Source organism: Carassius gibelio, chromosome A10, assembly GCF_023724105.1.
Source record: "Carassius gibelio isolate Cgi1373 ecotype wild population from Czech Republic chromosome A10, carGib1.2-hapl.c, whole genome shotgun sequence".
In the NCBI taxonomy this organism is placed as follows: Eukaryota; Metazoa; Chordata; class Actinopteri; order Cypriniformes; family Cyprinidae; genus Carassius; species Carassius gibelio.
In genome coordinates, this window is record NC_068380.1 from 6505489 (window position 1) to 6565386 (window position 59898).

The 59898-nt window shown below is 37.5% G+C and overlaps 6 protein-coding genes, 2 long non-coding RNA genes and 1 pseudogene across 11 annotated transcripts; 4 read left to right on the plus strand and 5 right to left on the minus strand.

Annotated features, from left to right (window-relative positions):
• The first annotated feature begins 513 nt into the window (after positions 1 to 513).
• On the plus strand, positions 514 to 1924 carry LOC128021663 (somatolactin). The gene is made up of 5 exons (XM_052608975.1): positions 514 to 529; positions 788 to 972; positions 1112 to 1225; positions 1319 to 1498; positions 1612 to 1924. Exons 1-5 carry the CDS (start codon positions 514 to 516, stop codon positions 1807 to 1809), a joined length of 693 nt encoding a protein of 230 aa, XP_052464935.1. The 3' UTR covers positions 1810 to 1924.
• Positions 1925 to 5332: 3408 nt separating this feature from the next.
• LOC128020949 (ATP-sensitive inward rectifier potassium channel 1-like) lies at positions 5333 to 9680 on the minus strand. The gene is made up of 3 exons (XM_052607779.1): positions 9540 to 9680; positions 7474 to 7875; positions 5333 to 6515 (listed from the first exon to the last, which is right to left on the minus strand). Exon 3 carries the CDS (start codon positions 6506 to 6508, stop codon positions 5363 to 5365), a length of 1146 nt encoding a protein of 381 aa, XP_052463739.1. The 5' UTR covers positions 6509 to 6515; positions 7474 to 7875; positions 9540 to 9680; the 3' UTR covers positions 5333 to 5362.
• Positions 9681 to 10777: 1097 nt separating this feature from the next.
• On the minus strand, positions 10778 to 13476 carry LOC128020631 (m7GpppX diphosphatase-like; annotated as a pseudogene).
• Positions 13477 to 17522: 4046 nt separating this feature from the next.
• On the plus strand, positions 17523 to 21285 carry LOC128020952 (uncharacterized). Of its 3 annotated transcripts, none has more exons than XR_008185444.1 (3): positions 17523 to 17663; positions 19545 to 20211; positions 20415 to 21285. It is a non-coding gene; the product is annotated as an uncharacterized LOC128020952 (long non-coding RNA). The 3 variants fall into 3 exon arrangements; XR_008185445.1 differs by lacking the exon at positions 17523 to 17663 and having other exon boundaries at positions 19387 to 19780; positions 19868 to 20211; XR_008185443.1 differs by lacking the exon at positions 17523 to 17663 and having other exon boundaries at positions 19372 to 20211.
• On the minus strand, positions 20693 to 27497 carry LOC128020950 (dolichyl-diphosphooligosaccharide--protein glycosyltransferase subunit STT3A). The gene is made up of 18 exons (XM_052607780.1): positions 27362 to 27497; positions 26563 to 26685; positions 26418 to 26478; positions 26216 to 26337; positions 25120 to 25265; positions 24940 to 25030; positions 24209 to 24315; positions 23938 to 24102; positions 23659 to 23839; positions 23362 to 23517; positions 22950 to 23041; positions 22715 to 22870; positions 22443 to 22631; positions 22227 to 22343; positions 22037 to 22139; positions 21717 to 21905; positions 21153 to 21268; positions 20693 to 21060 (listed from the first exon to the last, which is right to left on the minus strand). The coding sequence occupies exons 2-18, from the start codon at positions 26648 to 26650 to the stop codon at positions 21022 to 21024; spliced, it is 2118 nt and encodes a 705-aa protein (XP_052463740.1). The 5' UTR covers positions 26651 to 26685; positions 27362 to 27497; the 3' UTR covers positions 20693 to 21021.
• Positions 22796 to 24105, plus strand: LOC128020953 (uncharacterized). Its single transcript, XR_008185446.1, has 2 exons — positions 22796 to 22894; positions 23344 to 24105. It is a non-coding gene; the product is annotated as an uncharacterized LOC128020953 (long non-coding RNA).
• Positions 27498 to 28292: 795 nt separating the features above from the next.
• Positions 28293 to 34599, minus strand: LOC128020951 (etoposide-induced protein 2.4 homolog). Its single transcript, XM_052607781.1, has 11 exons — positions 34417 to 34599; positions 33638 to 33768; positions 32248 to 32393; positions 32097 to 32157; positions 31940 to 32006; positions 31730 to 31854; positions 31204 to 31323; positions 30996 to 31107; positions 30791 to 30902; positions 29900 to 29974; positions 28293 to 29806 (listed from the first exon to the last, which is right to left on the minus strand). The coding sequence occupies exons 2-11, from the start codon at positions 33677 to 33679 to the stop codon at positions 29644 to 29646; spliced, it is 1023 nt and encodes a 340-aa protein (XP_052463741.1). The 5' UTR covers positions 33680 to 33768; positions 34417 to 34599; the 3' UTR covers positions 28293 to 29643.
• A 2973-nt stretch (positions 34600 to 37572) lies between these two features.
• LOC128020955 (galactosylgalactosylxylosylprotein 3-beta-glucuronosyltransferase 1) lies at positions 37573 to 51750 on the minus strand. Its single transcript, XM_052607783.1, has 5 exons — positions 51349 to 51750; positions 51042 to 51165; positions 38193 to 38704; positions 37826 to 38122; positions 37573 to 37735 (listed from the first exon to the last, which is right to left on the minus strand). The coding sequence occupies exons 1-5, from the start codon at positions 51373 to 51375 to the stop codon at positions 37649 to 37651; spliced, it is 1047 nt and encodes a 348-aa protein (XP_052463743.1). The 5' UTR covers positions 51376 to 51750; the 3' UTR covers positions 37573 to 37648.
• LOC128020954 (uncharacterized) lies at positions 41875 to 49544 on the plus strand. 2 transcript variants are annotated; one of them, XR_008185447.1, is made up of 3 exons: positions 41875 to 42154; positions 42243 to 49390; positions 49479 to 49544. XR_008185447.1 is itself a non-coding variant. In XM_052607782.1 (2 exons), exon 2 carries the CDS (start codon positions 42926 to 42928, stop codon positions 49025 to 49027), a length of 6102 nt encoding a protein of 2033 aa, XP_052463742.1. In that variant the 5' UTR covers positions 41875 to 42154; positions 42243 to 42925; the 3' UTR covers positions 49028 to 49544. The 2 variants fall into 2 exon arrangements, 1 of the variants encoding a protein (XP_052463742.1); XM_052607782.1 differs by having other exon boundaries at positions 42243 to 49544.
• Positions 51751 to 59898: the final 8148 nt, after the last annotated feature.

Consider the following 59898-nt stretch of genomic DNA (forward strand, 5'->3'; position numbering starts at 1 on the left):
TCTGTTTATGTACATGAAATATTGATTTAAACTTAAATATTTTATACATTTGTATTTTATGTTTTGCACTTTGCGTCAGATACTAGTTTTATGGACATATTATTCAATACATTTTAGATTACTCAAATGTTTCTCAATTAATATGATCTGGGGGGCAGAATGTGTAACAATTAAACAAGTATTAGGCCTACAATTAAAACTAGTTTTAAAATGTTTTAAATGAAATCTGACATGTCACGCTGCAGGATATAAAATTACTCAGTTATTCGATGAGAACTGACGGAGAAACACTCAAAAACAGCTGAATTTTGCATGTGTAATGTCTTTTAGTTGAGATGATGCATAAAAACAAAGTGACACATGTGGTCACAAATATCGACTTACAATCACTTGCGTTCAAGTTCTTTTCTTTTCTGGTTAATTCATAAATCCAGTAGAGTATATAAGGTATGTATAACTGGGACTGAACCACAGTCAGAGAGTCCAACAAGACTTTTCTTTTATTCTACAATAATGAAGAAAACTACAGGTACAGGGTCATACATTTGGCTGAATAGAAAAAAATATATATGTAGCTCACAGTAATTTGTTCAAAAGACTCTAATTTATTGATGGCTAACTGAACCATATCTTGCTAAGAGAATGAAAAGCTTAAATATGTTTATATATGTTTCAATAAGGAATAATTGTGCATATAAATTCAGGTTGAAAAATGCTTAGGCTATAAGATCATTGTGAACATTATCAGCTAACGAATATCTCCTTTTGTCCTCTGACTGTCCTGAAGTTCTACAGGTTTGTATGGTGTTTGTGGTCTGCTCACTGCAGGCCGTGATCGGATCGCCTGTTGACTGTCCAGACCAAGATACTGCAGGAGTGTCCTGTATCATCTCACTGGAAAAGCTCCTGGAACGAGCCGTTCAACATGCAGAGCTTATTCACCACATCGCAGAGGAGTCCAAGTTGCTGTTTGTGAGTAACAGAGAAATGAACCTGAAGCTAAGCTTATTAAAGGTTCTTTTTGGATTTTGCAATGTACCGTGGTTACAATCTTACTAAATACCTGATGAGAATAAGTAAACAGTACAGAATGCCTCTTAAATATTTTCAGGACGAGATGCTCATTTCATTCGGCGTTGTGAATCTGCATATTTCCGAAGGGACCATGTGTTCTCCTAAAACGGTGTCGGTTCCTATGTCTAAAACTGAAATCCAACAGATTTCCGTGAGTTCATTTAATGGCACCTGATGAAATTCACTGTAAGAGAGTAACTATCAGCTAGGAATTCTAAGATAAAACTGTCTTTTTTTTTTTCAGGACAAATGGCTCCTTCACTCAGTCCTGATTCTGGTCCAGTTCTGGATTAATCCACTGGTAGATGTACAGGCGTCTCTTATGAATTATCAGAACGCCCCAAGTGCCCTGGTTGACAGGAGCAAACTGATGTCTACTAAAATAACAAGCCTGGAGCAGGGTATACTGGTTCTTATTAGACAGGTGAATATGAATTGTTGAAACTTATGAGATCAAGCTCTTAATCGAACACTCTTTGTTCTTCATCAAGCTTCAGTATGTTTAGAAATCAGTCTTTCTTTCTTTCTTTCTGCCAGATACTCGGTGAAGGTGGTTTGGTGTTGGAAGGTCCTGAAGACACATCTGATCACTTTGTTTCTTCCGATACGTTTGAGACTGTGAGAAGAGACTACAGTGTGATCTACTGCTTCAGGAAAGATGCGCACAAGATACAGACTTTGCTCAAACTGCTGAAATGCCGTCAGATTGATAAGGAGAATTGCTCCCTATTCTAACTAAAAAAGAAATGAGCTTCTGCCATTTTATCTTGTGTTTCAGTGTTATTCTGCCAAAGCTGGCTTTGCTATTGCACAAATATTGAATTGAAAATAAAAAATTTTTTGCATGTTCACTTGGAGATTGAGCCTGTTATTTTTGCTTTTAAATGTCAGATATGGTTTACTGAAGGTTTGTAAAGTGTCATTTTCTAAATTAAAAATGCATATTTAGAGCATATTAACTGATCATGGGAAATAACACTGAAATGCTTCACAAAATCCTCAAAGTCCACTTATGAGAACACTGAAGTTTTAAATCGCAGAAAATCCCAACTTCCCCAAAGCAATCTGTATAGACCAGAAAGAAAAGGGGGAAACGTTTTAGTTGCCATTTGGTTTACAGACCATATGGGGGCGCAAGAGAGTTGGAGTGTTGCTATTGTCCAGTTAGCCACTGCTATTGAGAGCATTTTCTCTAAATATAAATTGTAGCGAAAAAATAAAAAGGTAACGCTAATAGGCAGATTGTTCTAACTCTTATATGTTAACCACTCAACATGCACATGACTGAAAACATCTAGGTTGAGCTATGCACCACAAAAATTGGAGGACAACTTTAGTTTTAACTCATGCATGAAAATATGATTAAAAATCTTTTATGTGATCATAACTAGCTAAAATAAAATACCACTTCCTACAAAAAGGTAACAATGGTTCCAAAGAATGGAACAGTCCTCTTATTCACTCCAGTTCATGTTTTCCATCACCATTATCTTAAACACCTCTATCTTAAACAGAATTTACAAACATTTTGTGTCAGCGTTTTTCTTTTTTTTTTCTTTTTTTTTTATCAGACATAACTTAAACTACTGCTAGGTTCTCCGGTCAGATTTTCAGAACGCTGCAAGGCAGAAATGTCACCCTCCTGAAAGCCCCAATTTCAAAGCAACTGCGAATTCATTGCCATTGCTGGGATAAAAGACTTCAACATTTAATTAAAGGAAGCTTTACTGTTTATGATGTTGAAATTACTCATCTATTAGTGAATAAAACTGTGTGACATTCATGCAGAATCAAACCTTTCCAGACCCTTTAAAATGTTATGACCTTCTAAAAGCCGCTCAGTTCAGAGTGAATTAGTCTTTTATAGGTCAGTCCTTTTTAATCTGCACAGCAAAATGTTTACAAGGCAATTAGACAAATCAAATTAATTCTCACATCACATCTATACTCTCGAAGTTGTGTGAAATTGCTTGTAATGTTTATGACATGCAGGACTCTCCGGCTCTGAATTATTTTAATGCTTTAATAAATGTATAATATTATATTAATTATTTAGTAACATATGTTGGGGAAGGGGGAACTGGGTTCCACTTGCTCCTTTTATGCTTCACCCTAATCTAATTTGGCTTGTGCTCTAATCCTCCGTTGAACACTCAGCAGGCGTTACTCGTCAGTGTCTAGAATCAAAGAGCACTTAAAGACCCTCTTCTAATGGAGTTCCCCAAACTGTTCTCCAGCGATTCGGTTAGAAGTTAGATCTTTATGAAACAGAATGAAAAACATAGTAAGATTACACAGATATGCAAATATTGCCCCTACTCCAAAGCCTTCTGAGCTGCATTGATGTCTACAAAGGTAGCATACAGAAAAGGGTTCTCAAAGTGATGCTTTGGAAAGCTCTCTGGGGGCTTTAAAGAGTTTACACTGAAGTTATGGGTTAGTATGGGGGAAACTAAATAATAAAAAAATCCCATAGACTGGCTAAGAACATATAATATAGTTAATATACAAATATATAATATATATTTGTGTTTTGTGCAGTTTAAAGGGGGGGGGGGGGGACAAGAACTGTTCTCACAGTCAATTGAATAAAATAGTTTTAAAAGAAGACTGTTGCGATTAAAACCAATTATTGACAAGATATAAAATGCATGTGGAATCACACATCTGAAATCATGCATGTCTACAGGATTCATCTTCATTTCCCCCCTAGCTAGAACAGAATGGGTTACTATGGTAACTGGGGTTTGTTTTCACCCACATGTGGGCGGAGCCTCTGTCAACTATATTTATAGTCAGCAAGTTTGTGCATCATGCAAATGGTACTCCATAGTTTCCATCAGGTCAATGCTGAAGATATACATATTACCAGTCAGTAAGACCTTCTTTTTTTGTTATTTTAGAAAAACTTAATATTTTTATAATATTTAATACTTCATATTTTTAAGCAAGGATGCATTAAACTGATCAAAAGTGACAATAAAAGACATTTATAAAATTACAAAAGATCCCATTTGAAATAAATGCTGTTCTTTTTAACTTTTTATCTATTTATCAAAGTATCCTGATAAAAAATGTATTACTGTTTGCACAAAAATACTGGACAGCACAACTGTTTTAACACTGATAATAATAAGAATTGTTTCACGAGCAGTAAATCAGCATACTAAAATCATTTCTGAAGGATCATGTCACACTAAACTGTGATGTAATGGCTGGAGTAATGGCTGCTGAAAATTCAACTTTTCAATTACAGGAATAAATCATATTTTTGAACATTGAAAAAGAAACAGCTACTTTAAAATGTAATAATATTTCATTTTTTTTTTGTCCTGCTTATCAAAGAAATACAGCATTGGAGAGCACAAGAAACTTCTTTCAGAAACATTACGAATTTTAATTTTACATATACAGTACAGACCAAAAGTTTGGACACACCTTCTCATTCAGAGTTTTCTTTATTTTCATGACTATGAAAATTGTAGAGTCACACTGAAGGCATCAAGGACTATTTGACCAAGAAGGAGAGTGATGGGGTGCTGCGCCAGATGACCTGGCCTCCACAGTCACCGGACCTGAACCCAATCGAGATGGTTTAGGGGTGAGCTGGACCGCAGACAGAAGGCAAAAGGACCAACAAGTGCTAAGCATCTCTCGGGGAACTCCTTCAAGACTGTTGAAGACCATTTCAGGTGACTAGCTCTTGAAGCTCATCAAGAGAAGCCAAGAGTGTGCAAAGCAGTAATCAAAGCAAAAGGTGGCTACTTTGAAGAACCTACAATATGACATATTTTCAGTTGTTACACACTTTTTTTGTTATGTATTTAATTCCATATATAATTCCACATGTGTTCATTCATAGTTTTGATGACTTCAGTGTGAATCTACAATTTTCATAGTAATGAAAATAAAGAAAACTATTTGAACGAGAAGGTGTGTCCAAACTTTTGGTCTGTACTGTATATATATATATCTCACTAAATTCTCCTACTTCAACTTAGGGTTGTCTTCTTTTCACTAGATATTACAACTTGATCAAAACAAGGCAACTTGTTTCCACAATGGCTATCTTTTGGAAAAGGTTTTGTGTCAGAAGCACATACTGTACCATGCCTTAAGTCTGTCTACACATGCAGCTCACTAAGGAACACAGCCAATGTGTCTGTCAGGGAACAGAACTATAGCGAGTCACCCCTCTTCCTCTCTCCACTTTTATGTTGCTTCTAACCATCACAATACAGAATGCCACCACAGGATGTTTACTGCAGTCTCTGCTGAAGCGAACGGTTTAATCGCACTTCTCAGTTACATCAACAGAGTCTTGAAGCTCAATAACATCAAATCCCAGATTATCAATTCCTTCACGTACATGTTGGTGGAGAATGAGCTCCTTGTTATGTTCATTGTGGAAACAGCAAGCGCAGTGTGGGGTCACCGCAGGCTCCGTTTTGGAAAAGTTGGACAGGTCGACACGGTATTTCCCACCTTTGGTGCGAGAGATGACGGGCAGGAAGCTGTAACCCCACTTGATCTCCTGCGGAAGGTAGGAAGTTCGTACTTGGCAGGACAGGCTGGTGGATTCAGCCATCCCATCCAGGAAGACCACCAACTCAAAGTCCTGCTGCTGAAGAGTGTCTGCAGCCATTTCGGAAAACGGACTGGATTTGTCGATCACGTGGTACAGGGTAAGTGGGCAAACGAAGAACAGGTTGTCCTTCCCAGCATCCACCAAAAAGTCAATATTCACCTGATCCAGTATGATGGTCTCCCCCTCTGGAGTGAGGGTGGTCCGGAGAAGCTTTCCATAAATGTGGCTGCCAATAAGAAGAGTTTTTCGTAGGTTGGCTACCCGTATCTGGAGGCACAGATTCCCTTTCCAAAGACAAATGACTGCGGTTTCGCTGAAGGTTACAGTCTTTGCTCTTCTCTTGGGGAGAGAGATCTTTGCTAAAATGAGTCCACACATAAAGCAGTTTATGATGGCACCCATGAGGGACTGGATGATCAAAAGGGCGACTGTGCCCGGGCAGTGACCCGTGAGAGCTCGGCCGCCATAGCCAATGGTCGTCTGGGTCTCTAAAGAGTACAAGAAGGCGGTCGTGAGACTGTTAATGTTCTCTAAACATTTTATCTGCTGGGATTCAGACGAGTTCTGTAGAGTTTCTAAGTCGCCGTTATTTTTTGCAAGCGAATACCAGAGCAAACCAAAAATGAACCAGCTTCCCGTGAAGGCGGCGGCAAATAAAACGAATACAAAACACCAGTGGATCTCAACAAATGTAGTCCAGAAGTCCATGAGGAAAGCAAAATGGTTGTGATATTCAGTAGTCCCAAATTTAATGTTGCAGTGGCCGTCCTTGGTAACAAAACGAGTTCTCCTAATTTTCCGCTCCACAAGGTGATTGTGAATCTGTTTCCGTATGAACTGGAACATCTTTCAGCTGGTAGAAATACAGAAATACATCCATCAGGTGCACAACACTATATATATATATATATATATATATATATATATATATATATATATATATATATATATATATATATAAAGACATACACAAATATACACATCTATACATACATTACATATAAATAAATAAATATATATATTCATATTCATATATAATATGAATTTATAGTCTCTGGCAACTGATATATTACAAATTATATATATATATATATATATATATATATATATATATATATATATATATAAATGTGTGTGTGTCTATCTATCTATCTATCTATATCTATATATATAAAGACATACACAAATATACACATCTATACATACATTACATATATATATATATATATATATATATATATATATATATGTGTGTGTGTGTGTGTGTGTGTGTGTGTGTGTGTGTATGAATGTATATATATACGTATTTACATACACAACACACACGCAGTTTAAACAATTTATAGTCTCTAGCAACTGATATATTACAAATAATAAAACAGAATATTAAATTTACATATATATTTGAGATACATATTTTGATACTAATATATCAACTAAACCATTGTTATTAGTTAACTAAGTTTAAACTATAGTGCCTTCTAAGTGATATATACAAACATTTAAGAACCAATTAAAATATTTTAAGTTAAAAACATTTTTAAAAATGGTCTTGTCTTAGTAATTCATAATACAACAATAATAATTTGATGCCTTACAAATTAGAAGTAAAGCTGAGAAAATTCATTTTTCTTCAGTAAGAAAAGCACATTAAAATTTAAGTTGCTTACAAACCCAAACCTCTGTAGGCAATAAAAGATAAATACTGCTTTTACTGCAGCTCATAATCCACTCAAACACAACAAACCACACCAGTAAAGCACCGATTGCTTTCTTTGTCACCCATAAATGTGAAAGTATTTGCCTCATACCTGCAAACTGAAAACGTCCCAGCAAACAAAGTGCTTTTTCAAGTTCAGGCCATGAAGTTCTCTTTCTGAGCATAGAACCATCGGGGTGCTGCTAAAATCCTCGATGAAATGTCCTAATCCCAGGCACATGCCACAGTTTACACACCATAAAGCAAAGACAGCTTAGAAAATGGTTCCAAAACTAACCTCACATCAGACGTAGTGTTCGTTCACCAATCAACTAATGCAAACCACATGAAAGCTAATTAAAAAGACACCATTATAGCATACAGGATGGGTTTGCATTGGGGGGTCAGTGTTCTAGTTATCCAAATTCCTCTTCAGCAATCAAAGAACCCCATCTGAAAGGAGGAACTTCAGCCGTGGAGCTCCTCGCTGCTTGTACCCATGGGAACGCAAAGGCTTTGCAAAGAACAACACAAAGAAAGAGTTGAATCACATTTCCCGTCGCGCTGATCCTTGCCCCCACCTCTTAAGGTTACATCTTTATGCTTTTGTCAAGTGAATCATAAGATTTGAAAGTTTCAGACTTTAGTTCAAGTTCAAAATGTAACCAAAAGCCACACTGCAGGGAAATTCACAGAAGAAAGCTGAAAAAAAATGGAAAACACACAGGAGGTTCTTTGCCTACTTAGCGTTAATCTGAACAAACTGAATAAAACTCAAGTTTACTAAACCAAATTTAATTACAATCAAAAATTAACAGGCACATAATTCAAAATACCACTGTCAAACACACAGAGCCACTCAGGTAGAGACGCTAGACAAATATCATTTATCACACGTAGCCACATTAACTTCCTCTGTAACACTGCAGTAAGATAAACCTCAGATTGGCAAATGGTGTCAAACCACACTCATATCACCAAAATCATTTCAGAGAAAGAAACAATGAAGGGTTATATTTAAACCCTGTAGCTCATAGCACAGGCAACACCAGTCTCATGGGTTTGATTCCAACAAGCTTTTTGAATATTTCCAAATGTTGAAGACCAAAATGGAAATCGAATTTCAAACTGAAATCTGAAAAATGATTTCTTGGCATTCAATGTGGAAACATCACACAAAATGTCAGATTTCCATTGCATCCATTTCATTCATAATAAAAAAGATAATATGTAATATATATAAATATATATATATATATATATATATATATATATATATATATATATATATATATATATATATATATATCTTAAATATCAAATATTAAAAAATTAATATATTTAATAAAACTCAAAATTTTACAAAATCCAAAAAACAACTTTTCACTAATAACTTTAAACTTTCAGACACTGTAAAAATTTGTTTTAAACTACTCTTAAAAATGGCATGTGAAAACCTGCTAAAAATTTGACCAGACCACATGGCTGCCGGCCATGAAGTTCCCACCTTGGTAACAGTCAAGCTCCATCACATTTAACATCGACATGAATAAATATACCACTCCCATTAAATTATGTTCCCATTTAATGTGCTCAGTAAGTACATAATATAAAAATAAAAAATTAGAAAAGGCATTGTTCTGGAGAGCAGAGAACAGTGATACATGGAGATGGAGTGCCTCTATTTGACAGCAGCACTTGTGTGGCATAATGATGCTATTGTTCTGGAGAGCCTCCGTAAGGCCATTTAAAACCTCTTAAGGACTTTTACATTCTTCTCTGGAATTTTCTGTCTAAATATTCAATCCTGCTGCCAAACATATCACAGCAGATAAGTAATAAGACCCAGTAATTACTTAGAATTAATGAACATGTAACAAGGAATTCAAGCCACGTGAAATGGAGCACATGAGTGATTTAGTTATAGTGACAACACTGAAATTAGCAGTGGCCAGATGCAACAAAACCCTTGAGGAAAGAAAGCATTTAGTTATAATTGTACCAGTAGCATTGCTAAAGGCCTTCTCAAAGGGATTTATGGCAACTGGCTTCAAATGCATTAGAGGAAAAACACAAAGATGACGGAGTCTCTAACTTTTTTAATCATCTCAATCAAGTAAGTCGATCTGAATGTGGAGCTTAAAGATATAGTTAACCCAAAACTAAAAATGTACTCACCCTCAGGCCATCCAAGATGTGAAGTAAAAGCTGCATGTTTAAAAGAAACAAATCCATCAAGGCATTTTAACTTTAAACTGTTGCTTCTGGGCAAAATATGACTCCATTATCCATAACAACACTTCCTCAAGTGGAAAAAGTCCATCCCTTGTTCTATATTGGTTTAAAACCATTTTCTCTTGTAAATGGTGTTTGATCTGTGAATATTTCTGAGTTCAGACAAGAAAACTTTTTCCACTATTGAAAAAGCCATAGGATAGAGGACTCGTATTTTAGCCAGAAGCAACGTCTTATGTGGAATACAAAAAAAATAAAATAAACAGAGCTTCAAATCTAATGCAACAGTCCATTCAATTTCAGTGCTATATTCAAAATCATCTAAATTGGCACAATAGATTTTTATAAGAAAAATAATATCACTATAGCTCATGACAATTTTCATTTTCATGTGAGCAGTCCTTTTAAAGAGTATTGCTTGAGCTGATATCCCAACAGAAATAATTCTATCGTGTTTAGAGATTTCCTGTGAATAGAGGGCATTCTAAAACTGTGGTTGTATAATGTAAAGCAGTGAAATCTTCTTTAAGAACTCTGTTGAACCACATAAACAAACTCTGAGCAGTCTTTTTCTTCAGGGGGTTTTGGGCTTTTTCTGCCTCTCTAGCCCTAGATTTACAATGAGCTCTGAACCAAAGAACTACGTTGGTTAAGAAAATTCTACACACCTCAGCTGAACTTTCTGGAAAGCATAAACAGTATCAGTTGTGTCTTGGACTAATATTGAACCACTAGGTTTTGTTCGTTTCTTCAGAAGAATTAAAAACAGTGCAGGAGCGTCAGTGCAGCCTGCTGCTCTGCCAGTCACAGCCAAATCTCTTCAAAGGACCCCGAAAACCTCAAAGAATAAGGCCTGGGGCCCCACTGGCTCAAATTCTGCTTTAAAATGAATTACCATGTCGCACCACAGACAGGTGCACAGCCGGGGTTTTGGGTGATGAATTTGGGTTCTGTCCACATGATCAACCACAGCATGAAAAACAGACATTACACAACCAAACAATTACAAAACAATCAGGACTTAAAATAAAAATTCAGTTGATGACAAGGGTCAAATCAAGACCTTATTCCATTGAGTGTATACTGTAATAATAAATATTTTCAAAACAGATTAGCAGTGTACAGGTACTTAACATTTATAAAGTAAAAAAAAAAAAAAAAGTTCCCGAAAAATCAGGTCTCTAGAGTTTCCCAGCCTCTTTGAACTTGAGGAGCAAACCATCATCGGCCCGCAGTGGGAACGCCAGGCTGCGGTTCCGATAGTAACTGGAATCTGCCTGCAAGTTCTGAATGACATCGGAAAGCAAGTGGGCTCTTTCCACGCTACAACCTGGAGCGTCGTACTCCAGAGAGGTGAAATGGACGTGGAGGTGATAGTATGATGGCTGATAGTGGAGAAACACGCGCAGTTTCCTCAGAGGGATGCCGTACTGCCGCTGAATGGCGTCCTGTGGATATAGACAAGACTCAAATTTGATGTTTGCAGCCACACTACAGCACTTGGAAAAACCCTGTGTTGTGATTTTCATAGCGTTTATGTGTTGAGATTTTAGTTAAGATTGCAAAATGTAGCAGGATGGAATCGAACCCTGTTTTCCACAGGATCACCACAGCTCATTATATCTAGAGCACATGTGGTAACCACTGCACCACGTGCTTTTAAAAAGCAGACAAAGAGGGGTTGACGTTCAGATCAACAGTGACATCTAGTGGACAACAGAACTACAACTCTACTTCATCGTTCATAGTAAAGAAACAATTCTCACTCAGAAACTGCTAGTAACAATTAATAATTAATTTCAAAGTAATGGCATATAAACACTGCATCACATTTGAAGCAGAAATTTTCTTGCATTAACCTTTGTTTTAATGACAACTTTGAAAAATCATTTGGATTCTCATCTGATCCACTCACCTCTCCTTTACTGCGAATGTTTGTGAGTAACAGCAGGTGCTCTGATGTAAGATCCCTTAAACTTCTGACATCCCTCCGGTGGACGATAGCAATCAAATACAAGTCTCGCAGCTGGAGAGGAAAGGAAACATTCATTGTTTCCACTGGTCTTTTATTCAGCCTTAAATATTATGAGACGGATTCACCCCAGATTTACCTGCTTTTGATCCCACTTGAAATCAGGCAACAAAACAAAACCAGTATCGGGATCTGGATCCTCAAAAACAATCCGATCAGCCTCTGCTTTCTTCTCCAATATGTTATGCACCCACTGAAACCAAAATGAAAGTTGGGCAGCTCAGTTATGTACTTCATGTGAGAAGGATACACATGGGACAGGAACAATATTGACGTGAAGGGTCAGAGGTCAGTGAAGTCTCACCTGCACACTGAAGCTCTGGCTGCTGATGTACGGTAGGGTGAGGTTACGATAATCCTCTCCAGATTCTTCAACCAGAAAAACCTCCTGATGCAAATACTTCTTAAGTATTTAAGTGGTTGATATGAAAAGTGATTCTTTATAACAAAAATGAGAAATTGTTCATAAATACAAAATTTATTGAATCTGTGATTTCAATTCATTGGAAAAAATGCCAAATATTTTTTTGCAATTATAACACTTTTTAAAAAATATATAGGAGAGGTTTCTGGAAAATGAAGAATCTCACTCTTCAAAAATTATAAATTGTATTTAACAAAATATGACCTTTAAATTAAAGTAAAAAAAAAAAAAACATACACACAGATAGCAATATATTATATATAATGGCAAATTTAAATCAAATAATATTTCAGATAAACATTTATTTTTATTTACTTTATTTGTATTAATGTATATTAGGCAGCACTGATAATACTGAAGATGTTTATTGAGCAACAAAACTGGAGTCAACTGAAGACTGGAGTAATGATGCTGAAAATTCTGCTTTGCATCACAGGAATAAATAATACTTTGAAATACAAAACAGCTGTTTTAAACTGTAGTAATATTTCACAATAATACGTTTTTTTTTTTTTTACTAAATAAAAGCCTTGGTGAGCTTAAGAGACATTTCAAAAACATATAAGAAATTGTATCAACCTCAAACTTTTATTAGTGTATTAACAAATTGTACAGTGATGGTATCGAAAGGTAATACCATGCAATATCAGCATGCTAAATGCTTACCATATTAAACCATATAATGCATGGAAGTACAAACATGTTGCTCCTACCGTTCAGGTGTGCAGGTGCCTGCAGCTGGTATGTGCTGTACACATCATTCTTCATCTCCAGCTTGAGTTGACTGCTCTTCAGTAACTCAGACAGTGTGTCCTGTCTGATGGGTGTTTTCTCCAGGATCACAACAGCATCCTGATCCTTCACCTGGGAAACAGAACATAACTCAGCGACTGCAGGTTACTGTAACATTTATTTCAATACTGACTATTACATATTTTTTTTCACGTACTAGTAGGTAATCTTACTAGAATTACCGTTAGTACAAGTAAAATTGATAACACTTTACAATAAGGTTCTGTTTTGTAATTTTTGTTAACTTCATTAGTTAACATGAACTAACAATTAAATATTTTTCTAAAGCATTTGTTACATGTTAGTTAATTTAACCATTTATGAATGCATTCTTAAAATCAAAAGTTTTATATTTTAATATTATGTAATGTTCCAGAGCTAACATGAACTAACAAGTAAACTACTGCTCTCTCCTGCGCACGCACCTTCCCATGAATGAAGAGGCTCTTCTCCCGCGCACGTTCGCGCAGAATTCGGGTGATTTCGAAGTCCGAGACCGGGCTGTCTGATGATAGCTCTCCCGCGTCTCCGCAATCATCCTCCGCATCAGTTTTCAGTCTTTTAGCAGCTCTCTCGTTCTCATAGACATCATATAGGTAGACGCCCCATCGAACGCTACTGCCTATTGGCATGAACGAGCCGTGGAGCCGCCATCTTGGACCGGTCGCCAGCTCCACTCAGTGTAACTTGTTTGCCAGGTGCAATGAGCTGTCAGCGCATTCAATTAATCATATCTCACTGAATTCCTAACTGATTTTGACGCGGATTTTTTTGCTGCAAAGGCCATTCATGCAGTTATGATATAGGACACACGATTCGGCGTGTTTTAATATTCATAATAGGCTTTACAGCAGAGCCGGCCGAGCCACTAAGCGACCCTTGCAATTGCAAAGGGCCCCGTGTCCAGCAGAGGGCCCCCTTGAGTCACTGCTATAGTGGGTGAAAAAAAATCATACAACAAAAGTAACATAAAATAAATAAATAAAAAGTAATGGGCCTACAGGGCTCTTTATCAGGCATCATGATAAGCAAAGTTGTTTTTTATTTAGTTCTTTATTATGCCGAGTTCCCCGCGAATCTTGACCCTGACTGACCCCTATGATGTCACTCGTCACCCGGTCAGTGTCTGTCAGTCAGTTAACGTACTCCAGCGTCGACGATGTCTGACAAGAAACGAAAATATCTTTCTGGCCATGAAAAACGACAATAAAGGTACGTAAACCTGTAGGCTTAATTTTCCGATACCTGTATAGATAATCTGCAGTCTAAAAGTCTTATATTGGAATGCAAACACTTACAGCGCGCTTTTCGGCGCCTCCCGCTTTTTTTCGTCATTTTGGGTGACTTGGATCTGAGAGGGTCCGTCTGATTATAATTTCACGAAGTCATCTGAAGCCATTCCATAGCTTAATGTGAGGTACAGAAGACTATTTACATCATTAAATTAAAGTTTACGGAAACTCGTTTTTCCTCGTCAATCATTCTCCATTCAGTAACATTATTCAAACAGCGCGCGCCTCGTGCATGGTAAAACTCTCTTCAATATATGATATATTCACATTATAATGCTCGATCTGTAGATAAAAGCCTGTGGATTTGCATAAGATGACTTTATTTTGTGTATTTGTATTTTATGTTTGTTGCTGTTTTTAAACGACTCGCTACCGTGTGTAGTGATAGATCACGGACACATCACAAGGACTATGAAAAGGCATCAAACACACACTAACTGGAATTTAAAACTGTGAAGAAACAAATGATCAATAAACTGTTGGACAGATATACATTAGGATTTGTGCGCTCGACATTTCTTCGCTTTGTGCCGTGAACTTTTAAAAGCGCACTTGAGCAGCGCAGCGCTGCACACTGTGACTCTATGTTAAAGAAAACAGTCCGCTCCCCGTCCATAGCAACGCTCTGTTTATGGCAATGGTGTGTTCTACTTCGCAGCGGTCTGTTATCAAGAAATAACAAACCGCATTCTACATTGGGATTCAACCAAGCCATGTAATAAATGCTAATAACATAATACTTTTCCTGGTTCACAACACAGTATTCAGTTCTATTTGCTCTATTTCATTTAAATTCTATATAAAGGCTGTTGTTTGTGCCTCTTAAACTCTGGTGTCAATTAAAAATGTTTATTTTATGGTCAGTGAAAATCACTTTATCAGTCTTTTTATTCAGCAAGTTCATCAGTGTGTGTTCGTTGAACTGCACTGCCATTCAGCTCAGTGGTATCATAATTTTCCTGTTAGACATCAAACATGGAACTCAGCTCAAGAACTCAAGGTCTTTTCTTGTCATTCTGTACATGTTGCCACATAAGAACGAAATACTTACTCAGGGCCAGCAGCGTAAAAAAGATAATTAACATACAGCATACATAGAATAATTAAAACATAATTTAATAGACTAAAAAATTTAACAATAACATAGTAGATTTAATACGTACAGTATAGTTACAAGGTAGTCATTAATTTCTGTAGGCCTTACTTAAAACGGTCAAAGGGGCCTCCAACCAATTTAGCTTAGGGCCCCCAAAGGTCTAGGGCCGGCTCTGCTTTACAGTTACATATTCTATTCTGATAGAAGATATAAATGACCAGACGCCCAAAATATAAATATGTGAGGTAGAATATTTATAAATCACACACTATAAATATATAATAAAGAAGCAGAAACAGATAGTTGCAGTAAAATAAGATATTTAATAAGTTGAAGAAACAATTTATTATAATTTGTGACATATACACTCTGGTTCTCTCTCTCTCTCTCTCTCTCTCACACACACACACACACACACACACACACACACACACACACTCTTCTCCCTCCCTCTCCATCACACACACACACACACACACACTCTCTCTCTCTTCTGTGACTGTTGACACCTGAGGAGCTTGTATTGCTGAAGCTTGGCGGATCACCCTCTCTGCAGCTCTCAGCACCTTATAATAAGCAGTGTTGGGTATAGTTACTTTGGAAAGTAGTTAGTTAGGTTACAACGTTACCATCAATTAAAAGTAATCAGTTATGATACAGCGTTACCTATTCATAAAAGTAACGCGTTAGAGTACTCATGCGTTACCAAAAATTAAAAGCAGTTCGCAGCGGCTCACACATGACAGACACAGCCCCCGCCCCTTTAAATGCACCTAGAAGTCGTGACTCCCGACAATGAATAACGTCAGTCATCCGACTAAATTAACACTGCAGGATAACAATAACAGGAAAGACAGTCAGCAATCGGCTATTCCACATGGCGTTTTATTTATTTATTATCACAGAACATATTATTAATCAAAATTCGCACCTAACGTTACCCAGCCCCGGTAGCCTAGGCTACTGTATATTATGAGCACCACAAGATAACTCCTGATTTTTCTTTAACTTTAAATAATGCAGTTATCAAAGTACAAGTATGCTTACTTGTAAACACAACCTTAAACAGGCTTGCAGATTTAAATCCATTTAGAAATGATGAACAACCAGCCAGCCAATGATCTAACAGAAATTAACATCTGCCTGTCAAACAAAAATGATAACAAACCGAATTAAATCCTTCACTGCCACACAGGCAAATGACAAATCGCTTAATAGCCGAACTAATTATTATTAAAGTGTCACTCACAGTCACAAGCCTAAATTCGCTTTAACACAGTCCTCTTACATTTACTCTTCAAAGTAGTGATTACAACGTAGCGTTAAATTTGAGGTAGAATTTTTGGCGGTCGACAGAAGCTTTTCACCAAAGCAGATTGTGCATTTTACCGTTATGTTCTTTTCTTTTTCGTTGACAAATTGAAAATAATGTGCGTACTTCCATAAACCAAACGCTGTCCTCTCTGCTATCTTGCCGGGAGTTCGAGAGAAAAAAAAAAAAAAAAAAAAAAACCCACTCGCACACACACACAGGGTCAGGCGCAGGGCACAGACGCATCACAGCCATTGACTTTACAATCACAGAGCTTCGGCTCCGCTGATACATCCGCAGGTGGCACAGTAGACCTAGGACTACTGTCTGACAAAAAGCAGGCTGCAGTCGGGATTTTCCTTTCCTTAAAATAACGGATTACTTTTTTAAAAAAAAATAACGAAGTTACTGATTACTTACGCACGAAACTAACGCGTTAAGTTACAAATTTCAGGAAAAAAGTAATTAGAGTACTCTAACGCGTTACTTTGTAACGCGTTACCCACAACACTGATAATAAGAATACAAATAATGCATATTTATTAGCGCTTTACACAGTACTCAAATACACTATACAGAACAGAGAAAATATGAACAAAGCAACCTTAATATACATTACTTGCTGATATCACGTGCGCAAACACAAATAACAGTTATTATGTTCTGTCGAACAATGTATGTACTCAGATTGGATTGTGTTTGTATTAGCACTTAACGTTAGATGTGAAAATAAATTACTTAATGCAACATCCATTATTTCTTTGCTGGGTTTAAGTTTTTTTTTAATGAATTATGTCATCTTTTATTATAAACATGAGTGGAGCATTATTAGAAATGACTGAATGAATCAGAATCAAACGATTAAGTGATTAATGCAGAGATTTTCTTCCTTAGTATTTCTGTCTTGTTTTCTGGTATAAATTAATGCTTTCAAACGATTAATCGCTGTAGAATATGAGCTGGGTCATTCTGTCGTCATTTAGTACAAACACAACATTAGTCTAAGGAGGTGTAGTCTTGTCTCTTGGAAATGCAGAGAACAGCTTTCCTCAGCTTTCCTTAAGGCTGTCCTTTTCCTGTTTGCAAATGGCTAAAAGGGAATAAAAAAGAATACATAGAGTAAGTTCACAGTATGTTCATTGTTTGTTCATGTTCGTTAATGAATTAACTAACATTAACTAAAGGACTAGTATTCTAAAGTGTTACCACTTAATCTTTGTAAATAAGTAACGGTAGTGAAATTAAAGAGAGAAGCTTTAGCTCCATCATTAATCTAGACGGTCAAAGTGCTCACTCTGTATATTGTGCTCATAACATCATTTAGTTTATTATATAAATGGCAATATAAGTTAAAACGTAATAAGAATTAATTTAAACTTTGAATTCTTATAAAGTCTCAGCTTTCACTGCTAAATACGTTAGCGATATCGCTAGCTATTTATTAATACTCTGACACTGGTGGTTAATTAAGCTGTCAACATAATGTTAAAAATGACCAAAAAACATCGAGAAAGAACAGCTGGGTCTTACCTGTGAAAGATAACACCCCGAGATCTGTTTTTATTATCGTGTGACGGTTTGTAGGTGTCCAATCTGTCGATGAGTCAGGTACGTTTTCTTCTGTCCTGATGTGAGTTATGAGCAGTGTTGGGTGTAACGCGTTACAAAGTAACGCGTTACTGTAATAATATTACTTTTTGGTAATATTATTACAGTTTTCCCAAGCTAGTTACTTGCGTTACATTTGCCAGTAGCACCTTCATCACACACAAGGCACACAACACAGAGAACAGAAGGGAAGGGAAGGAGGGCGTGAATGGAACAGTGATTGGTCTGGGTTTGGCACGAGGTATCATTTACCATCACTGATTGGTCGACAGCCGGCAGCAGAGCGGCACGCTCAGACAGATGGGGAAAAATGGAAGCGTCAACAACGGCAAGCTCTTTTTCAGAGGAAGGTTCCCAGCAACAGAAAGCTAGTTTCGACGGGTGGAGATTCAGTAATTATTTTGTAGGAGTGCTCCGATCACGATCGGCCGCTCGTTAATGCGCATCTCAGTAAAGCCGGTTCTCTAATCAGCGGTTTATTCCATCAGGTGCGTGAACCATATGTTCATACAACCGTGCCAATAAACGCTGAAAATGAAGTGGATTTGCGCATCTTCTCAGTTAATAACGGCTCTGTGTAGTAACAGCTGCTCTATGTGAAATCACGCACCTGATGGAATTAACCGCTGATTAGAGAACAGGTGTACTGACGAGCAGTAATATAAGTGAGTTGTGTAAACAGTGATTTATGTGACTTCAATTATTTCTTATTAAACTGAAATCGAAAAGTAAAAAGTATTTTTTGGAAAAACCACATCCTGGTGTTAGTCTTCATATGCTGCTGAATAGTGTTAACACGGATATAGAAAAATAAGGAGTGCAAGAGATTGATTCCTAATGTCAGTTTATTTTTAATTAATACTACAGTAGTTCGGTTCCCTTTACATCTTTAACTACCCGTTAATTTATCAATTGAATGGGTGACCTATCCTCATTAATAGAGCAAACATTTGTCCCCCCTGAGAGAATTGGCAGGAGCCGCCACTGATAAAGACCCTAAAGAACACTCCTCCTTTGTATGTTCTCCCTCCATCTGATGCATCTCAGGCAATCATAGAGTAATTAAGAAAAAAAGATGTAACTAGTAATATAACTAGTAATATAACTAGTTACTTTCTCCAGGGAGTAATAAAGTAAAGTAAGGCATTACTATTTTTGAGAGTAATATGTAATATGCAATATATTACTTTTTTGAGTAACTAGCCCCAACACTGGTTATGAGTGTTGCCCGCTCCAATATGGCGGCGACGTTGACGTGCGGTCGAGTGGGCAATGAGGCGTCTATGTATGTATATGTCTATGAGTTGGACACCCTATGGTTGGACAACCTCCTAGAGTCGGTTTGCGATGAATAAAAACAATTGTTGGTTTATTTTAATTTTTGTGATATAGATTTCTGATAGAAGCTCTCGGAGACCTGGACTCCAGTCTGAAGAAACTCAACTCCAGGTAAGGTTGGAAAAAAGGTTAAGGTTTGGGTCAAATGTTTTTCCTTCATGCAACTCAGAGGTCCTTCCAAAGCTCTTTGAGAAATGGAAGATCACCCGGTTGACTTTCAAGGTTGTTACAGAGCCATATAGTCTGAGTATAGACAATGGGGTCATTAAGTTGGCATAGGAATATGGAGTGTAAGTTATTCCAAAGATTTCTCACACTCTCTACAACATTGACAGGTAATTGCTATTATTTGTAAATCAAATTTTATATTTTAAAAGAAGACTTATTGACGAGAACAACTGCAAGCCTCCCATGACTTACGTTCACTTCTGTGGAGAAGGCCATTGGTCCTCCTAAAAAACCTGTTCCAACCAAAGAGGACATGAAAGGTATCTTTTTGGACATCATGCGACGAGAAGAGAGACTGTAGCTGGGTTTTCTTTCCTCAGTAATGCCTCTTTCCCTGGAAGATGTGTCCACTTCATTTTCTGTGGACCATGAAGAGGAGTTTGGGATTCCAACTCTTGAAGATCTTGGACTGGATACATAATCCTTAGGACCAGATCTGTTCCCGGTGGGTGAACAAGCTCTGCACAGACAGGATGGGCACATGCAGAGAACGGTACATACCCCAACACATCTGTGCATTACATATAAATTTATAAACCCTACAAAGCCTGTATATTTTATATAGAAATTGATTTTTTATTTTATTTTATATAATGGTTTGAATGGTTAAGCATAAGTATCTTAAATTAAGCAAATATTAGTTTTGAAAAATTCACAACAATATAATTTTTATTCATTGATTTTGTCTTTTTGCAGGTGTGGGTGTGCAAGCTTAAAACAAACACAAACATTCCTCAACTCCATGAGCCCCAGCACCACCGTCCTGAGCCCATACATCCGATCCGGCTGCTCATCTGGATGCACCTTCTGGTGGTGCAGTGATATACATACTTTCAGCTCATTAAAATTGGCAGCTTGGTTTTTGGACTGACAAGTCGAGAACTCTTGAGGATGTAGATATTAGTGGGCCCGGTCCTGACTCTAACTTCTGCATACATGTGATTTTAATAATTAAAAATAATGACAGTGATCAATTTAATCCCAGTCACTCTTTTATTCACCCATTTAAAGACAAATCAAACAGTTATCTGGCCTGCTGATTGCAGAAATGATTTATGAACATTATTCTCACCTTTTCAGGTGATTTGACATCTTCTGCCCCCAGTAAACATCACATTTGACAATCAAATTTAAAAAACAAACCAAGAAAAAAAAAAAGGTAAGAAAAGAAAATCTCTTTCAGCAATTACAACAAAAGTATAAAAAAAATCTTCACGCTTTCCCCTCAGATCATGGGATGGGGCCCGCAGACGTTCAGTGCTGTGTGTTCAGAAGAGGGGGTGCGATTTTGAGTTTCTGGGTTTTACGTTCTTGAGAGGCCACGGTTGTCAAGGTCTTTGACCTGTGGAGGTAAAGCAGGAGATCATCAGTTGAAATTCAGATGGTTTAGAAGGACAATAACGGTTAAATATACACAGGTGAGTTAAGATGTACCTTGTATATCCTGACAAGCCAGTGCTCTGTAGTATACGCTTCCTCCAGCACATCCAGCTCAAAGTCCTTGTTGCCAATCTCAGCATTACGAACCCTGTCGTAACCGGGAGGTCGCTCTGGAAAAAAAAGAAAATGTAGAATTTAATTCTAGTCATCACTAATTTCTTAGTTTTTGTTGTTCAAAACCTGAACTAAAAGTCAACACGAAACAGCATTTGCAACTCATTTTACTTCCATAATATTAGTTATGAAGCTAATAATAGTAAAATATTGACTAAAAATATTAAATAATACTCAAAATAATACTAATTAATTTTGCTGTTATTGTTAACTAAATAGAAATAGAATAGCTATGAATAAAAGCACATAAAATTACAATTTGTTTTTAATGAATATAAAATAAAAGTATCAAAACATACACACATATACATACATACACACACACACATATATATATATATATATATATATATATATATATATACACACACACACACACATACACATATATATATATATATATATATGTATGTGTATATATATATATAAAAAACACACACTTACTGGCTTCAGTGTAAACCTGGCCGAAGCGATAGTAGCACATCTTGTACATGAGGCAGTTGAGCAGGACGGGGGACCCCTCGCGGTCCACACGGAACTCTCCGGTGGGTGTGTAGTAGTCATGTTCCTTTATGTGCCTCCCTGTGTCCGTGCTGCCCCCGATCCGGACCATCCACAGGAACTTATTAATGTCTACACAAACAAATACACAAACATACTCATTTGTACATGTTATTTAGGTTTAATCCAATCCAGATACTACAATTCAAACATTAAGAACCACAAAGCCGTTTCCGTGGGTCAAAATAAATCCGAGCCCGTACCGTCAGATGAATATCCTGTCAGTCCACCAAAGATCACCAGGACGTAACTAACATCCAGTTCTCGCATAATCTCATAGGCTTTCTCCTCAGTGGAGGCCATGGCCTGCAAAGGTTAAAAACCAAAGTATAAAAACTGTAAACAGCGAAACGATATTTTAGTAGTTTAAAATATATAAAGCAACATCCTCACCTGACCCACTCTGGAGATGTGAGTGTTATTCCAAGTGTTGTTGTCAACCAGAATCGTTCGATTGGCCATCGCTGTTATTTGATACCCATAATCCCACCACGACATGACTTTAGCATCCTGTACACGCACAAAAATAATATGAGAGGAGCAAAAATGTTTGGAATCAAAAGCAGCAGGATGTTTATGAGGGTCAACAGCATGCCGGATCTCACTGACCTCTGGTGTGTTGTGTCTGAGCCAGTAATACGCCTCTCTGAAGTCATCGAAGATGATGCGGCTGCCATCACCACCGCGGGCGGAGAGCACGATGGACGGGGAGGAGTACGCCTCGCTGGTCACCCAGGTGGAGTGGAAGGTGTATGTGATGAGGAAAAACGCCATGACCAGAATCATCCCGCTTGCCACCTACGGACCAATCAGAGCGGCGTATCACTGAGGGAACCAATGACGTAAGAAAAGCTAAGAAAGATCAAGAGCATTGATCGTACCTCATTTTTGATTGGGTAAGTGGAGTCCTGCTGCTTCTTGGACTTCTTGTCCGGTCGACTGACATCCAGGTTCTTCATGTAGGTGGTGAGGACCTGAGAAACGCCGATGCCAGACAGGATGCACATGACGGGAGCCAAGACTAACATGAGACGCACCTGAGCAGAACAGATAAAACTAGGGTCAGGGCTTCCTTTTTAAAAGAATCTTGACTAATATGAAGTAAAAGGGTTTTACCATCACAGCTGAGAAGTACATGCTGGTGACGCCATACATGATGATGAAAATCGTGGCATCAGAGAGGTTGTTAAAGCAGTAATAAAGGCCAACTGGAGAAACAACAGATGCAGATTATTTTAGCATTATTTATACACCATTATAGTATTTATTAATATTTTGACTTGCTTTATTTTTATATTTTTAGTTTTCAATTTAATTTTTAGCGATTTTGTTATATGCCTGTCCCTTTAATTAGTTTTTCTTAAAAAATATTTCTATTTAGATTTATTTGGTTTCTTAAGTAGTTTTACTACTTCAATGTAAGCTTATTGTATTTTAGTTAGTTGCCAAGGTGATATTTCTAATTTTCATTTATTTATCCAATATTTGTATTTTATTTTACAAAAACAAGCACAGGAAGGTGCTGTACCTGGAAACATGAAGACCAGAAGCTGCAGGTCAAAGTAGTAGGAGGACCAGGTGGTGGGCTGGTGCTCAGACACAGAGGCGATGATGGGGATGTTGTTCTTGGCGTAGGATGGATCCAGCAGAGAGTAAAAACGGCCAGTCCAAGGTGAGATTTTCCCTAGCATAACCCAATACAAAAACAAACTATTTAGGAACAATACAAAAAAATATATATTTAAATGGCCATAAATAAATACTTACATATTATATATTTATATTAAAAAGAAATAAATATTTAACGGGGAGAGTCTCTTCTAACCTGTCAGCATGAGCACTCCACCTGCAGAGAGCAGGATGATACCGACCAGCGAAATGACGCTCTTGAACAACACTTCAAACTGCTGCGTGTTCAGTTTGCTCCGCAGGTAATCGACAAAGGCGTGAATCTGACACAGGCCAAACACCCCGAATGCAGCCATGTGTTCAGAGGACTGGACAGGCTGGAGGAAAAGAGAGAAAGACAGAGATTATTGATCTATTTTTAAGATTATATGATAGTAATTTTTCCATTTTTGGTAGGTGACGTTCAGCTCCTCACCTGGAATCCAACAAAAGAGATCTGCATGGAGAGGACGGTGCCCAGGCAGTAGACTGTGCAGTACGCCACATAGATGCGATGAGTGAAACGTCCGGTGAGCATCAACACCAGCACGTGGAGGGGAATGAGGTTAATCAGAAACACATAACCACCCCAGGAGGACACCTGACGCCAGCACACAAAGTTACGGTGTTATTGAAATGATGGATTTTGTGTATTTCAATAACTCTGAAACATATTCCCAATTCAAAGATTCTATCAAATGTCTCACCATGTAAAAATATGCCAGCGCGCACATGGACGACCAATAAATGGAGCCCGTCTTCACTGCTTTGATCCACATGTAGTACGTCAACAGCATGCAGAAAATGGCGATTCCTTTATATCATAAAAAATACTATTTAATATAAATTCATATATGTATTCATTGTTATATTATATTATTAATGTAAATTGTCAAGGATATTTGAAAACACAATGTCATACAAAGAACAAACTATACTATAAATATATTTATCCACACTACCATTCAAAGGGTTTGGTTAAGTAAGGTTTTTTTTTTTTTTTGGAAAAAATTAATCTTATACTCACCTAGGCTTCATTTAATTAAACAAAAACTATATTATTGTGAAATATATATATATATATATATATATATTTTTTTTTTTTTTTGTATAACTCCAACTTTCTTATTATCATCAATAATGATATAAGATTTTAAAAAGTTGCAAATTGTTTTTTTTGTTTTTTTTTTTACAGAAACTGTCACTTTTGAGCAATTTAATCTGTCCTTGCTGAATAAAGTGTTAATTTCCTGCCAAAAGAAAAATCTTACTGACACCAAACCTTTGACCAGTAGTGTATGTTTCAAATAGACATTTAACAAATTCTAAAACTTTTCCTATTGAGACCTTTTTGAAAGCATCAAAAGCATTTTTATAAACCTTTATCATATTGACAAATTTGAGAAACTGAACACATATCTCTGAGACAAGACGGTACCTTCATTGTCATAAGAGCCTGCCACAGAACGGGAGATGTATCCAGGCACGATGGCGATCATGGCGGCAGCCAGAAGCCCTGCACCTGCATCCTGCAACAAAGTGTTACTTCAGTTAGGAGAATTAGCTAGACAAATGATGAGCAGGGGGTGTGACGGCCGAGTGCTGAAGTTCATCTCACCTTGAGCTCTTTTGTGAAGTGGTAGGTGACGATAGCGGTGAAGGAGGAGAAGAGAGGGGCGAGGAACACACACACATTGCGGATGTCGATGGAAATGTGGAAGAAGTGTAGAACGTGATACAAAGCTGCAGATGTGATCATCAACCCTATAGTAAAAAAAAAAAGAAAGAAATACCACACCGTTGCCATGCAGATGTAGCACTGTTTAAAGTGGTTTCAGCCTGTTGCTATAAAGTTGCTAGTCAAAAGAGTCCCTAAATATGGTTTATATTTACACCACTGCCAGTTTTATCATTCATCAGATGAAAAAGTCTAAAATGAACGATACTACACAATTTGCGGGGTCCAATACTAATGGTTAGGGGTGTGTTTAACATTTGTAAAATAATAAGGAAGTGACATGACCATTGCCATCAAGACTAGTAATGTGGCTTCATCAAAGAAACAGTTCTGCAGGTCATTCAAGATGTAGAGAAGATGTATTTATCCATCTGAGCATATTTGGAGAAATGTATCATTACATAATGGATCCTCTACAGTGAATGGGTGCCGTCAGTCCAAAACAGTTCTAAACAAATATATTGCTGGATTTTGATGGGACAGTACAACAGGGGATACAATTTCTTATAGGAGGCATGTTAAGGACTCATTTAATGGCCAGAACCAACAGTCTAAAATGTAAATGTCTTATTGGAGAAATTTTTATATCCACAAACATGCAGCTTTTCACTTCTCAATATGTTCATTGATGGACTAGAGTCATGTGGATTTTTGAGATGTTTTTAATCAGCCTTTGGACAGCACCCATTCTCTGCAGAAGACCAATTGGTGAGCAAGTGATCCAATGCTAAACTTCTCCAAATCTAATCTCATCTACATATATACATATATACATATATATATTTTTTATTTTTTTTTTATGGTGAACTATTCCTTTACCAATATTTTCCAAGACAACATTCCACTAAATGCAATGAACCTTTTATAGCACGAGTGAAGCATTCTGGGGTTTTGGATTTGGCTTTATTCCACAAGTGGCTAAAAAACACATTCTTATATTGCTATAAATTTCGAAATCCGTGTTATTAAGCTGTACCGGGATAGATGGTGCCTCCTATAATCCTCCCAAGTGGATACCAAGCCCGATCATCAAACCAGTTATGGAATTGGTAAAAGCCCTCTTCCGTCAAGAAGCGAGTGGTCCGGTAATTGAAATAACTGCCAACAAGAAAACAGCTCAATTAAACAGGTGTTCGGACTCTGGTGCACTGCAAAAATGACCCAATAGCTGCACTTACGGATCGAACTCATGGATAACACTCTCGAACCGAAGCACAGAGAACAGTCTGGTGGAGAACGCTGGAGGAAAATGACAAGACAGACAGCTTTAGAGGACAGCTGACATACAGGGAGTCTGATACAAAGGGACGGGCATCCACTCACAGAGGATGGCTGCCATAGACAGGATGAGCAGCTTCAGCAGGGTGTCCTGTTTCTCGTAGGACAGACGCAGGAAGCCCAGCTTGGTCATCTTAACACACAGGAGGCAAGACTAACTCTTGATACCTGACAAAACAGCATGTTTATATAAAAAATAGAACAGTTAATAATAATAGTAATACAACTTAAACTATTCCTACATTTTAGGAGAAAAGGTAAAATTTTAGAGCAGCGTAGGATAGGGCTCCTTTAACAACAAACTATGTACAAGCAGTAAGCCACTGGCAGATTTAAACATCCAAATATGATTATGCAATCCTAAAATTTATTTTTACCCTGATTAAAGAGGTTTTGCAAATCTATTAAGCGTCAAAATGAATTTTAGAGGGTAAAATAGTTGAAGAAATGCATTAATCTGCAAATTGTGTTATCTGTTAAAGTGTCAAAGCTTTATAAAATCAGGAAGCGCCAGTTTGTGCACAATTCCTATTCAGAAACCTAACGTTACTTATTAACACTTCACCACACATGTAACCTAACTAGGAGGTAGAGAAATCAATGCAAAGAGTATAAAAGATGCTCATAATACTGTGTTTATCTGATGAACTATTCGTGATTCTAAACAATTAAAGTCTTGATTAGCTCATTAGCTGCTAGCTAACATTACACCTATCTCACACCATTCCAAGCTTTTTTTAATTATACGTAAATGTATTATTTAATGCAAGGGAGTAAATATAATGACAACGAACCTGTATAGTTGCAATAAATAACATCAGAGATTATAAATGTGCAAAATTACCAGTCTTATTCATCGGCGGTTCACTCACTCCAGACCTACCACACTCTCACATACAACCCTCTCTGCGATCAAGCCCCACCTTTCCACGTAGAGAGGGCGCTAATTGGTTCCACGTCACGATTCGGAGAGGGCGCCTTTCGCTGATTGGCCTTCGAGATGTCATTCAAGCGTGTCAAGACTAGTTCCGCATGGCGCTCCAGATATGACGTGTCCTAAAGGGAGAAAAATAAAGTTAGCAATGTGTTGAGTCCATAAAACTCTTAAATTTAAAACTTTAACTATAGAATACCATAACATTTATATGTTATTTTAAATGTTAATTAGAAATTTCATAATGAGTTATGTCAAGTAGTATAATTTTATTTAATGCCATGTCAGCATCTGAGGCAATTTGCATGGCAAAAACTCTTAATTACAAAAATACAATTATCACATAAATATAATAAAAACCAAGCAAATAAACAAACAAAGCGAGCAATGTTGTAAATCATTTTTTTTTTAAATTAACATACTGTATGCTACAAATCTAAAACCTTTTCTGGCAAAATCATACTAAATAAGTACTTACGTGAACTAACTTCATAAAAGAGCTTTCTGCTTGCATTAAAACCGAGACAGTCCAAAAGAATCGGTTTAATAGAAAGGGGGTCTTGCAGAATATGCATAAAGTTGAGTCTTTACCTTTAAACAAAAATGCAAGTCAGTCTTATCTTTCAGAAATCATTCTAATACGCTGATTTGGTTCTAGATATTATAATACATAATTATAAAAATATAAAAAAGCAGTATGAGTTATGGTAAAATATGACTTGTTTCCCAAAAACAACATCTTCAATGCAAAAAGTCATTTTTCATAAAAAAAAAAAAAAAAAAAAAAAACATCTGGCAAATACACAAATGTAAAATATAAAATAAGACCAATCTGTACAAATAATGTACACAGACCAAATTTATTGAAATAATGTAATACTTTTACAAAATGTCACTCACAAATATCCGCCTGTAGGTGTAATACTATGGACTCCAGATGATGATTACAACCCTTTTTAAAATACACACCACCCACACCCCACGAATACAACGACTTAATATGTGCTTCAGTTTCAAATGTTTCAAAACAGGTTCCAGATACTGAACTCCAGGAACAATCACCACAGTAGACATCCACTTGACATGCCAGCATTCATCGGAGACTGGATCCGTGATCATTTAAAGAAAAGTTTCACACGTGTCACAGTTTGCCAGTGTCACCTGACAGCAGCAGGTTCATAAAGCTTGTGCATACTGTCGGAGATCATCCCCGGACCGTTACAGATGACACTGGATCATGTTGACATGGTATTCCCAAAATAAAAATGCATTATAAAAGAAACCAAATAAAAGCAGCTCCCTTTTAAGGTTTACGTTGTTACTTGTTCAAAAAAAAAAAAAAAAAAAAAGAATCCATAATTTAAATCACTCTCATGTCGTTTCCTAACATGACTGACTTTTTTCTGTAAAACACGAAAGGAGAAATTTCAAAGAATGTTCCCATTGCTGTTTTTCATAAAATATAAGGATATAGGGACTTGAGCAACATGATCATACTGCAAAATCTCTTCTTTTGTGTTCCACAAATTAAAGAAACATAAGGGTGAATAAATCATTTAGAACACTGAAGATGTGTAATCAATAAAGTAATGAGCTTTAAAATGTCTAGCAAAAAATTCACAACATGAAACATCCCTTACATAAAGAAGCCTTTCAATTTGATCGTTTTTTTTTTCAGTCTAGTCCACATTTCAGTGCAGAAAAACAAACCACTGGGGGACATTGGGGTCTTTTTCTACTTATCCATATCATAAGTCATTAGCTAAAGCATAGAGCTTAGTGTTAACTGAGAAACAAACTGTCATGTGTCTGGACCTCACAAGGCAGGAAAAGTCATTACATCAAATTAAAAAGAAGGCCATAAATAGATAAAACTCGAGAGTCGAGATAGAAACTACAGGACCTAAAAGAGGAGGGAAGTCAGTTCACAGAAAATGTCCACGCTGAGGTCTTTGTGGTGTCTCTACAAATCACCCAAATGGCACATAACGGGTACAAAAATAGTCACACCAAAAATCATGACCTTGTGTATCAGCACAGGGCGATCCAGTCCCAAACACTGGCCATTCTCATTACTAACCTGTCCCATTCATCCCTCAGAAGAATATCGACAGTCCCTTTCAAATACAGACAACGTAATCTTTTTCCATCCACTCTTTCAAACCAAACTGAGCTGGGAATCTTGAAAGAGGTCACTGGGGGGGCATAGGTCGCTGGCGCGTCGGGGACAAGTGAGGCGAGGACAACTTCTCAGTGGATGTGGAGGTCGTGATGGAGCTCTGCAGGTGCACCGTTTTGTGGAACAGTTTGTTACTGATGAGGACGACCAGGGAAAAGAGGCGGAGCTGGAAATGGCTGCGATGTTGGAAAAACAGCAATGTTATCAGACAGCAATAAAATCTCTTTTTTAGTAAAAGTTACATAAAACAAAGCAAAAAAAAACCTTACTAGAATTTGACTGGGGTATTTGCTTCATTAGCACTGATGATGAAGAGCGGGAAGAGAATAGAGAACAAACAGCCGCTGGAGGAAAGAGTGCAAGATTAGTAGCCACACAGAAATGACACATTATGGGATACTACATATATTCTAGGGATGTCTCAGAGTGATATTAAAACAAGAAAGTTGACATTTATTCACCTTAATGTCGTTCCAAACCTGACTTTCTTTTGTGGATTACAGAAGAAAATATTTTGAAGAATTTTACCAACTAACTAGTTTCGGTTACCATTACCATCGATTTCTACTGTAAGGACCAAAAATATCAAAATATCTTTTTTTGTGTTCAGCAGAAGAAAAAACAGGTTTGAAATGACAGAGTGAGTAGATGACGAAAATTTTCAGTTTTCTCTTTAATCACGATCAGACCAGAAGACGTTAAGTTGAAATGGACTCTGATTAGGGCTGCACGGTTATCACAAAAATCATAATTGTTGATTATTCTCTTGAAATTGTAATTGCGATTATTAAATCACGATTAGCGCAATTTAAACTGAATGTTGTTTATACAATTGTTTGATGCAACTGCCTGCCGTATTTTTATACGAAAATAAACAAGCTGAAAATACTACTGAAAAGCTCAAATGTCAATTATACATCAAATTGGTTTCTTCTTTAAATTATAAAAAAGTAAAAATAGTAATGGTATTGTAATGTTATACTAAAACTAAAATTCAATAATGGGGAGATACCCTTAAGATAAAAAAAAGACATCTTAAGCACGCAGAATAACATGGACTTTGAACGATTAACTGCCGATTTGAACCGTAATTGTGGAATCCATCACTGTAATTGCGATTATAAATTCAATTAATAGTGCTATCCTAACTCTGATCGTACCTTATGATGTATGACGAGGGCAGCGCAGTCAGTAGTGCCATGGGCAAACCAAAGCCAAAGTAATACGGCCAGTTTCTCTCAATGTTTGACAGCCTTTGGTGCATTTCAATTCCTTCAGAAGAGATAAAATGTCAATCAGGAAAGGTTTCGAGTAGATATTCTGATCGTTTGTCCCACTGATTGATCTGAGGAGACACACACTTACCGTGATTAAACCAGCGATATTCAAAGCAGTAAAGCGAGTAGAGCAGAGACATGTGCAGGAGACTGACCAACTGACCAATAGCATCAATGGGAAAGAGACTCACAATCCATCCCTGAAAGACAACAGACATAAAAAAAAGTGCGTTTGAAAAAAGAGAGATAAACAAGCTGAGGGAATCGCAGATGTAAAGATTTCAGCGATCTTCTACCTGAATGAGGAAGAGAGCTTGGAGCAAAAGATTGAAGAGCATGTCTGCAATGATCTTGCTGACACTGGGAAAAGGCTGAGCTTTCCGTCCGGACACTTCAAACGCCAGATCAGCAATGTCCTGCTCGACAAAACGGAACAACAACCACACCTCTACATTTAAAATATCACAAAACAGATATACGTGTATGTAAGTGGAGATGTGTGCTTCTTGAGCAGCGAATCAGCATATTAGAATGATTTCTCAAAGATCATGTGACACTGAAGACTTTGTAATGATGCCTAAAATTCAGCTTTAACATCGCAGGAATAAATTACATTTTAATATACATTTAAAATAGAAAAAATATATATTTTACTACTATAAAGTTATACTTAACCCATAAAGCATGGTAAGATCACTGTGAAGAATGGCTTTATATATATTTTCCCTTATTGCTCTAATAAACTGCCTTAATTACAAGAATGCTGATTTCACGATCAAACCAATAAGTCATCCAATAAAGGATGTTCAAAAAAAGTCTCACCTGGAACCAAATAGCATTAACTATCTTGCTTAGCACAAATAGAGGCAGAACCCAGAGAGCACTGAACACAGATGTCAGAATAAACTCCAGCCAGGACCACACATTGCCGTGTAGCGAAGGGTCACCTGAAACCAGATCAGGACAAGAAGCATAAATACAAAGACAAATCTGGAATATATGACATGAAAGTTATTTAAAAGTGACACATACCTATGATTCTAGCAGTGAGGGACTGCAGCAGTGGGATAAACACCCGATAAAACAGGAACAGACTTAACTGTGAGATAAATGAAATGGGATTATTTCATAGAAATTTAGCATACACACACCGAAGCATAGTTGACCAATAAGAGACAGAGAAACATACCCAAAATACGCCTCCATTCCAGGCACAGCACTGAAAAATTCGACTTGCTAGTTTCGGTTCACTGTATAAAAAAAAAAAAAAAAAAACCTATTTTATCAGGACCGGTAGTATAAGAATAGACTGAATAAATGAATTTGAATGGCACATCTACCAGTCCTGTTTCCGTTCCTCGCTCTGAGCCCGTCTCATCGCCAGGGCCCCGCTCGTTCTGCGCCTCCTCTGCTCCTCCCTCTTCTGCTGGATTCGAGCATCAAGCTTGGAGATGGTTCCAATGCCCAGGATGGAGTCCTTGATTCCCTATATGAAATGGGAAGATTGACACTTTTTCAATAAGAATAAAATAAAATATTATACCAATTCAATAATACATTTTAAAATGTAATGTATTCCTGTGATGCAAAGCAAAATTTTCAGCAGCCATTACTGTAATCTTCAGTGTCACATGACCATTCAGAAATCTTTCTATTAAAAAAAAAAATTAAAAGACAAGCTGAACCAAAACCAAGAGCTTAAAGGGATACTCCACCCCTAAATGAAAATGTTGTCATTAATCACTTACAAACCCATAAAAGCTTCATTAATCTTCGGAACACAATTTAAGATTTTTTGGATAAAAACCGAAAGGCTTGTGACTGTCCCATTGACTGCCAAGTAAAATACACTGTCAAGGTCCAGATATGGAAGACATCGTCAGAATAGTCCATCTGCCATATGTGGTTCAACCGTAATGTTATAAAGCAACGACAATACTTTTTATATGTGAATAAAACAAAAATAACGACTTTATTCACCAATTTGTCTCCTCTGTGTCTTTCCACATTAACGTAGAATCATTTTGTAGAATCTGAGTAGTACACAAGCAGCTTACGCTCTTCTGTGTCAGTCGCGATGCAAGGATGTACTGTTTTCTTTCAAACCAAAGATTAAATATATGTAAATAGCATATCCCAGTGGCGCGGTGACACAGAGGAGACAAAATGTTGAATAAATTCGTTATTTTTGGTTTTATTCACATACTAAAAGTACTGTCGTCGCTTTATAACACTACGGTTGAACCACTGATGGCAGATGGACTATTCCGATGATGTCTTTCATTTCTGGATCTTGAAAGTGTATTTTACTTGGCAGTCTATGGGACAGTAACAAGCCTCCATGCTTTCATCCAAAATATCTTAAATTGTGTTCCAAAGACTGACAAAGCTTTTACAGTTTTGAAACGACATGGGGGTAAGTGATTAATGAAAACATTTTCATTTTGGGGTGGAGTATCCCTTTAAGGTGATGATACACTGGGCAACTTTTTAAAGCAATTTTGCTGGGGCACTTTTCCATTGAGAATGGGCAAAAAATATTATACCTGGATACTTTCGATAGGTCATGTGTCCTGTGTCTTACTTGGTCGCCCAATGAAGGCAACATTGCACAGCAACACTGCTCAAAAAGTTGTATGTGTATCATCACCTTTACAGATGTTGATGTGATTTCAAGTCATAAAAGACATTAAATCATAAGGTTTATTAGATGTAAAATTATGTTCTGACCGTCGCAACATTGCGGACAAACGCTCTGACACTGTCCGTCATCTCCACATCGGCTGCAGAGTCATCAACTGCAGGAGGGGTAACCAGGGGCCAGGCAAGGTCTCATGTCGGGAGGAGGACACGTCTGTAAACTGTTGTGTCCAGAGAAAAAGAACTCTTTATATCTGTGGCTTCATTACATTTTCATGCTTTTATTTCCGTGTTTAGCAATTTGATCTGAAAATTTGATAAAGCAGCTTTGAAAGAACACCCTGATATTAGTCATGAACTAAAATTATAATGCGTCTTCAATTTTAATAGAGAGAACTTAGAAGCTCACAACTGAAATGACATGACATGCACGTTAACAACATGCCCTAATGGAACTCCATGTGACCATGATCAAGGGTCTCACACACACACACACACACACACACACACAAACATATACATATATACATATATATATATATATATATATATATATATATATACACACACTAACAAACATGTTTTTGTAAGATATTTTGATCTGAACTAAAGCTTGGTGTAGATAAAAACATTCCATATCACCAAAAGACAGTATGCTACATCAGGCCAAATAAGATTATCATTATTTCGATTATCAGAAAACATTGTTTGATGGACCAGTTCTCTAGTAAACAACAACAGCAGCATTAGCCACTGGATCATTAGCTGAGCAGCTAACGTTAACTACAGCAAAAATCAGCTTTAACAGATATTAACGGATACTTATAACCATAGAAAACATGATTTCATATCAATCCAGCACATCGTACCTCATGTGCCTGTCTAGGCTAAAATATTCTCTTCACTTGAAGCCTTGGAGTTTCAGACTCTTTTTTTCAGCTCTCAACAAAACAGCATCAGGCCAGCCCAGATCAGCTGCGCATGCGCGAAGCGGTCTGCCGTATGACGGGATTTGTAGTTTTTAGACCACGTTGATTGACAGGAACTACACCGCAAATACCCAGACAGTAAAGGAATAAATACCCAAGGGTCGCTTTCTGTTTGTTACAAAACTCACCGCATAAATGTCAAAAAAAAATATTATTTTTTTACCGCATCCTGTTGGGCACTTTATTTAAGATTACATTTGATATATTTCATAGCTTTTAAATGAGGGGGAAAAAACGTCTGTTTTTAGTAAGAAACAATCAAGCAGATATGTTATTCTTTTTTTAAGCCTTGCGTGCTTTATTTAGCCATATACCGACACTTCAGTTAAGGAAAAACTTTGCACTTATCTTGTATCTTTAAATGTTTTTAATATTTAATATTTTTATATTTGAAATCTTTCAGCTGCGATCAATTCATATATAAATGTGTAAACTAATAATCTCAGCATAAGCAGGGTTGTTTAACTATTTGGTTGCACTGTATTCAAACGTGTCCTTGTTACAGTACATTTGTATGTAGGCTATTAAGTAATATTAAATATCAACATGCTCTTGCTAGGGAGAGTAATAAGACTGTGTTTATCTTGCAGTGATGTGCCATGGTCTCTCCATCAACCAGAGAAAGGAGAGCTACATTTCCAGGGAGGTCTTGATACAGAGTATGAAATTCTCCCCTAATTCCCACATGTGAGAACATTAGCGCTATGTGTGGTCTGTGTACTTTGATCCTGGAATGATCTCACCTTAATGCCTTGTTGGAATTTTATTTACAGTGGCTCAGTGGTAGAGCATTGCATTAGCAGCGCAAAGGTCATGGGTTCAATTACCAGGGAACGCACATAAAGAAAATAAAAAAAATTGTATATCCTGAATGCACTGTAGTTGCTTTGGATAAAAGTGCCTACTAAATGCATAAATCTAAATGTAAACATCTCAGAGAGCTCCTGTTGCCAGTCCTCTGACAATACTGTCGGACTGCTGTTGTGAGGAGGGACTTAATTCCGGTTCTTGTTTCATCCTGGTCTGCATCATTATCTGGGCTCTGCACAGCACTATACATCATTAATATAGATCCTCACTCTTCCATAACAACACAACCCTCCAGCTGTAGAATAAGACTAATATCACTGCAAAATTGAAAGACTTTTAAAATCAGAGTGAGGCCTTGTAAAGCTGGATATGATGTGATTGTGTGAAATTCTAAAAGGTCATGGAATCAGATATATAGACACAGCTGTCCTATAAAATACATGGACACTATCAAAGTGCCTGAACAAAAAAAGAAATCAACAAAAAGCTGAACATCAGTGTTGGACTGCATTGGATTATAGCACATTTGGAATAATAGCAGGGCTTCGCATTCCATGATATTTCTAAAACTTTTGAACATTCAACTTTTTTTTAAGCAGTCTTGCTGTGGACTTATGGAATTATTTGTTTAATTTGTGTCATGGATAATGTTGAGCATGTTGAGATGGACTGACTGAAAAATAAGTTTATTCAAGTTTGCTGTTAGTACACTTCTTTTAAACCAAAATAAGATAGTATGCTTTTAGTTTAGTTTGACCAAGTATACTTGACTTATACTCACAAAAAGTCTAAATATATTTGAGCTATACCCCTTAAAATCCGTGTTTTCATTGCTATACGGTAGAGGGTGCTAGTACACATCTTCTGCACAGAATTTACACTCCACCCCCCACCCCACACCCCCAAAAAAGACACACAAAAAAAAGAAACACCAGATACTAACACATCTAACATTATCATCTGACATGAAACAGCATCAAAACTGTAACTTTATGAAATAAAATGACCGATGAAGAGGTAATAATTACAGTCAAGGTTTGGGGTGTTGATCGACTCCATCTACGTTTTGATTATTATTCTGAATCCAATTCTTAGTCTTTTTTAAGCTCTTTGTTCAAAATGTTATTTTTTTAATGAAACTTACCCACATTAAAGTGTTTAAAAAAAGAACGCATGAAGCTAGAATACATTTTTTTTTTTAAAGCAGATACCCTGTTCTTTCTTTCGATGTTTTGTATGTTCAGATATTCATATAACAAAACATATACAAATTAAAACCTAAATAGGGACATAGTAGTATACTTAAAGAATGATGTAAAGTTCACTTAAAGAAAACTTGAGTATTTATGAGTATATAGGAGTATACTTGCAGTATAAAACTATTAAACTAGTTTACTGACACTAAACTTCAAAGTGTACAAAGTATTTAATTAATAAACAATCAGTATACCTATAAGTTTAATAGTTTTGTATAATAAACTACAAACAGAGGTAAACTAGTAGTGTACTCAATATTTGCTACTGTTATACTTGAAGTATACACTTTTATATACTAGAAAGTGGGCCAATTTAGTCCCAAGGAATATTGAAACAGTACACTTACAAGTATACTGCTAGAACACTGATATTTGTATACTTGCTACATAAAGTATACTTAAAAATATACTTGAACTTTACTTAAGTATACTTAGTAAAATAAACTTGAAGTATTCTACCTTTTTTATGGAGTATATTCCTGGTTGCAGCTAAAAAGGCTATTACTCGTAAATGGCTTCAACTTAATCCACCCACTAGAACACTGGAAAGCAATTGTAATTGAAATATATAAGATTTAAAACCCTTACTTTTTCTTTAAAATTAAAAAAGCGACTATTTTATGGAGTAAGTGGGAATCATTTTTGGACTGAGAAATAGTAATAATAGATAATATAATGGAACAGTATTGTTAATTTCATTTTGTAACTACGCAAAGTCACTATCACACTGTACATTACCCAGCTGATTTGTTAACATTATTTTTATTTTTTTGCGGTTCTGTTCTGGTTCAGGAAGCACCTTGAGCTGCCATTTTTTAACACTGAATTTGACATTATTTTTCACAGTGTGTAAATATATGTAGACTGGCTGTGACTTTCAAAACATGCATCGACTCATAAAGACTGCAGATACAGGTAGCATATTCCAGCCTTAAGTCAAATACTTCAGTGTGTCTCTGACAGTTTACAGTCAGTGCAATAAACAATAAGTTTTATTACTTCTGTTCCAGATACTTAGAGTTTAAAAACATCATGAAAGTTGTTCATCATACTTCCAAGGTGCCACTCCTGAATCCCTTTTTTCCTTCATTCCCAAGAAAGGGTCTTTCTGTCCGGGTATGCCAAACCAGTATCTGAAAAAGACAAAGAACACATTTATCTGTTTACTTTTACAAGCCTCTTCATTTCCAGCCAGGTTATGAAGATTAAGATTCACAAATGACCTTTGTGCAGTTAGCGGCTTTGGGTTCCAGGTCACTGAGGGTGACCAGGTCCTGTAGCAGACTACCTTCCTGGTATTTACTTTTTACCCCTTTTAACTTAAAACAAGCTTGAGGTCTGCTGAGGATGAGCTGAAGATTCACTGCAAACCCAGCCATGTCAATGCCAAAAGGTCGTTGAGGGTCAAACAACGTCTTCCAGCCGATCACTTTGCCTTGAGAGTTGATTCTGGGCGATTCATACCGGAGACCTCCAACAAGGGCGACCGGCCAGACTGACACTTTACGAGTCCAACGCATCTACGGTATGAGGAAGATGGAATCAGTTAATGGTAAGGACACTATGAACTGTGGACCAAATGGACCATACCTCCTCAAACAGCTCCAAGCAATAAGTATTGTCATCATCTGCAAAATACACGACTCCTTTATGACTGGAGTTTTGATTTATGTGTTCCCTGAGCCAGCTGAGAGCCAGGTTCCTCTGCATGCTGCCGCGTGGGAAACTGTGATTTCTGGGCTTCTTTAGTGTCTTGAGATTCTTAGGCGTCTCTACGTTCAAGTGGGTGTAATTCATTCCAGTGTTCTCTAGCAGTCTGGACACCATCGCTGTCTTCTGCACCGAGTCCTCCACCACCAGCCAATGAAGGTTGGGGATTAGTAGGAGGGTGTTAGTGAGCCGGGTCAACTCAGCCTTCTGAACGGGTCTACTGTAGGTTGGTGTTATTACATGAAGAGTTGGCAGTGTGTCAGACCAGGGTGGAGGGCGCTGGTAGACATACTTAATCTGGGTGGCCTTAGTGATACTCTTGTTCATAGTGATGCAAGACTCATGAAGTCTAAAGCCAGTTTGGTTAGCTTTACTGGCCCCAGTTCTGTTATCTGTCAATCAAAAAAATAAGATTTTAAAGTAGGGACAAACAATATATCGGTACCATATTGATTTTTGTGCATATTGGATATTAATAAAGAACCTACTTTTCCAATTTGATTTTGTGGCTCATCCAGTGTCAAAGTACACAACACCATTCTTGCAAAATAGTGGCATTTTATACTGAAGTTCAAAACATGTGAGTGCACTATCAAGAAGTGAACGAAATTGTGAGTGCAATGTACTTTAAAGTGAGCAGTTCTTACAAATTCTGAAATTATATTTAAAAAAGTATATATTTAATTTATGTTTGTGAGCAAATCTTTTAAATACCTACCACTGTACCATGAATATCACCCATAAATACTTTTACTGAAATTACTTTAATTGCCCTATTGATGAAAAAAAGTAATAATAAATGTTACGTAATTACTACATAATATAGTTTACACATCCACTAGGTATATAGGTATATATATATATATATATATATATATATATATATATATATATATATATATATATATATATATATATATATATTTTCACTGGTAAAAAGCAAGTTTACTCCCTAAAAAATAATGCATTTCAAACAAAACAAGACAAACGTTAAGTTGGCTTGAGAAACCCCGACCAGAAAGTTTGAAAAGTTTGAAAAGTTTAATAAGTTTAAAAAAGCAAGTGATTAGCATATTGCTACCATTACTAGCAAGTGACTAGCATGTTATTATCATGATTAGCAAAGTTACTAGTATGTTTCTAGCATGGTTAGCAAGATACTAGCATGATTAACAAGTTAGTAGCATGTTGCAAGCCCATTTCTATCATGATTCGCATGTTACTAACATGTCGTTTGCATGATTAATAAGTTACTAGCATGTTTCCAGCATGATTATCATGTCATTAGCATGATTAGCAAGTTACTAACATGTTGCTAACATGATTCTAGCATAATTAGCAAGTGACTAGCATGCCGCTAGCATGATTAACAAGTTACTAGCATGTTGGTAGCATGATTAGCATGTTGCTAGCATGTTTCTAGCATGATTAGCATTTTACTAGCATGTTCTTAACATGATTAGCAAGTGACTAGCATGTCACTAGCATGATTAACAAGTTACTAGCATGTTGGTAGCATGATTAGCATGTTGCTAGCATGTTTCTAGCATGATTAACATGTTATTAACATGCTCATAGCATGATTAGCAAGTGACTAGCATGTCGCTAGCATGATAAACAAGTTACTAGCATGTCTGTTTGGGATACTCTGGATTGGCGTATACGACAAAATCTTCCAGTTCCTTCCAATATCCAAAAACTTCGCACAGCCTTTGAAGTGGAGTAGACCAACATTCCACAGGCCACAGTCAACAACCTGATCAACTCTATGTGTAGGAGATGTGTTGCACTGCATGAGGCAAATGGTGGTCACACCAGATACTGACTGGTTTGTTCAGTACACATACACATATTTACATGTCTCTGTGAAATAAGATACTCAACAAAAGCACATATGCAAATGTATAAAACATTTACAAAATATATATAGTTTGCATATGGGTTTTTGTTTAGTATTGTATTTCATACATTAGGTTTTTATGGCTCATATATGCAATTCAAATATGTAAAGTTTTAACATTAAAAAAAAATAATCAAGAAAATTCAAGCTGGTTCAGCCCAGTAAATGCATCATAAATAGATTATAATCATTGTTTTCAATATAACAACAAATGTTGTAGTTTGTTGTAGCATGCATTGCCAAACAAGCATTCCAAACAAGCATATCAATCAATTAATACCTGGGGCATACAAATATCAAAATCCAAGATCAGAAATGGCAATAAATTCTGATGTCTCTTTATGGTCTTGCTGGTTTTAGGGTTAATTTCTTTGTTTTGCATTGCACATTTTTCATTTACGTCGTGTGGACAACATTAACATTGTGGCCTTCATTTATGAACATTATTATGAAAGGGGCCTGTTAATATTTATTATAGAGCACTGTAACCGTCTTTAAAGGGGGGGTGAAATGTTCGTTTTCACTCAATATCCTGTTAATCTTGAGTACCTATAGAGTAGTACTGCATCCTTCATAACTCCAAAAAGTCTTTAGTTTTATTATATTCATAAGAGAAAGATAGTCTGTACCGATTTTTCCCGGAAAAACACGAGCGCCTAGAGGCGTGACGTGTGGGCGGAGCTAAAGAATCACGAGTGCGAGTAAGCTTTTGCGTTGAGAGCATGTGGAAGCTGTGACCTATGGCTGTGACACAGACAGTGTTGCCAACTTAGCGGATTTGTCGCTAGATTTAGCGACTTTTCAAACCCCCATAGCGACTTTTTTCCAAAAAAGCGACTAGCGACAAATCTAGCGACTTTTTTTTGACAGACCTTATTTATTCTCTGAGACTCTCCAGTACTGCCGAACGAGCACAAGCGCTCGCGCTCTCTCTCTCTCTCCCCCCCCCCCACAGGCAGCGCGCGCACACGCATCTCTATCTGCCCTGTTCAGCGAGCAGAGAGGAGCAGCACTTTCAGTTAAAAAAAGATATTCTGTTGCTTCAAACTCTATTATACATACAAGTACAGTCGAAATCACAGTTCAACCATTGTCTTAATCTTATGTGTATGTTATTTCATAGTCGTGAATAGGATTTTAGTGCACAGATTAACATCTTTGAGAGCTGGTATGTAGTCTTAATGGACCGCGTTTCAGTCATTATAATATTAATTCCGTTGTCTGACAACAGAAACATTAAAATATAATAATAAAAAACGTTTTATTGAGAATTTTTGCAGCATTAAAATGCAGTACATGAGCACAGAAAGGGCGAGATAATATGACGCACCTACGTCATGAATATGGTAATTACCATATGACGTCATCTAGCGACATTTAGCGACTTTTCAGGCAGGGTTTAGCTACTTTCCATTGAAAGAAGTTGGCAACACTGGACACAGATCCAGAGGCTGAAATTTAACAAGAGCAGCATCAGCAAAGGCGGTATGCTATGTGGTATGTGAAACTGTATATATTTGCTTAGTGGTTTTGGAAAATGACTAAGTTCCACTTTATGTCGTCTTTTTTTTTTTTTAAGCTGTACATGTGGAAAGTGCAGTTTGATGACAACATCGCATGTTGTTTATTTGATGTGCTTACGCGCTGATAGCTAAGTTAACAACACTGTTACTGCCACATTTTCGTTTCTATTCATTTTCTGTATTTTATTATTACCGTTAAGTGCCACTAGGGGCGCTGTAGCTTAAGAGTGAGCTTCGTATGCAGAGAAGAGGTTAATGCAGAAGAAGAAGCGATCTCTCTAGAGAAAGAAGCGATCTCTCAAGAGAAAGAAAGATGCATGACTAAAGTGTGGTCATTAAGCTAATAAGAGAAATAAGATAAACAAAAAGAAGAAGAAAAAGACTTAAACTAATTCCTCTCTCGGTACTCAGCCAACGAGGTATGTTTTGTATGTTGTATTTGTCAAAATAGTTTTATCTGTTAGATTTCTTTCTTTAAGTTAATTATTGTTTGTTCTGTGCTTTTAGTTTTCACGGTGTGTTTATGATCCTGACTAAGCTGGATTCAATAAATCCATCAGTATGAGAAAGCCACTTGTGTCTGTTTGGTACCTGGAGGAATTACAGTGAAAACTCGGACTGATCTGCATGCGGGTGGAGGCGAGGCGGCATGATCAAAGGAGCAGCAGTCTTGCCACAGCGTGATCGGCACGTGAACAGAGCAGGGAGCGCGCACGGGACCAAAGCACACGATTTGAAGAGCAACACTTTAAGATAAGACCATAAGATGTGTGGACACTCATAAGTTAAGGGTTTGTCTAAACAAGGAAAACAAAACACAAGTTTATGGTTGATTAATCAAACTGTGAAAAGTGAAAGTAACGTTTTGCTATTCCTAGTTTTGTTTTATTAAGCCACAGTGTAAGTTCTAAAGCACCTAAGTTTAAGCATCAGTACTTTTGTTTTATTGGGCTATTTGTAAAATTCTGTATTTTATGTGAACAGTTTAAATGTGAATAACTCTTATTTGAATACGTTTTGGGTATATTTAAGTTGACAGTAATTTAAGTTACATTCATATTACTGCATTAAGATTCAGTGTTACATTTTTATTTTATTCTGCCTTTATATTTTAACTGCCTGCAGTACAGGGGTGACTTTTAGTTAACGTAAAGATTTTGCTGTTTAGTGACAAGTGACAAGACGTTAAAATGACTGATCCAAATACACCACTAAATAGTGCAGAACCCCAGATGCAGTCTGAAGAAACCCAATGTACTGATATTAGTGAGCAGCAAGAATCAGTACAACTTAGAAGAAGTCAGAGAGTGAAAACACTCACAGAAAAGGGAAGAGAAATGCAGGATGAGAGAATTAAAGGACTCCAGCAAAGATTTAACTACAACTATGAAAAGTGGAGAACACGTGCAAAAGCATCCAAGTTACCCCTCTCTCAAACAGAATCCTTGAATAAAGACATACTTGAAGATATTATTGGTGATGTTAGAGGTCTTTGTGCAGATGTCACAAAAGTTTATGAAGAGTTACGTAAGCTCACCCCACCGGATCAGGAGTCACGTCGCAGAGTAGATCTGTGTGTGGAGATCTCAGGTTTCCTCGTGAATAAAGCAACCAGCCGATTGGAAGGAAAAGAGGAACCAGATTGGCCAGAAGCAGGCTCCCTCTTTCAAACTGTAAGCAATAAGTCAAGCTCCTTCAACACCACTAAGAACTCATCTGAGCATTCACATAGATCCTCTATAAAACGTCAAGAAGCCGCAGCAGAAGCAGCAGCGAGTCAAGCTGTTCTCAAAATATTAGAAGAACAAGAAACGGAACAGCAAGAAATAGAAAGACTAGAAGCTGAAGTCAGGAAAAAGGCAGTAGAACAAGAAACATTGATTAGACAAAAGCGCTTAGAAAGAGAGACAGAAGAAATTAGATTAAGAATGCAGAGAGAAGCAGAAGAAGCAAAGTTTAAGGCTCAACAAGAAGCAGAGTATGCAGCTCTGCAGAGAACACTTGATGAAAAGAAAAGAAAAGTACTGCACCTGGAAAAGGTCAAAGATCTAAAGGCAGCACAAGCAAAGATGCAGGTTTATGACCAAATGAGTGCAGTAGAAGCGCAAAAGATTGATGTAACAAAGATTAACACAGAAATGAAAGACGCTGAACATGTAAGCTTCCCATCTCTGCTTAAACAAGTTATACCCCAAGCTGCAGCCACTCCTACAAGTGATGGTACATCAGATCTTGTTAAAGTGCTAGCAAGTGCACTAAGTGCTAGCCGTATCCCTGTTCCGGAACCTACTGTGTTTTCTGGGGATTCCTTAAGTTACAGTGACTGGAAGCTGTCATTTCAAACGCTGATAGACCAAAAAAATATCCCAGACAAGGAGAAAATATTCTACCTTCGGAGATATGTGAGTGGACCGGCTAAGAGAGCGGTTGAAGGATACTTCCTGCTTGGAACCGAATCTGCATATGCTGCTGCCTGGAAGATTCTGGATGAAAGATATGGAAATCCATTCACAATTTCGAAAGCCTTTAGAGACAAACTGCATGCATGGCCCAAAATTACCTCAAGAGACAGTTTCGAACTAAGAGACTTTGCAGATTTCTTGCGCAGTTGTGAAGCTGCTACAGCTCACATCAAGTCATTAGAGATCTTGAATGACTGCAATGAGAACCAAAAGATACTTTCCAAACTTCCAGACTGGCTTGCTGCTAGTTGGAACCGCAAGGTTATTGAAATTGAAGAACAAACAAATCAGTTTCCCACTTTCAGCCAGTTTGTTGAGTTTTTATCGAGAGAAGCCAAGATAGCCTGTAATCCTGTTACATCTTTACAGTCACTTAAACAATGTGAGCCTAACAAATCAGACAAACCGAAGCTTACAAAACAGAAAGAAATTGGAGTTAAAACCCTGATGACGACTTCACAAGAAAAGATACAACTGGTATGTGTATTCTGTAAGAAACCTAAGCACAGTTTACACAAATGCAGAAGTTTTCTGGAAAAGGCTGTGTCAGACAGAGTCAGCTTTATTAAGTCAGAAAGGCTATGTTTTGGTTGTCTCAAACCAGGCCATCATTCGAAGAGCTGTACCAACCGCAATATTTGTGAAAGGTGCAGTAAAGGGCATCCGACTTGTCTTCATGAAGATAGAGTTAAGGACAAAGGAGAACAAAGGCAACCAATAGCTAATCCAAATCCAAGCAACGAAAGGTCAAGTCAAAGCGACCGAGTTCAAGAACAAGTCACTTCCATGGCTACGACTAACCGAGTTGCAAGTCAAGAAAATAACACACAGACAGCTGCAATCATTCCTGTGTGGCTTTCATCTTCCACAAAACACAAAGAAGTTCTTGTGTATGCCTTACTGGATTCGCAAAGCGATACAACCTTTGTTCTCAGTGAAGTTGCAAAGTTACTAGAGACAAACCAAGAACCTGTTAAACTAGAACTGTCTACTATGTCTTCCCAGACTACAGTTGTTCAGTCCGACAGACTTCAAAATCTTCAAGTTCGTGGCCTTTACTCAAGCAAAAGAATCACTTTACCTCCTACATACACACGAGAATTCATTCCAGCCAACAAAGCTCACATTCCAACTAATGAAACAGCTAAAGCTTGGCCACATCTGGAACACCTTCAATCAGAAATCGCACCTTTGCAAGATTGCGAGGTAGGATTGTTGATCGGATATAACTGCTCACAAGCTCTTCTGCCGAGAGAGATTGTGTCAGGCAAGGAAGGCGAGCCATACGCTCAGCGCACCGATCTTGGTTGGAGTATAGTTGGACAAACCAATCACTGCTTGAACTATGGAGATGCAATTGGAATTAGTCATCGCATTATTGTCAAGAAAGTCATCCCAGAGCTTAAGCCTTCTCTAAAGCTTCAGAACAAAGTCCACTATGTCAATAGGACAACAGTAAAGGACATCACCCCTTCGGACATTATCAAAGCACTTGAAGGAGACTTCTCTGAAAGAGCCATTGAGGGCAACCCTGTATCACAAGAAGATTTAAAGTTTCTCACAAAACTCAAAGAAAACATCACACAAAATGAGAGCGGCCACTATGAGATGCCACTACCGTTTCGTGACGAAAGACCCACATTACCAGACAACAGAATATGTGCAATGCATCGCCTAAAGTGTCTTGAAAGGAGATTAAAGAAAGACAAATCATATTACAATGATTACACAAACTTCATGGATGACATCATCTCAAGAGGAGATGCTGAAAGAGTCCCTGACAAAGAGTTGAATAACACTCCTGCATGGTATATCCCACATCATGGGGTCTATCACCCACACAAACCCGGAAGAATCAGAGTAGTATTTGATGCCTCGGCCAAGTACCAGGATACTTCTCTCAATGACCACCTCTTAACCGGTCCTGACCTGACAAACGCATTGGTTGGTGTTCTTTGTCGTTTCCGCAGAAGTTCTGTCGCATTCATGTGTGATATAGAGCGGATGTTTCACCAGTTCCATGTCACAAAAGAAGACCAGGATTACTTAAGGTTTCTTTGGTGGGAGAAGGGAGATTTGGAAGCATCACCATCAGTTTACCGTATGAAGGTCCATCTTTTTGGAGCAGCGTCTTCTCCAGGCTGTGCCAACTTTGGCCTGAAACACCTTGCTGCCCAAGGACAAGGTCAATTCAAAGAAAACACCATACACTTTATACAGAGAAACTTTTATGTTGATGACGGTTTGGCAAGCGTTCCTACTGAAAGGGAAGCCATTCAGCTCATCAAAGACTCAAGAGAGCTCTGTTTCAAAGGAAAGTTAAGACTCCACAAATTTGTGTGTAATAGTGAGAGAGTTATGTCCACTATTCCAGAAGAAGAGTGTGCCACAGTGAAAGACCTGGACCTGTCTTTAAGTTTACCACGCATTGAAAGAGCTCTTGGAGTCGAATGGTGCGTCACTTCAGACACATTCAAATTCAGAGTTCAAGTCAAGTTGAACCCCCTTACAAGAAGAGGTTTACTTTCTACTGTCGCCTCCATTTACGATCCCCTGGGGTTTATTGCACCGTTCGTCCTCTTGGGAAAGCAGATTCTTCAGCAAATGTGCAAGGATAAGGTTGGGTGGGACCACGAGCTTCCAGAGCACTTAAAACCCCATTGGGAATCCTGGATTAAAGACCTTCCAAGTTTAGCTAACATGCAGATTCAAAGATGTTTCATTCCTACAGATTTCGGTCAGGTTAAAAGCTACGAGCTTCATCACTTCGCAGACGCCAGTGTCAATGGATATGGTGCTTGTACTTACCTGCGAGCCATTAACCAATCAGATCAAGTCCATTGTTGCTTGGTAATGGCCAAGTCAAGAGTCACACCTACTAGTGTCACAACTATCCCTCGACTCGAACTCTCAGCAGCAGTTGTTGCAGTTAGAGTCAGTGATCTACTCAGGACAGAACTTGAAATCCCATACATTGCTGAGTTTTTCTGGACAGACTCCACCGTTGTTCTCGGCTACATAAATAATGATGCCAAAAGGTTTCAAGTCTTCGTAGCGAATCGGATACAAAGGATCAAGTCAAGCACAAAGCCAGAACAATGGGCTTATGTCGCATCAGAGCAGAACCCTGCAGACTACGTTTCTCGAGGCTTAACCGCAGAACAACTGAAGTCCTCTGAATGGTTTGAGGGGCCAGCATTTCTCTGGGAGAAGAACATTCCTGATAGAGATGTTAAGGTGGGAGAGATCAGGGAAAATGATCCAGAACTTCGCAAAGCCTCTGTGTATACCATCAATGCAAAGGAAGAGCAAACTATTTTCAGCAGATTTGAGAAGTTTTCAGAATGGTCCAGATTGATAAGAGCATTTGCAATCTTGAGAAGAAAGGTCAAGGAACACAAGGGTGATATACAAAGGATCAAAGAAAGTACAACTTTGGAAGAAAGAAAAGAAACAGAACTGTTTGTCATCAAAATAGTTCAAGAGAAAGCTTTCGCAGAAGAGATAAAGAGTCTAAAATCAAAGAAAACAGTTTCCAAGACCACAAATCATAATCTGTACAAACTAAGTCCGTTTCTGGACGAAAAAGGAATCCTCAGAGTGGGTGGACGTTTGGGTCAAGCTGTACTACACCCGCATGTAAAACATCCTGCCATACTTCCCAAGGACAGTCATATTTCAACTTTGCTGATCAGACATTTTCACACGAAGGTTCAACATCAAGGTCGTGGAATGACTATGAATGAGTTGCGTGCAAATGGTTGGTGGATTCTTGGGAGCAGCCGTGCAGTTTCATCATACATCTTCAAATGTGTCAGATGTCGCAAATACAGAAGGAAAACGGAGCATCAAAGTATGGGAGATTTGCCAGTAGAACGAACTGAGTCTACCCCGCCTTTCACTTATGTTGGAATGGATTGCTTTGGACCAATATACGTCAAAGATGGACGAAAGGAGCTCAAGAGATATGGACTCATACTAACCTGTCTATGTTCACGAGCCATACATATTGAAGTAGTAGACGACCTGAGTACAGACGCATTTCTAAATGCTCTGCGAGCATTTATTGCAATAAGAGGAAATGTGCGTCAACTGAGATGTGATAGAGGAACCAATTTCATTGGGGCCCAGAGAGAACTCGCAGATCTCATGAAAGAAATGAATCAGGAGAAGGTAAAAGCGCTTGGATGTGAATTTCTCATGATTCCCCCTTCGGCAAGCCATATGGGTGGAATATGGGAAAGACAGATCAGGACCATCCGTAGTGTTCTTTCAGCCATCCTTGACCAGTCAGCAAAGAGACTCGACAGTACATCCTTGAGAACCTTGTTGTATGAGGTCATGGCGATTGTCAACAGTAGGCCACTTTCCATCGAGCATTTAAGTGATCCAACAGGTCCTGAGCCATTAACGCCCAATCACATTCTCACTATGAAGTCAACCATTGTTCAACCTCCTCCAGGAGAGTTTATGAAAGAAGATTTGTATCTTCAAAAAAGATGGAGAAGAGTACAATATTTAGCCAATGAATTTTGGATTCGTTGGAGGAAAGAATATTTGCTCAACTTGCAACCAAGACAGAAGTGGAATGTACACAGAAGGAATCTGAAGATAAATGATGTAGTGCTTCTACAAGATGACATGGCACCACGTAATGAATGGAAGCTTGCCAAAGTCACTGATGTCTATCCAGGAACTGATAACAAAGTGAGAAAGGTTCGACTTTTGGTTAGTGAAAGGACATATGACAAGCACAGTAAACTTGTGACTAAGACAGTCTCATTAGAACGACCTATTCATAAGGTCATTGTTTTGCTAGAAGCAGAGTAAGGGTTTGTGTTTATTTTCATGTTCAGTTTGTCAGACTGAGTGTAAGTCATAGAAATCCCACAGTAAGAGTTGTGAGATTGGTGGGAGTGTTACTGCCACATTTTCGTTTCTATTCATTTTCTGTATTTTATTATTACCGTTAAGTGCCACTAGGGGCGCTGTAGCTTAAGAGTGAGCTTCGTATGCAGAGAAGAGGTTAATGCAGAAGAAGAAGCGATCTCTCTAGAGAAAGAAGCGATCTCTCAAGAGAAAGAAAGATGCATGACTAAAGTGTGGTCATTAAGCTAATAAGAGAAATAAGATAAACAAAAAGAAGAAGAAAAAGACTTAAACTAATTCCTCTCTCGGTACTCAGCCAACGAGGTATGTTTTGTATGTTGTATTTGTCAAAATAGTTTTATCTGTTAGATTTCTTTCTTTAAGTTAATTATTGTTTGTTCTGTGCTTTTAGTTTTCACGGTGTGTTTATGATCCTGACTAAGCTGGATTCAATAAATCCATCAGTATGAGAAAGCCACTTGTGTCTGTTTGGTACCTGGAGGAATTACAAACACAGAGATATTTGAAGCAGTTTTACTCACCGCATGCGGTTCCAACACACAATCGTGACCCTTTTCCGTTGGGACTGCATTATCCTTAAGAAATAAACGATGTGCAATCCGAAATGCAGGAAACAAGCAAAAACACTTGCACAACTCCGTTGATGCTCTGTAAATATAAACTCCATCCACTGGTCCCTTAATGCTGTTTCTCTTTTGGTAATCTGTGCAGGGTTGTCTTGCCCTGGCAACCAAAAACACACTTCTTTTGTGACTTTTCGCGACGCTCTCGCTCTGATCAGGCTGTGCTCAGCCTCTCAGTGCTGTGCTATACGGGAGCGCGCACTCTTCCGGCAGAAGAGCGTGCACTTAGGACCCATATAAGGAAATTCCGCTCCATCTAACGTCACACAGAGCCATACTCGAAAAAAACTTTCCGAAACTTGTGACAAACCGGAAGAGGTTTTTTTGGAACAAAAATACTCCTTCAAACGTACAACTTAATTTTTGAAACTTTGTCCATGTTTAGCATGGGAATCCAACTCTTTAACAGTGTAAAAAACTCAGTATGCATGAAATAGCATTTCACCCCCCCTTTAAGGAGCCCTGACCCCAGTAATAATCAGACATGTTGGTTTAGCTTGTCAGTTTGAAGGAAATCTTATTTACTTCTATTTTTAACTGGTTTAAAAGTGAAACTAAGGCAGATGTCAAGCCAACATAATAATGCATTTAAGAATCACGATATCTTATTTTTACAGACTGAGATTTACAACATTTACATTTATTCATTTGGCAGATGCTTTTATCCAAAGCGACTTAAAAATGGAATTCCACTGTCCTAGTGGAAGCAATCAAAAACAACAAAAAGAGCAATGATATATAACTGCTATAACAAGTCTCAGTAGCTTAACAGTACACGTAGAATGGGTTTTTAAAAAAATATAATAAATAAAAAGAAAACAGAATAAAAAAATAATAATAAAGAGAGCAAGCTAGTATTAGAAGTCTTTACACACACACACACACAATTGCCTAATAAATGAAAAGAAAAATGGAATACAAAAAGATTAGAAAGATAATTAGATTTTTTTTTAAGAATAGAGAGTGTTAAAGTTAGAGGGTCAAATAAAGATGGAAGAGAGGTTTTAAGCCGATTCCTGAGGATGGCTAAGGACTCATCATTCCACCAGGAGGGAACATTTAATTTAAAAGTCTGTAAAAGTGACTTTGTGTTTACATTTACCTTTTTGTACTTTCTTTTTTTCCACTCTCTTTATATTCTTCAGATTTCAAACAGCCACAGTGTTTTATTTTCTTTGCAACGAAATATACATGTAACCTATCAGTCATACTAGACCAGATAAAGCCAGATAAGCAACGGGATGTGCCAACAGCATGGGCCAAAGGCATTTCACTAAATGTGCACATTCTCTGTATAGCATTTAAAAGTTAAGATTGATATTATTATTTACCTTTAGGAACTGGAATCAATGGGCAGCCAGCAAGCTGTTGCCAAAATGTGATCAGTAAAGTCCACGGTAACAAAATCAAAAAGAGTGCGAAGACGTCCCTTCTTTTCGGCATGTTTTGTTTTATCTGTGACAAAAAAAAAAAGGAAAGAAAGACAGAAAGAAAAAGTAAAATAAATACAAAATCTATGGTAATATGATGCGTTTCACCACCAGTTTAATTAACTCGCTCAAATGTATATACGATAAGCAGCGGATATGTTCCTTCTAAAGACGATTTTAAGGGATCGGGTTCCCCCCCTCCGTGCACCTGTGCCGCTCCTCCCCCGCTGCTCATCGAAGACGCCGAGGAAGCGCGGAAAACGCGGCGGTGTTATTGTGAAACTGAAACGGACCACAGGTGGCAGAAAACTCAGTGACGTATTTCGTCCAGTATCCAACACTTGCGGATAGGAGATATGTTAAACGAAAAATGTATCGGCGCTTCACGACTGGCGTGCTTGGCGCGGCCTTTGTGAGACAATCGGGATGGTCACCCGTCTGTACGAGAAGCATTGAGCTGCGGAATCTTCGCTCCGTCTGTATCGAGCGGAAGATGACCAAAGGAAATGCCACAATGCAAATGGCTTTACTCAATGTTCTATCCATGGGAAACAAAACTTTTATACTCAACGATTTTATCATGAAAAATAAACTGGATTTCCTTTTTTGTGGGAAACTTTGTAGAATATCGCTACAAAGTTTTTTTTTTTAGCTACCATTGGATTACTCCTAGGGCTGGGCGATGTATCTAACGATATGATCATGCACATTTAGTCAGTAAATCTGGTTCTGTGATTAGCGCTAAATCGCCGTCACCTGCTTTCAAATAGAGCGCATTTAATAGACAGAGCCGTAGATCACTGACAATATATATCGCGTTCATTATCGAAGGCCATTAATCTGCGATAATGAACGTGATATTGCGAAGCTTGTCAGTTCAATGATTCATCCTTTAAACTTAATGAAAATAAAACCGATGTTATTGTGTTTGGCCCTAGAAAGCAGAAGGCGCTGCAGTGCTTGAATGCAACTTCTCTGACTGGTTTTGTTAAATGCTAATGTACGAAATTTGGTAGGCTATTTGTTCTGGATCGTGATTTAAAGTTCGACAGACAAAATTAACACTGTGGGGAGATCTTGTTTTTTTTTTTTTTTTTTTTTTTTTATCTACATCTGCTAACTAAGACTAAACCATTTCTATCTAGTTACGATTTTGAGAGAGCAATTACGTCCATTGTCTTTTCACGAATGGATTTTTGTAATACCCTTTATTATGGAGTTGATGTTCGAGCACTTATGCATTTACAGAAAATCCAAAATGCTGCTGCAAAAATGATCAAGTTGGCAAAGAAATATGAATCTGTGACTCCATTATCAATTTCATTAAAGTGGCTGCCAGTACGAATTGTTTATAAAATCCTGGTACTTGTCTTTGAGGCCTTGCACAATCTCCTGTGTATTTGTCCTGTTTGGCGACAATCTACACCCCTTCTAGATCCTTGAGATCAGAAAATCAACATATGCTTGGCACTACCAGGACAAAATATAAACATAGAGGTGATGGAGCTTTCTCTCGAGCAGGCCATAAATTGTGGAATGACCTGCCTCAATCTATTCGATCTGCCAGACCCTTACACATGTTCAAAGCTGTGTTAAAACATCATCTTTTAAATTCAAATAGAGAGTATTTTTAAATGGGTTAATGTTTATGTGAGGTGGATATGTCTACCTCTGTCATTATCTTGTGAGTTGTTTTTTTTTTTAGCTTGTGACGGTAAAGCACTGTTGGGCAATGTGAGTTGTATTAAACTGTGATATATAAATAAATAAACATAAACACTGAAAAAAGTCTAACATTGCTGTTATTCGTTTAATGTGTATTTTGTCATTGAAATAGCTTAAAATTATTGTTTTTTTCATTTAAACTAAACGTTTTAGTTTATATTTATGGATGAATCCATTTTTTTTACATGGATACAATATGATTTGCAGCGGGACATTAAACTGAATTTATTCATTTGATCAAAGCAATTTTATTAAATTAAGCATGGTTTGCACATGCGCATTGCTGAGTTGGAGTTCCGCTCTCTGACCACCTGACCTGTTTATTTAAAGAATTTAAAACAAAACAAAAAACGTCCGTTACAGTTGAACTGTGTGTTAAGCGGCGGCCGCAGTAACTTACACTTCAACAGACCCCTCCAGGCTGGCTGACAGACACAGAAGAACTACGAGCAACCCTGAAGAAGGTAAAATAATCAACTTTGTATACCCCTAATGTTTATTTATTTTTTTCTTTCAATTAACGTTTTACCTAACTGGCCTTGACTCGTAATTTCAGCATTCACGCTCGATAGTATGTAACTATCACTAGGATATCACTATTATTTCTAAATGCATAATTATGCTAGACATTTTTTTCCCGCTGAATTTCTGACACTTGAAATCCAGTAGTAAATCCCCAGGTTCAAGCTTCAAACTTCATGGATGCAAACAGCGCGCTTTTCGACACCTCCCGCTTTTTTCGCGTCAGTCTGCAACTCTGCATGACTTGTGTGAATCGTGCAGTTCTGAGAGGTTCTGATTATAATTTCACAAAGTCATCTGAAGTCATTCCATAGCTTAATCTGAGGGACAGAATTATATTTAGATCATTAAATTACAGTTTACGGAAACTCGTCTTCCCTCTCCCTGCGGCTGTCAATCATTCTCCATTTTATATTCAAACCGCGCGCCTCGTCCGTTACAGCAGGATCGAGCAGGATACACGGTAAAACTCTCTCCAATATGATATATTCACATTATGATGCTTGATCTGTAGATAAAGGGCTGTGGATTTGCATAAAATGATTATTTTGTTGGAGTTTTATGCTGTTTTAAAAACGACTCGCCACCGTGTGTCTGTTAGATCACACATTACAAGAACTATGAATTGGCATCAAACCAACAATAAATGGAATTTAAAACCGTGAAGAAACAAATGATCGATAAACTGTTGGACAGATATACACGAGGATTTGTGCGCTCGACATTTCTTCGCTTTGTGCCGTGAACGAATCGTTCGATTTAACCGGTTCTTCTTAGTGAACCGTTTGAACCAGTTCACCAAATCGAACTGAATCGTTTGAAACGATTCACGTCTCCAATAAGCATTAATCCACAAATGACTTAAGCTGTTAACTTTTTTTAATGTGGCTGACACTCCCTCTGAGTTCAAACAAACCAATATCCCAGTGTAATTAATTTACTCAAACAGTACACTGACTGAACTGATGTCAGGGTTGCCAGGTCCCAGAAATATTTCCAGCCCAATGGCAACTCAAAACCCGCCCAAATGGAATGAAAACTAGCCCAATGTTTCAGTGTCCAATCAGATTAGACAACGGCTGGATTCCCACAAAGGGCCTTAAAATAAATTTATCTAAGTTTAAGTTAAAGTATTCGCCTTTTGTCTTACCCAAATTATAATATCACACACTGTTTTTTTTTTTAATACACAATCTCAGGTGCATTATTTCTTAGTAAGGAACTGCCTGTGTCAAATAATGTTCTGGCATTTGAGAAAGGAGCCGCATTTTTTTTTTTTTTTTTATGTTTTTCAGTCGCAGCATGAGCTACCAGATCACCGCGGTGAGCTCTTACTTCACATTTGCAATATTTGCAGAACGCTATTCTATCATCATTTGGAACACTTCGAATCATTTCTCCGCAGCTACTTTTCCCAAGAAAATAGGTCAACATAAGCTTTAAAAAAAAGCATAGTCTACTCAATTTTAAATTCTGTATTTTATATTCAGAAGAAGAAGAAAATTCAAACAGGTTTGGAATGACATGAGGGTGAGTAGATGAAAGAATTTTCATTTTTTGAGTGGAATATCCATTTAAAATTTTCTTCTGTTGCAATTAAATAAAACTGTAAAGAAAAGAATGCAAACCTATTCTCGCAATCTCAGGTCTTGTAAGAAGTGTTTGACTATATGTGTTCAGTTTCACATCATCAGTAGATACTCTGCATGATACTCTAAATGTGCTCACCTGTGTTTATCCTTCTCTCATCATAACCCTGCAGCAGTCAATGTCTGCGTAACCTCACCAGGATTTGCCATAACTGACACAAAATCACTATTATACATACTTTAACTACTGAAATACACATACATGGAACAAATGTCTAAAGTGATGATAAATGAAACATACAGTTAAAAAAAAAGTATTGTGGCAATTTTTACAGGCCTGGAAATTATTTTTTTTCAGTGATTCATGAGCACTCTGAGAACCCACATGTAAACACACACACACACACACACGTGCGTTTGTGCTCTCTCTCTCTCTCTCTCTCTCTCTCTCTCTCTCTCTCTCTCTCTGTCAATAAATTGGATGTTAGATTTGGGTCAAGCCAATGTGTGCCTCAGTAAGTCACAAAACAATAAAAACCACCAGGAATTTAGACTGGAGTCAAAATAAGTCACTGATTAAAGTATTTCATCTGGTCAGCAAACCTGTAAAAATATTTAACAAATTATAATATGCTTCTTTTTTTTCGACATTTTTGACAATAATAATTTAATATAAATTTACAACAAATAATGTAGAATATAAATTAAAAGCAGTTTGTGGGTGAATATGCTTTTTTGGTATGAAAATCAAAATGAAAATGTTTTTATGAGATTCATTCAGAATGTTCTCCAAGAAACTCCAAGACTGACATTTATGAATCCTTCACAGCACATTCTCTTCCACATCAATGATTCAATCTATCTTAAGATACTTCCTGATTATAATCGCCTGTCTGTCCTAGCTTCTCATGCAAACAACCCAGATTCAATCCTTACTGTTTAGACAAACATTTAAACAAACAATAAAAAGGCAGCACTGCTTGGTGCCTCACACTTGTCTCGGCTGTGTCCCGAGGGAGATATGGTTGTGTTGCTAAAATCAGTTGTCAGAGATAGCTAAAGCTCCAAATATTCAGAACAATCTCAAGCTTGCATTAAAAAAATCATCTGAGAATTTTAAAACGATGCTTTCCAGTTTCTAAAACCGTGTCAATAAAACATTTAAACACCATAAATCTCACACTTTCGCATTTAAGACTGATGAAAATCAGCATCCGTTCTAGAGAAAATTAAAAATATTTAAAGCCAAATATTTCTATACTTGCATGTTCCGTCTTTCTCTCGTTGCATTGACACAATCATTTACACTCTCTGTGTATCAGTCAGATATCCTGCTGGTGGACTTCCAGAGAGAAAAGACAATTAAATATGGAGGGAGAGACGCCTGCTGGGTTGGTGTCAGCAGGAGGAGAGAGGTCATCCCTCTGAAAGAAAGTGTCCTCTCATTCAGTCAACAAAAACTGTAATTGTGGATGCTGATAGGAGATGGCAATGGAGACAAAACTTAAATCAACAACGACACCAACATTCTTAAAACATGAGAAATGCAGTAACATTACCTTAAGAATAAGGCTTTGTTTTATCCATTGGTGTTCTGAGACAGTTCTGAGATGCTGTGAAGTGTGGGTTTTCCTCTTGATCATCAAACAGTGTCTAATTCTCACCAATCAGACCATCCCACATGAGTAAAGCTGCCATGGTCTGTCTCTGCAGAGAGGCTGAGAATAAAAGAATTTTTATTTAAGAAGGAATTGTAGGTGACCAGTGCTGTGTGTGTGTGTGTGGGTGTGTGGGTGGGTTGGATAGGTGAAATGCAGAGCACAAATTCCAAGTATGGGCCACACTTTGTGGCCTTTCCTTCCCTTTATAAACATGACTTTTCTTCTTGAATAAAGCTGAGAATGCTTTGGTCTGCTCATTCATTCTCACAGGTCTGTGCTGCAAAGGAACAACGCTGGACAGAATAAACGACAAATAAAATTAAAGCTGCAAGCAGCATTTTACCGGGGTTCAAGCACATTAAGGCCTCTGAGGTGGTCAGAGCCAACCTGGATGTTTGGATGACATTTAAACACATCCAAAATGGAGAACAGGCTAACAGACAGATACACACACTGACAGCAAATGATTAGACTAATATATGTATACTCTATAAGCATATGCACACACACACACACACACACACACACACACACACAAAGACACACATATGCATGGACACACATTTTGTTGCAGATATAGGTATTTGAAATAAGTGATAGGTGACAAACTTATTGCAAGTCTTCTCTTTTTTAGAGTTTAGATGTAATTTTCAGGTTAAACTGTAATCATAATGTGGCAAAATTGTAAAAACTGATACATCTGTATGAACAAAATGGAAAACATTGATTCAGTAAGATTTAAAATGTTATAACAGTTAATTTATTAATGTTTTGGCAAGAATTCATGAAAACAGTGCTGTTCAACTTAACTGAATGAGCCCATTAGTGGTCTTCCGCTGCCATCTAGTGGTTATAAATTGCATTTACTCAAACAACCCTGGTTTTGAACATAACTGTTATAGTGTTGTTATTTTTTTTTTGCCCAATCTCTCTTAAATTTTGCATACTTGTTTAGAATGAAATTATGCATTATTTTACACAGTTTTGATAATTTGTGGGCTTTCTGTTTGTATTAATAGGCCTTTGTGTACACTATGCAAATACCATATTATAAAATTATTGGTTTATAGTTGCCCAAATGCAATTGTTCAACATGTTTTTGATAATTATTGACCTTCAGAGTCTAGAGAATTGTAATTCAGTGGTTTTATTGATTTTCAACTTAAACCGTATCACAAGTATGCCAAAGTAACTTTTTTAAATAATCTTGAATATTTAATTAACAGCTTTATTGACAACATTGGTCCCAGAGGCAAAGTTGTTCAGAATGAGGAGATCTATCATATGATATGAAGATTTAGTGTTTTTGAGTGAATATATGAGCATTTTCAAACAATTTGAGGCCATTTACCATATAAATCTTGTGTTTTGAGACCTTTTCTACTGTTATAGCGCCACCTATGGTCTGATCTCCATAAAACTTTGCATGCTTGATAAGAGTCACCTGTTACATGATTTCACTGAGTTTCATAAAGTTTTGAGTTTTCCTTTAGGTTTTATAGGCTTTGGGGTATGTTTGGCCACACCCGTTTTTCTAAATTACCCCTTTACAGCTAACCAAAGGACAAAATTCAACATTTTTTTAATAATTATTGATCTAGAGAGTCCACAGAATATTACTGCAGTGGTTTGGTTCCGATCGGGCAAAAAAAATAGGACTAGTTCGCAAAAGTAGGTTTTTAACATATTTGTGAATAACAATTGAACGATTTGATTGACAGCAATGGTTCTTGAGGCAAAGTTGTGCATTATGAGGAGATCTATCAAATGATATGCATATAGTGTTGATATGTGAAACACCACGTGATTACAGAGCCATAAAACTCGTTAGCGCCAACTAGTGGCCGATTTCTTTCAAAATTCTTACAGACCTTAAGGTTCATGAGTCGAACGTACCCAGCGAGTTTCGTTCCGATCAACATCCATTAACCCTTTCAAATAGGTGCTTAAAATTGTTTGGCCAATGGCGGCCATGTTTTTTGAGATATGCAAATGTCCTCATAGGTACTTGTGCCCCTTCAAACAAAGACACTGCAGCTGTGTCCAAATTCAGGGTCTACATCCTTCGGAGGACGCATTTGAAGGATGTTACGTCACAGCGCCGCGACGAAGGCTGTCCAAATTCGTAGGATCCTTCAAATGCGGCCCACAAATGCGTCCTCCTTTTCCCCGAATTCGAAGGATGGGTGTGATGGATCCTTTCGCGTCCTACCTATCCCATAATTCTTTTCGGCAGGACGAAGCGAGCGGTAGCGGAGTGGGGGAGGAGTATTATTTTCGATGTTTTTTAAAAACTGGCTTTTCAAAAAGATATATTTTCAGTGGTTTTCTAGTCAAGCATTTTGTTTTAGCATTAAGCATTTTTTTTTTACATGTGTACGTGTATATGTAAAAAAAAAAACGTTTACTTTCGTAAACTAGCTTCTTCCTTACTGCCTGTGTGAATATCCCCTTACACACAGTTTATTTGTTAGTGATTGAAGCTGTTTTAACGCTTCTAAGGACGAAAGAGCAGACAGAAGTGTTTATAAAGCTCCGGGGAGAGAACGATGAGCTCTTCACCCGCTTCTTGCTTGGCGCTGTCACGGTTGCTAGGCGACAGGATATGAGCAACGGTTAAGGGAGGGAACTGAAAGAAGGGTAGGCTGTCCAAATTCACAAACACCGACTTCCGGTTTTTGCGGTCGTCGGAGGACCCATCCTCCTTCAACCGGGTAGGAAGGATCCTAAGGAGGATGCAGACCCTGAATTTGGACACAGCCGTGCATACCAATTTTTAGGTCGATCGAGCCAACGGTAGCCTAGTTATAGCCATTTATGTTTTTTTTATTTTTATAGCGCCCCCAAGTGGCAGAGGTGTGCAATTTTTTTTATAATAAAATAAACTTCCAAAAAATGTATATAACAAGCAACCAGGGCATGATTTCCCCTATTTAACACTATGGGGTAAAAGGAACCTGCACTTAAGATAATTATTTAGCATATGCTTTTCAACAGAAATTGTAACTGTTAAACAAAACAGTTAATTTGACTCAACATTAGAAATGAAACAGAAATTCTAAATAGTAAACTGGAAGAAATTACAACATTAGGGCTACACGTGACAGCTTGCATCAATACAAATGTGACGCCAAAAATATGACATTGAAATCTAAGATTGAAGGAAAGAATTCACAAACCAGTAATCTACGATTAAAATTATTTAACCTATTTTGAACTAGATTGTCTCAGTCAAGACAATAAGCGGAACAATAAGTTCTA

What these genes read in the sequence shown, in the direction of transcription:
- LOC128021663 (XM_052608975.1), top strand. An exon ending in CTGAAATCCAACAGATTTCC is followed by an intron (nt 1,226 to 1,318) that starts GTGAGTTCATTT and finishes TTTTTTTTTCAG; the next exon opens with GACAAATGGCTCCTTCACTC. An exon ending in TACTGGTTCTTATTAGACAG is followed by an intron (nt 1,499 to 1,611) that starts GTGAATATGAAT and finishes TCTTTCTGCCAG; the next exon opens with ATACTCGGTGAAGGTGGTTT.
- LOC128020949 (XM_052607779.1), bottom strand. Translation starts at nt 6,508, where the DNA reads ATGTTCCAGTTCATACGGAAACAGATTCACAATCACCTTGTGGAGCGG.
- LOC128020950 (XM_052607780.1), bottom strand. Translation starts at nt 26,650, where the DNA reads ATGACCAAGCTGGGCTTCCTGCGTCTGTCCTACGAGAAACAGGACACC. An exon ending in TGGAGTGCTCATGCTGACAG is followed by an intron (nt 23,518 to 23,658) that starts GTTAGAAGAGAC and finishes GGGTTATGCTAG; the next exon opens with GGAAAATCTCACCTTGGACT. An exon ending in CTTACCCAATCAAAAATGAG is followed by an intron (nt 22,632 to 22,714) that starts GTACGATCAATG and finishes ATTGGTCCGTAG; the next exon opens with GTGGCAAGCGGGATGATTCT.
- LOC128020951 (XM_052607781.1), bottom strand. Translation starts at nt 33,679, where the DNA reads ATGACGGACAGTGTCAGAGCGTTTGTCCGCAATGTTGCGACG. An exon ending in AAGCTCTCTTCCTCATTCAG is followed by an intron (nt 31,108 to 31,203) that starts GTAGAAGATCGC and finishes GTTGTCTTTCAG; the next exon opens with GGATGGATTGTGAGTCTCTT. An exon ending in ATATCGCTGGTTTAATCACG is followed by an intron (nt 30,903 to 30,995) that starts GTAAGTGTGTGT and finishes TCTCTTCTGAAG; the next exon opens with GAATTGAAATGCACCAAAGG.
- LOC128020954 (XM_052607782.1), top strand. Translation starts at nt 42,926, where the DNA reads ATGACTGATCCAAATACACCACTAAATAGTGCAGAACCCCAGATGCAG.
- LOC128020955 (XM_052607783.1), bottom strand. Translation starts at nt 51,375, where the DNA reads ATGAGCAGCGGGGGAGGAGCGGCACAG. An exon ending in GCGGGGGAGGAGCGGCACAG is followed by an intron (nt 51,166 to 51,348) that starts GTGCACGGAGGG and finishes TTTTTGTCACAG; the next exon opens with ATAAAACAAAACATGCCGAA. An exon ending in GCTTGGAGCTGTTTGAGGAG is followed by an intron (nt 38,123 to 38,192) that starts GTATGGTCCATT and finishes CTCATACCGTAG; the next exon opens with ATGCGTTGGACTCGTAAAGT.